Source organism: Manacus vitellinus, unplaced genomic scaffold (genome assembly GCF_001715985.3).
Source record: "Manacus vitellinus isolate BGI_N305 unplaced genomic scaffold, ASM171598v3 scaffold_7_pilon, whole genome shotgun sequence".
Classification (NCBI taxonomy): Eukaryota; Metazoa; Chordata; class Aves; order Passeriformes; family Pipridae; genus Manacus; species Manacus vitellinus.
Window position 1 is genome coordinate 4783904 of NW_021940813.1, and position 72089 is coordinate 4855992.

The following is a 72089-nucleotide window of genomic DNA, read 5'->3' on the forward strand; positions in this document are numbered from 1 at the left end:
AAAAAAATGTAAAAATTGTGAATTAAGATGGTTTAAGAATTGAAACAAAATATAATAACAAAACCAACAATAATACTTAGACTAAAAGGAAAGGGAGAGAGAGAGAAAATTCGAGAAAAACAAGTGATGCACAGTACAAAGTCCTTGCCTTAGTGCAAGCACCACTTAGCAAAAACTAAAACATCAGTATGTTATCAATGTTGTTCTCATCCTAAATTCAAAGCACAGACCTCTGCCAGCTACTGCTAAGAAAATTCACTCAATTTCAGCCAGGACAGATAGGCAGCTGTGTGTAACCTTCAATGCTACAGGAAAGTTTATTGCAGGCCAACAGAGCACCAAGAATGTTGGTGGTGATTTGGCCACAGGTTGGACAGGTTGACCTTCAACAATATGATGGACTCTCACATTGCTGTGCCACTTCAGGCCAAGACAACTAGTAAATGGCAGTTCCAGCATTCATTTTTAACACAGACATTCTTTGAATATCATTGGGAAAGCAAGAGTCTGGCCATCAGGGGCTGTGAATTGGAACCCCTGGCTCGACCAGCAGCACTGCTGCAGCCACTGTTGTGCTCTGAACTGGTTGGTTGGTGCTCGTTTGGGCTGCAGTTTCAGAAACACAGTCTGACTTCAGAGGTGAGCTATTACTGATCACATCAGTTATCCGAAGAGAGATGAATCTGCCATTATTTAAACAATCATCAGTTGATCTACATGGAAATAATAAAAAGAAAACCAGCAGAGGAAGAGTTAAGGTTTAAAGTAACTATAAATTTGTGGTTCTAGTTGTTTTTTTTCTCTTTTTAAGGGAGACTGCAACTCTGTGGCTGGAAGGAGCTTAGCTCCTTATTCCAGCAGCCCAAGGACATCCTGCATTTCTGTGCAATTACCACCTTATGGTCCCTACATCTCTTTTTAACAGGGAAACTTAGGCACATCACATTCACCTCGGGACTTGAAGGAAGCTATTCAAATACTCAAGACAAAATGCAAACAAAAGAGCAAGTCTGTCCATGCCTTTACTCTGTCAGCCTCTGCTCCTGACTCGCTGCTGTGCACAGCCGTCCTTTGAAAGTCCAGCAACGCCACTCAGATGGAGAACTGTGGAGAGGATGAGGTGCTGGATGTGTGAACCCCTGTCAGTGGCAGCGTCCTGGGAAGGTTGGTGACTCCCCTGCAGGCTGTCAAAGGCTGACAAACCTGTCCCATGGGTAAAGCCATTCACGCTTTACATTTGCTGTGCCTGCCTGGGACAGGATCCTTAAGTGCTATGTTGATGGGAGTTTTGCAGGGCGGGTGATTTATAGGGAGGGTTTATGAGCATTTCCCACTTCAGTAAGTGCACCTGTGCACTGGGTCACAGCTCCCACTGAACCAAACCATACCCTGTAACTCCCCCTGGTTTTGAGCCTGTGGCCGCCTCTATGTCTTAGAGTCTCTGTCCTAGCTGCAGATACAAGCAGCTGGTATTTCTTGGGACTGTGGCATCAATAAAGGATACTTTCCTTTCCAAATTTCAACTATTCCTGAAAAAATTTCCTTTCTTGGTAGTGCAGAAAAAAGAATGATGGAAAATATAGACTCCATCTCTGTATGAATCTGTAGAAGACCTGGCCCAAGTCTTCCTTGGTTCTGTAGTAAGATCACATCAAGTCCTCATTCATTTTGTTTGTTGAAAAAAGGAAAATCAACTGAAAAAAGCAACCCTCTTATAAGTGAAAACTAAAAATACAAATACCTTAATTTAAAATATTATATTACCAAAAAATGTAATCCTTGAGCCCAGATACTTTAAATGTAGCCGTTAGGTGATTCCTAATTAATGTTTCAAAGTTAATTACAGCTTGTTTAACTTCTGAAAACTTCTGCATTGGAAAAAAAAGTTTTTCCCCCTTATGAAACTTTTCCCTGGAGACCTGCCAACCCTTCCAGCAAAAATAGAGAATAAACTCTACTGAATATTAAACTGAGGGACCTTTTCTTTCTCTTTATACTAAAATCATGACACAGCATGGAAATCAGCCTCCCCAGGGGCCCGGTGCTCTGTGGGAGCGTTCCTTTAATCCCCATGACTCCGCAGTTCAGGCAGCTTTTCCTGCAGCTGAACAGTCCCACTTCTCCACCCCATAAAGAGCTGGTGTGACAGGCACTCAGGGGGTGATGTAGGGATTGCAGCCCTGCTTAGGGTACCTTAGAGGATGGTTGTGGTTCCACACGAAAAAAAATTAAATTCCCTCATGTACTTTTTTTTTTGAAGTTAAGTAATTACATCAAAACAAATGTGTGCTCAAAGAAGCATACAGCTGCGAAATTAGGCATCCATAATCTATGAGATGCCAAAATTGAGATTGCCTAAAGCAACTGCATTGCAGCTCTGTGCTCATTGCACTGGTCTCAACAGCCTCCACACCGCCTAATTCTCTTCTCCTTATTTTCTGCCCTTGTTTGTTCCTGTCCTTGCACCTACAGCCTTAGCTCCATGGAATGACTGAATTTCCTTGACACATCCAGTGACATGGTGCCCTGATGCTGCGCCATCGCCTCCAGGCAGTACCACACTGCAAGATGAGCAATCATTACTTTTATTGCTCATCTGAGGGGTTTCTCTCACTGCACACAGCGTGGAGCAGCAGTGGAGACATGGCCACCACAGAGGTGTTGGAAGGAGCTGCCTATTAAAGTCTGTGCTGGCTCCAGAGCCTGCTGCCATGCTTGCCTCCAGTGATCACGTGTTGTCCCAGGGGTTGCAGCATTTTTCCCTGGCAGTCCTCTTCCTCACCATGGGATGGATGGTCCCTGCTCCCCAGGAGAGCACAGGGATGGCTGGAAAGGAATAGAGGCTGGAGGCTTCTTCTTGCCTGTGGGGGGAGTAGACTTCCTAGCAAATGGCAAGGGGAGAAGTGGGCAAGGAAGATCTCTGATGAGGAGTGAGAATTTGCTGCTGGCCTCCTTAGTTAGACCTCTCATTAACCTGTGGTCCTTCCATGGGGAAAGTACTGAGGGCCAAGCTCCCCAGCATCACTCTGGACCACTTCTTCCTAATTTGAGAGTCCAGTTTGGAGGGGAGGATTCAACTGTTCACTTGAATCCTCAGGTTTGTAAATGTAGTGGGGATGCTTCTAAAGCCTGGCTGCAGGAAGCTGTGCCAGAGCCCCCTGGTCAGCAGTGGCAGCCAGAGTTCCCTCCAGACTCAAATGAGCAAGGGCCACAGGGGGGTCAGAGGGAAAGACTACCTCAGGGAGCAGCAAGAATGCTCCCGGGACAGGGGAAGGGAAATTGTTGTTTCATTTGCTAGTTGTGTGAGGGCTTTCTTCTGACAGAGAGCCCTACCTGTGCTGTGTTTACCACTCTGAGGAGAACCAGATGGCTATGATGAACTGTCAAAACAGGAGAGCCACTGAATTGAGAAGTCAATGAAATTTTTGCATCTTCACTAGTACATACCTCGTTACAAAATGCCAACCATCAAATAGGAACATTGAGGAAGGAGGGCTATCACCTGGTCCTCATTCCCTGTAGTACCAATGGGTTAATCAGTGGAGACACCAGGGACACAACCCCCTGCCATTTGGCTGCCAAACACCTCTCAGACCATAAAATCACCACATCCGGACAACCACACACGAGTTGTGCTCCACCCTGCCAAATTCTACAGTCACCATCAGTATGAGGTTGTGGCTGGTACTAGTGCACCTCCATTGGTTTCCTCAGCTCTGCACCTAGGGAAAAAGAGACCCTGGGGTTTTTCGTATGCTTTGTTTCATCTCCTTTATGAGTACGAAATCAAGTCTACTGCACTAATCCAAGCAAATTATTAATGATCTTTCATTTTGAAGCAACCAGCTCCAGTGCTCACCAGAGTAGGTTTGCCTCCTGTTTGTGACTGTCCTGCTGCCTCTGTTGTCAAACAATGTCGTTTTAGAACAACATCCATCTGAAGTGGATTATTATTGGGTTGACTACCCCTTGGGGTGTAATGAAAAGCATTCATTAATGCTCAGGGCAGGAGGGCTAATTACTTCTTTATAAAAAACCCGTGCTAATTGCCAATAACTTTTTTATTGAATGGGTCTCATAGAGATAATTTTGATTGGCTTTTTGATTTCCTTCTCATATTGTAGCACTTAAAATGCATAGTCCAGAGAAGGTGGGAACAGTTAGGCTATCCAGATAAGCATGGGGAGGAACCCCCACCATTAGAAAGACCAGTGGACAATGCCAGCCTCTGCTCAGTTCAGTGCTCGAGCTTACTGCGGTGCTGGCCAGGATTTTTTGGGTCTCATACCTTCACGCTGCCTCAAGCTTCCACAAAGCAGGTGGAGACCTGTTTTCTGTACTCCCCCAGGGCGCAGCACTGATCCTGGCAGGCTGTAGCTGCTGGCACAGCAGAGGGAATGTGCAAGGCTCAGGCTGGTTCCCTGCAGAACTGAATTCCACCTCGCCTGCAGGAACAAGGCAATCCCTGGCCCTGCAAAGTACCAGGATTGCATGAAGGCAAATGGAGTACAACACAACAATAACCCACAGGGTCAATGTAGTTCCTATACTTGGGAGGAAGACTCATTCATCTGATGTTTGGGTCACACTGAACTCCAGGATGAAGAAAATTCTGGACAATAATTTGTTTGCTTTTATTTAGAATTAGTTACAGGGCTGAAGATACCAAAAAATCAACATAAGCACTAACCATGTTCTTTTGAGCAAACAATAACTTACAAACACTACATTTAAAAGCAAATCCCACAGAAGTGCAGTCAGCCCATGGGAGGCAGAGTAGGAAACTACCACTGTCCAACTTACCCTGCAAAGCCTCAGGTAGTGCCATAGGTTGATGCTGGCCATGAGTTTCACTGGATGTGCACTGCAGCAGTTTCTAGCAGTCTGACACCTACAGACTCCCTCAAAAGGCTGCTTCTCACAATCCAGAGAATGCAAGACTGTCCTTGCAGGCAACAGTCCCCTCCGGATCGGACCTCAGATGTCCTGGCTGCAGACATGAGCTGCTGAGCCTACTTACCTTGGGGCTAGAGATTGCTGCATTGCCATGCCAGATACACAGTCAAGTTGAACTACTTCTCATTTCAAACCCTTCTGACTGAAGGAAAATAAGTTTATATGTTTTTTTCTCTTTTTTTTCTCCGCCTATCCCACCCCAGCAGTTCTCCTACAGGGCATCAGCCTTCTCTCACACCACATTTTCTGATTCTCTACTCAAGAAGATAAAGCTCATAAACTATGCCTTCCATGCAACCCAGAAAACTGTCCTTCCCTCTGGAAATCACAGTTTTAAAAATATTAATGTTTCTTTACTTGGTTGAATGATCTCCATTTTAAGAAGAAATAGGGCCTTCAAAAGTGACTTTTCATTTCTGAGTGTCCTGAGAGGTTTTGAAAGGGCTGGATTACCAAAAAGTTAGTCATTTGGCACTTTCTGAAAGCTAGAGCATTCTGTAAACACCTCCAGGGGGTTGCCTGGAATCTACTGCTTCTGCAAGTCTTGGCCAAGACACTGTGTTATGTGAGTATGGTGAATAAAAAATAGCATTTGTGTGATGTAGTAGTTGTTTTAGGAACGTATGTCACGTTAGGAGTTCCACTGTTGTATAGCACACCGTAGATTCAGAGAATGGTTTGGGTTGGAAGATCACCCAGTTCCAAGGCCCCTGTCATGGGCAGGGACACCTTCCACTAGACCAGGCTGCACAATGCCATGTCCAACCTGGCCTGGATGTTTTGTGTGTGTGTGTAATACACACTCCTCAGTTATTGATCACACGGAAGGGCCGCAATCTAAAATAAGCACTTGGTTTCATCTATAGATAGTTTCAGAGACCAAAAATAACCACACTGCAGCTACCACAGAGCAGAACAGACTCCTGAGCTTGAGGAGTTGCTGCCTCAGCACAGCTTCCTTTTAATGAGCTTGTGTGTACCAAATATCTACAGTCGTGCTGGACAAAAATGAAATGTCCTTTGAATATAATGCTTCCTGGTTGCAATAGGAACAGGTGCAATGACAAGAAAAAGGCAAAAGCAACAGCTTTTTTCTTCAAAATTAGGCCAGACTGGTAAAAACACCTTGCAGAAAGCTGACCATACTTTCCACGTTTGGAGGGTAAAACACTCTTACAAAAATGGAAAAGTGTAATTTCTGTGTTGAATCACAAAGATTTTTATTTTTATGATACAGGTTCATACTGAAGCAGCCCTAACAGCCCGTGTAGAAGTCTGACATCCTGATGGATCCTGCCTCTCCAGTGGGATACCAGGTATTTTATGCATGGGGCTTGGCTGGCAGCAAATTAATTTCCTGGCCTTAAAATTATCTTCCACAGTAATGAGCTAATAAAATCAAGGAGAGGAGTCACAGAAGATAAAATAATCTTCAGTGCTGCATGGGGTCCTCCAAGGAGCAGCAGGCTGAACTCCTGTGAGCAAAGCCAGTCTCCCCTGCAGCAATGCTCACCCAAGGATGGCAGCAGCCAGCAAGGCTCTCCAGCACAGCTGTCCAGAGCCACAGTTTGATGATACTGGGAAACATCACCTTCCCAGCAACTTATTGTCCTCTTCGGGGCTCAGGGCTGTCCTCAGCAGAAACAAGCCCTGGGAGACAGCTCAGGACAGGATGCATGTCAGCTAAGGCCACTGGTCCACCTTGCAGCCAAACCAAGCTAGCAGTTCACTGGGACCAAAACAAGGTGGTGACTCTTCCTCCTCCCACAGTCACGCTTCATCTATACCAGTGGTTTAGCGGTAGATTTGGCAGTGTTGGGTTAACAGTTGGACTGATCCCTGAGGTCTTTTCCATCCTGAAAACAATTCTATGATGCCCCACTCTCCTTGTTCCCCAGACATGCCCCATTCCCTCCTGGGATACATCCAGTTGCTCCATCCCCCCCTATAACTCCCAAACCTTCCCTCCCTTGTTTGCCCCAGCTTGGTCTGGTGATTGCAGTGAACACAATTTGCTTGGGAAGGTATCAGGCAGCCAGAGCCAGCCTAGTGCAACAGGAACCCTTCTCCTCCGCTGTTTGTTCAGTTCATACCACAGGGTATGAACTCAGCCTCTGGGGCAAAGGCCTCTGGTACCCTGTGGCAGCTTCCCCTCTGGAGGGAAAATCTGGCATATCTGTGCCCAGTTGACATTAACCCATGCTCGGCAGTTCCAGCTTTGTTTCCTATATCCACTGTCTTGCTTCTCCCTCCAGAAGTGTGGGGATGCTCCACCCAGGCCAGCATAACCTGCGCAGCCCCAGCTCGAGCCAGGGGAATTCTGAAGGGAAGCCCCAGCTGTCCCTTCACCAGCCTGATCCTCTTCAGAGAAGCTGCCAAGGGCCCAATTAACACACCTACCCCGTATAAGCTGGAGTGCTGCTGTACTGAGGGAAATAATTGACCATGCACTGAAGGGCTTTGCTGAATGGACTTAATTCAACACTTATGCCTTAAAGCCGAAGCACATGCTTTACTGAATGGGGACAGGCACGTTTGGGGGCCTGCTGACCTGTCATCCAACATCAGCATCTTCAAAAGAAACAGCTCTTGGCACAAACAACTCTCTCTTTTAGGAAAAAGAAATAAAACAAAAGGAAAGAAAACCAAGGAGAGGCTGGTGCTTTTCCACTCTGGAAAGTCACTGGTGGCTCCTGAGGGAGGAGGCGGCAGCCTCACCCGCCTCCCTTCCCTCCATGGGGCAAGGGGAGACCTGCCCAGGAATGAATAGGGGAGGGAAACTGGGGCAGCTGGTGGACCAGTTCTTTCTGGCATGGAAAAACATCCTTCTGTGAACTTCCTGTGCCTACAGGAGAAGGGCATCACTCCAGCATCGTGTAGCCCCAGCAACCGAGAGAGCGGCTGCGACTGTTTTTGAGCCCTCAAAAGGGACTATAAATGTGAGTGCTGTGACCTGTGCTGAGTGGCTTTGTCCCCATCACAGCACTGCTTAGTTGCCCAACATTGATGCAGGACCTGTATTGGCATTCTCCACCTTTAGAGGTGGCTCCCTCCCTCACAGCAGATGCTTTATTGAGGGCAGATTTAAATTTGTGGACCAGCTTCCTCTTCTATTTGCGAAGCTCTTTTTCTCCTTCCTGCTCTGGAAATGCCCTATGAATAAAGCCAAAGATGATGCTGCTAGGATTTTTAAGACATGCTGCCTCGGCACATGCCAACAGGTTTCTGCCTCTGTGGCTGCAAACCCTTTCATAGTTGTGGGTAGGAGTGCACTGACCACACCAACAACCCTTGAAGGTTCATCAGGATCTGATGCTTCTCCCAATTCTCACCAAAATCAGAGAGAAATGCTTAATGCCAACCAAAATCACTCACAGCACTAAAGATGGGATAATTAAACACTTCAGATCGTTAACAGTCACAAGAAGAAAAATTGCAAAGCAGAGGATATTTGTCATGTGGTGAAAACAGCTGTGGAAGGTTTTTCTGGGAGCTTGAAACAATTCCAGTGCTTTCTCTCTCTTCTTCCCCCCCCAGTAGTAACATTTTTCCATCACAAGCAAGTTAGCTGTTAAAAAATGCATCAAGACATGTCACTCCAAGTTGTGCCCGGGTTTTTTTTCTGTTCACTTCCTCCCCCCCCCAAAGAGAGTTTTCTTATGACTAAAGAAAGAAAAGGAAGCAGCTAGAAATCTGTAATGGTTCCATTTATTAATACGTATATCACAAATACTCACAATATCAATGCATTCTTGTTGGCATGCTAGACAGAGGCATTATTAAAAAAGTCCTATTTTTTTAAAAAGGTTTTAAACTTTTGCTTTCCCCCAAAAATATTTCATATGCCTGTTTTTTTTTTTGTGATTTTTTTTTTTTGCTTGTGTGTGTGTGTTTTTTTTTACTTCAATTTGATTCAACAATGTATTTGGTGGCTGCAACCTCAATGCAAAAAGAAAGATAAAGAAAGAACAGGAAAAAAGTATGAAGGCCGCAGTACAGCACAGTTCAATTAGTTCCATAACTACGTAATAAAAATAAAGGAAGCAAAATTTCTGCCTTCACAGTAAGCAACAACACAGCTTAATAACAATATTACACAGGATCAGGTTCCGAGGCAAAATGCACTAGACAAAGCCTACTGGGATACGCACTAGGCATACAACACTGAGTAAGAATCAAAGATGTAGAAGAACATCAGGAATAACGGTTCCCTTCAAGCACAACATTTTAACATCGTTTTCAAGTATCTTTATGTTATGTTACTGATTCCTTTTTTTGGGGGGGGAAGGAGGGGAGCAGGCGCGGGGAAGAGGGGGAAAGGATGAAAACCTTAGTAAAAGCAATAAACAAAACCAAGAAATTAAGATAAAACCAAAAGAATATATATTTCATATACCGGTTTATATGAACATGTGCAACACTTATTAACCATGGTGAAAGGCTAATTATGCCCTCCAGTCACTACATGCACAGCCCGATCAATGCTGTTAATGAATTACCTTTGTTAACTTACGATGCAACTACTGTGTGACCAAGAACATACAGACAGTGCCGTCCTACGCCGAGCCGAGGGGTTGGGGGTCTGGGTCTGGGTCTGGAGGCCGAGGGGACCCGGCTGCTCTTGGTGGCACCGCGGTACTTCACAGAATGGTAACACTACGCATGGGACAGTTCGGGAGGAGGGGTGCGAGTGTGCGCGCGCACGTGCTTGCTCGTGGGGGTGTGCGTGCGTGCGAGAGACAGTGTGTGCTATAACATTCATGTCAGTCTTTCTCCAGTTCTGCAGCTCCTGGTCTTCAGGCAGGCTCTGGACTTCACGCTTCTGAAAGACTGGAGAGCGGGGAGGATGAAAAACAAACAAACAAACAACAAGTGGGTTGCTTTTGTTGCTAACAAAAACCTTATTTCTACAACTGCCTGAAAGGAGGTTGTAGCCAAGGTGGGTCTCTTCTCCCAGATAACCAGTTGTAGGACAAGAGGACACAGCCTTAAGCTGCGCCAGGGGAGATTTAGCTTAAACATTAGGAAGAAATTCTTTAAAGAGAGAGTGATTGAGCATTGGAAACGGCTGCCCAGGGAGGTGGTAGAGTCACTGTCCCTGGAGGTATTTAAGAAGAGACTGGATGTGGCACTTAGTGCCATGGTCTAGTAGACAAGGTGGTGTTCAGTCAAAGGTTGGACTCGATGATCTCAGAGGTCTTTTCCAACTTAGTTGATTCTGTGATTCTGTGATTTTGTAATAGTACTCACAGCAGGCATTTTACCCTCTCTTTTCAAGAAAACTGAAATGATGAAACATTCAACACTACATTTCCCCCTTTTTTTTTCCCACCAGACACAACACTGGGATGCAAATCCCAAGGCAAAGCAGCCCACTGGAAGACTTAATTCTCAATGAATATGCTGAGCATCTAAAACTTGCCCACACTTTTCAGCAGAAGCAGCACAGCCACAACATACCGAGGCTTATATAGTATTACTGCTTGGAAAGCTGGGAAAACTCACCTTGTTACACCATCTCATATTGGTTAGCAGTAATAAACCGGGACAGACAGCATGCCAGCAGCATCCCGATCAACTGTGCAGGACAAAAACAGGGGTAGAATAGAATTTAAGTTAGCTTATATCTATGCAGAGCAAAGGAGAGGCCATTGTAAACAAGTACTTCATGTTCCTGAGTCATTATGCACAACGTATTTATGCTGTATTTTAAGGGCCACTCTAATCAGAAAAACAGCATGAAAATCTCCCATCTTTCTTTGTCACATCTTCCTTTTGATTTTTATCAGAGAGTATTTATTTGACAGGCAGCAGGCCTTTTTGGTATTTTTCAATCCTGTTGTCATTGCCTGGACAAGCCAGACATGAATGGATAAACTGGAGGGGGTATCAGCATGCTCCACCTGGGTCCCTCGCCACCACCCCAGAGAGCTGATGGTCCCCTTAACTTTCCAACAGTGTGCCAGGGAAAAGCTTCCTAATGCCCCAGAGCAGTTATGCTCTCTTTATAAGTGATGCAACACTGTAGAAATGAGTGCTATAAATATGGAAATAAATTTTAAAAAAGTCTTTCACTATTCCCTTGGCTGTCACTCAGACTGTTGAAAACAGATCCCAGGTTTCCAGTAGTCAATAAGCACTCGGTCTTTTCAGCATTTTGCCTATTGCAGTTTCTTAGTGCTCCCTGCATATGCCAACAATGTTAATATGCTGTAAATAATTCAACCTCGCTTTTCTCATTTGGATTGGTCAATTAATTAACTCCTGAGCATATCCAGACTGTTACAGCTCATCCCTGGCTAAGGAGCGAGGTGAGAGCACTGTGTCTGCTGACGGACCAGCCTTCCCTGGACCTGGTTCCAAGCAGGGGCTGTCCCAACACCTCCAGCTGGCTTGCTCATGCCCACCTCTGCCCATCTCCTTCTGTCGCAGCCAGAGCACATGGCAAGGGGGATCATAACCTTTTGGCAGCAGCAGAGCTCCCTCAGATGATGTCTAGATAATGACTGGCTGGCTGCTCATCCAAGCTGGCTCCTTCTCTTTCACTCTTGGGATTGTGTGTCCTTTCCCCTAGACCAAGTAGTGCTCCCTGTTAACATGATCACCACCAAAATATACATCTTCTCTACCAGCCAATTGCTTGATTTGGGTTGGCATCAGCCTAGAACAAGACCAAGTCAGGGTAACTCAAATCCAGATAAACTGTTTTCTGCCTCTAAGATGTCACAGTCCTTGTCAGGCCATGTATCATTTGCCAGAAATTTGCTCTGTCCCCTGTTTCAGTGTCCACCAGAACTGTTCTGGGCATCTCAAAAGGGCACAGAATCACCTTTAAAGGCAGGCTGAACCCTTCTGTTCCCCACTTGAACCCCCTGATTTTGGCAGCAAAGCTGACAGTGCCTTGGTTATAACTAGACCCAGGGCACAGGTAGCACCTCCAGACCAACCTCCAATCAAAACCAAAGCTAGCAGCATTCAAGGGCTGTATTTTTAGTTGCCAAAAGAGATGTGTGTGCTGAAAACCCTCCTCATGTTTGAAAATCTCCCTAGATACCAAGAAGAAATTTTAGCCATCTTGCTGCCTTTTCTACTCAACTTCTCTAGACAGGTGTTGAGGGAGGAAATGGACTGGCAATGATGAGAATGCCAGCTTTGTCTGGCTGGGCTTTGAATTTCCATACTTAAATTCTGCTGTCACTGGGAGGATGATTTAATCGATTTGTTGGTTTGAAAAGTGTTGGTGAAAACCAGCCACATTCTGCAGGTTTAGCTGGGGAGGCTTTGACAGTCCTGCTGCTGATTCATGTGATGTTTCTTTAGCTCAGTTCCATTTTGGAGAATGAGATTTCTGGTTTGGAAAATGGTATATATTTCTCTGTGCTTTGACAGGCCAAACAGAGTGAGAGCCTCTGGGTAGCCCTGTCCCACCTGTTTCACTATTGCTTTGCTGTGTTTGTGGTAACTTTCAGCCTTTCCTCACCTTCCTCATCTGGTCTCAGAAGTTACTTCTCTGCTTTACTGCATTTTTCATTAAGACAAACTTCACAGTGTGTTTCAACCAATTTATTTTCACTGAGCAAATTCTGGCCCAGACCCAAACCAGCTCTTCTCTCTTTCTACAATGGCCAACAACACATGTAAATTCAAGTTTATGTATTTGTTTTTTTGGGGTTTTTTTAATGCCTGTGCCACAAGGTACCCCTTATTTCCCATGACAAGCACCCAGATTATGGCCACTGTTGTTCTCAATCTGCTGCTTGTATCATGTTTACGAGGGGAAAGATGGTGCAACCTGTACAAATAGGAAGCCACAGGCTTTCCTTTCCCCCTTCAGCTGTAGCAGACCTCCCCAGCTACCTTTAATTAGGGATTCTTCTGTTCTGCACAGTCTGTAACTCTAATAATCAGTGTGTTTAACCTTTTAGCATTTCAGGCGCATAACAGGGTTTTCTTTTACTCAAATTGCAGGTTACTCATGAATATATCTTTCTGATCTTTGGCCCATTTATTAATTCTTGTCTCTGACCCTATGCTGCTTTAGGCGTTTAAGTGGTTATAACAACATAATATTTATCTTCTGTACTTCAAAAATAATGGCATGCGTATTGAGCCATTGCATACACATTTTATACAGCATTTCTAAGTATTACTAGGACATAGCAGAGCTATAATAAATACCTTGGAAGTACTTTGAACACATATAAAAACGTGTTTTCCAAGGTATGTAGACTGCCACGTCTAACCACAGGAGCACTGTCCCTCCTGTAGCCAAGAAGAGGTGATACTGTATTATGTTGAATTTTCCTCATGGTGCTCTTTCATTACAGTCATAACTACAGTCCTCTGTATTTTAAACAGGTTAGAGGGTCCCAGACTGTGAACCACAAAAGAGCACTCTCCAGCTTGCCTTGCTCTTTGCATTTGTTCCATCATTTGCCTCTTCTGCTCTTCAGGCGGGAGGAGGCTCCTTATCCTATTGTGCAGCAGGTCCCTGCAGCTCCTTTGAAAGACTAGAAGGATCAGCATAAAAGGATGCCCACAAAGAAACTAGCTCCTAGGAGTTGAATTCATTTCCCTTCAGTCCCATTATCTCTCAAATGCCCAATCTCAACCTTTATACACTTACTAATTTATTTTATAGTCTTGATTTTTGAATGCTAAGATGCCAAACTTGGTTCTGCATTTGTGCTCTTTCTCCCTTTTCCTCTTTTTTATCTTTTTTTTTCTAAGACTATCTTGGTCTTCTGAGTTATTATATGGAAAACTGAGAGTTTGCCTTGGAATTTCTGGTCTTGCTGCAGGAAACTTGAAAATGCTGACAAATTCTTTGGTATTGAGCCCTGGGAGACCCACATCCCTCAGGTGTGTCTCCTGTACTACAGTCCTGTTGGCCATAGCTCATTTCAGTGCATTTCTTCATCTCTCCATGGTTCCTAGCAGTCATCTCAGGCACATCTTAGTTCTGACCACTGAAAACCATCCGCAGCAACTTCCTGGCAGTATTATCCCTACCATACACATAATAACTAGCTTTTTAATACAGTTATTCTAGAAGACTTAACATTGACTGGGAGCTGTCCTGCATGACATATTTATTACACCTTATTATATCGAAGAGAAAGAAACTGAATTGCAATTTGAATTTCCATTTTATTTCCAGTCTTGAGATTTTCACCATTTCTCATACCTTGAGAAAGCATCTATAAATAGAAACGTGTTGAACTAACTTGGAATTCATCAGCACATCAGGCAAGCTAAAACTGGGTGGTTTTTATCCATCAGAAATAATTTTTTAGCTCAATGATTTACCTTGTTATATTCTCAAAATGCAAATCTCCAAGCATCCAGGTTGTCTGTCTCTATTTTAGAAGACAGAGAACTTTCTATGTCACAGGTCACTAATTTGAGCCAGCCTCCTGTGTTCTGGTATGCCTCTGGCACAGGTCCTATCTTCATACTGAACCCCAGTCTTATAATGGGTTTTCAAGCCACATATTGGATCCTGATATGGATCCCACTCTCTAAATCATGTGCAAATAGATGAAAGTGTCAGCCTCCTTATACTCAGGGAGGAGTTGTAGGAGGCAGGGTAGATGATGTCTGCACCAGAACTGCATCCACAGTCAGACAAAGTTATTCATATTAATGTTGACAGTAAAGAGGGCAGGTGGATGTTGCACTGCAGAGAGGGACCATGGTTGCATGGGAATGTATCCTTAAATGATGGGAACCATATATGCTCAACAACTTGTTGGGAGCATGTGGAGAGCACTTGACTTCCAGTCCTTCAGCACAAAGGGAATAATCTGGCCTTAATCTGCACTGAGGCTTCCCTGCTCAGGTAGTCTTTCCTGCAACCACAACCTATAAATCCCTGAAGACTGTGTCTCTTGCATTCCTTAAGCCAATGCCCGCACTGTAGTTTTATCCAGGCAAAACTCTTCATCATCTATGCAGTTTGCATAATTTTATTCTCTGTTGGGCACAAAACAGCAATCATTTTTCTGCTCTGAAGAGCACCTGCTAAACTGAAATTATTCCAGCTGGAAGTCAGCATTGGCATCCGAGTCCAAAAACAATCAAATTTTATTTTATTATTATTATTTCAAACCTGAGGAGCAGAGCAGACAAGGTCAGCAACACAGCATGTTTTTAAAAACTCTGACTCTGATGGGGAGGTCTGTGCCAGGCCTGTGAGATGTGCAATGCCATTACATCAAATTTTCCCTGTTTCTGGGCATCAGCACATTCCCCATTCTAGTCAACACCTAACAAATCATTTGAAGGAAAGACCCTTGAGTGTGCTTTACTGCAGAAGAGCAACATGATTTAATTTGTCTTTTATTTAGAGCAAACCTATCCTCAGTAGGAACAGCGAAACCTCGCCTACAGCTGGAGCACTGCCTGGCACTACTGCCAGCCCCAGTTAACCTGGAATCAGTTTGTAAACACTGCCCCTAATTGGGTCCAGCAAAACAGATTAGGCAGTAAATTATAACCAGCTGCCTTCTATTCTTCACAGCCCAAGAGAGCTGCATTTTTCTCCCCTGCATCCCCTCTCTTCTCATTTTTACACATTTGCTAACACCCCAAGGAGTTGGATATGTACTCACAGAGCCAGAGCACTGCCCCTACACTGGGGAGTGACGTCCCCACATGGCAGCAGGATGTACAGTGCCATCAGCAGCCTGAGAAGCCAACACTGTATCAAAACATGCCTTAGCTTTCACTTGGAGCCACAGCAGCAAAGTGCTTTGCACCCCGTGCTGCCTGCAACCTCCCATGATACACCAATTATTGGTCCTGACTGAGACATCTGCCCCAGCAGCATATGAATTGTAAAATTCTGCTCATCCCATTTTTCTTTTGGATAGCTTTACATGAGGCACTTAAAAAGATGCTTTATAGCCTTCTGGCTGTCTAGAAATCAAACTGAAATATGAGCTCAGGGTCCTATAGCAGTAATCAAGCCATAGTCAAGGTTGGAGAAGAGTATCAAGACTATGACCATTCAAGAAGAATTAGAACAGCCTATTTAAAAAAAAAAAAAAAAAAAAAAAAAGAAGTCCCCTACTTCATGAACAAACAGCTCCAGACAGGAAGTTTCACCACTCCAGATCCTGAAAACCTGACACGCAGGCACATGCCCTGGGCAGCTGGTGTTGTGATGAACCAACATACACCCACATGAAATTGGCTGACAGGCCAAGTCATGGGCTTCTCACATCTAATACCTTGGCTACAAGGCATCAGGTTTCCAGATATGCCCAAGGCAGGGCAGTCAGCTAGTCTGAGCCCAAATAGTTTTGGGGCTCCCTCAGGTTGTGCGTATGTAGACCGAGAGAATGTGGTGGCCCTTTTCCACATAGCTTGGGGACACTTATTCTGAAGAACCTGGAGGCCATTGTAACTGCTAGGCAAAACTTCAGAGGTTTAACTAAAACACCTTGCAGCCAAGGGCTGACCACGTGGGGCAGCTGGGGCAAGAGCCCCCTCATTAATTCACTTGCCCACCACTAGCAACAGCACTGGCAAATCATTTGTTTTCAGTGCAGCACAGTGTAAACCTACAGTGTGCAAACTGAATTAATGAGTTTTAAGGACACCTCAAATAATTTTTCCTAGCACTTCATTTTTCCCAACCACTGGGTAAACATGAGTCACCCAACAGAGGTACATTAATATTTTCAGGGCTGCCTCAGGACCCAGAATTTTAACGTTGTGTGAATGGAGTAAAAGAAAGTTGTATGATAGTTTTTTGAATGACACATGCAGTGTACTATCTACTACCCATGGAGAAAAAGTAGATTGCCTCTCAGGAAGAAGCAGTTAAGGTATCATACACATCACTGAGTTTCGTTGAACCACTCTGGAAACAGCCTTGCATTGTCTGTGTTTCACTCTCTCTAATTTTTGCATATTTCCAGTAGAGTCCTTGCCATCAAAAATGAACTGACTGGTATAAAAGAGCATTTTGTTGAAAGGTGCATATATTTTCTTGTCCCTCGTTGATCAGAAGATGCTGACCAGACCTATACTTCCCCCAACTTCTGTCTACATAAAGGCAGTTTGAATATTAGAGAGCAGCAAACTCTGTCTTAGCTCTCCTTCTGTCCCTCTCAGGACACACTCCTTTGGGTGCAGGCAAGGAGTTGGTTTAATAGTCTGATTTTGGTAGATGTCAGCTCAGTGTTCTTTGTTAAAGGGAAAATAAATAAACAAAATTGGTCACCAAAACCAAGTGCCCCCTCCAGGCTCCAGGTCCAGGATGGGGAGGCCTGAAGGTACACTCTTGTTTGAGTTCTAGACTCCTTTAAGAACAAATAAGAGTACTTAAAAGCCTATCCAAACATCAGATAAGCTATTTGTCTCCTTAGCTGTTTATGCTCCATTTAAGCCAATGTTTTATTGGGTTAACCTCTATTTGACCCGGTGGAGGGGACAAGTTGTTTTCCTTGAGCTAGTCATTAGCTCAACTGTAACTGATATTCCCAAGGAGAAACTTCATTTAAGCTGAAAAAAAGAAAATCAATGAACTGATGACCTCAGAACTAATGAGCATGCTGAGTTCAGTCCCTTTCCATAATCCTTCCTTCCTGGAAGTCCAGGTAAAGAAAGAGAGAGAGGGGAAGAAAAGGGGTGAAGGAGAGTGTTCTCACTTACCTGTGAGAACGCAATCCCAAAAGCCACTCCAGCTATGATTCCCATATTTGTCTCCATAAAACTGGTCACCAAGTCATAACAGCCCTGGAAAACAAACATCATCATTCCTTGTATCAACCTTCTCTGCCGTGAATGCATACATACAAATTTCTCGTTTTAAATGGACTTGGGCTAGGCAATCTGCTGTGATTTCCAGCACTCTCACCCTTTTATTTAATGGTAATTCTGAGTGAATGATGGGAAGTGGTGGCAAAAACAGTTTCTTTCAAAAACAAATGCATTTCAGTACTTTGAAAAGCTAAATGTGATGTTACACTCATTTTTATGGCTCTTATTAAGCAAGCCAATTTGCGTTGTTTTAAAAAACAATATAGCTTTGACCTGAAACCAAACCAGTAACAATATACCAATGTTATAACACAATACAAATGTCAAAAATTAATAAATGATGCTGATTTTCTAATATTCTAGATGTTTAATAGAATTGCCCCCTGAGGCATTTTTCTTGCCTTTATCTGTCAAGGGACACCAGGCAAAGCACTGAGTATTATGTAACTCTAAACCATATACCGAAGTTATCAAAGGTTTTGTATGAATTTTCTTGGTTCTTTTGCCCTTGGACATAAAATTCTCTGTCCTGCTCCGCAAACCCAATTTTCTCTCTCTAGCTCAGACCCTGATTCCACCAGCTGATTTGCTTCCTCATGCCTCAATTCACATCCCAGACTGGGGCCAGAAGATTCATATACATGTCTGCCCTTCTCTTGGATAGACTTTTTTGAGATGTTCCGCCTCAGTACAATAATTTTTGCCAAGTTCCTTCCCTTGCTTAATTTACCCCTTAAAAAACCCCCATCTGAAATTAGCTGTCTCAGTTTGTGGTGCCTAAATGAATCTGAACCAGCAACACAATACCTTGAAGAAAAAAAGAAAGATGACATCTATTTTTTCTTTCATTTCTAACCTGTCTGTCCACACAATCCGAAATGACCACTCAGCCCCTTTTGCCACACTTCCTCAAATGATCAACATCACTCTGGCTTCAGGCCAGTCCTGAAGTGTTTTATACACTATAACTTTATCCATTTTATCAGAAGTTGGAAAACTCAGAAATGACAGTGAGCTCCCTTTCCCAGTTTGGACTCCCGTCCCATAAGAGAAAAGTGTTTCCACATTTCACATCCATCCACACCCTCCTCATTTCTGCAAGCACTGTAGGAACTCTTTACATGACCTCAGAGCAATAGGCGCTTGTATAAAAATAACAGCGAGAAGGAAAAACAATGCCCCTCATTTGAGATAGGCCATTTATGAAATAAATTGTGTCATTTCTGTAACTTCTTTTATAATATGAAAAGATATTTAATCCTGAGGGTAATTAAGTGGTGAATCTAATAGTAACTGAGGACTAGCACATCTGTGATTCATTTCTGCAATGTTTAAGTGTACATATTAATACCTTACTATGTTTTACTTCAGTGTATGGTAAGTCCAATTCAAGCTTGCTTATTAAGTCATCAAGCAACTATAGTTGTGTGTGTCTTACATGTTGTGCAACGAGATTAGATTTCTCAAGCAGTATTTTCATTCTGTCTGACATGGCTTAATGCTCTCCCACCTCTTCTGAAATCTGCTCTTTTGAAGTGCCTTCAAGAGATGCAACATCTAACTGCAATGGTAATCCCACGTCACAATAATCTGTTTACTGAAGTACATTGTTTACATACAGCTTAATTGCTCAGCCCTGACTGTGCTGAGTGAGAGTTCCAGCAGCATCCACGAGATGAATATACAGCACAGAAATATGTGAAGCGCTGTGTGCACACAGCTGGGGGCTGATCCAGAGTGACAGAAGGGACAGTTTACCAAGTATCTGATCTACCTTGACTCCATGCAGCTTTTCCTTTCTTAAGGTTTTAGAGAGAAGTAGTAGTTCTTGAGATTTGCTGGTAAAGAACTGTGATGATTAAAAGCACTATATCAACAGTAATTAGCTAATCCTAAGGACGGCTCCTAAAAGTTAGGTATTAGTGCCCTCTGAGATGGAGAAATGGAGAGCCTAAACAATTTACCCAAGGTCACTAATCAAGTTAGGGTCAGAATTGGCAAATACAATCCAGGAATGTTGTCTTTTAGTCCTGCAATTATATAATTAGTTTAATCCTCTTTGGTTAATTTATCATTGGTCCTCAGAAACTGCTAGCAATTTGATTAGCTCATAGAGAACTTGTCTTACTGATAGTTTTGCAAGATCCACCAAAAGATATATTCCAAATATACTTGTCCACAGGCATGGTGAGAAGAGTTTTCTACAACACAGGCAACATATATTTTCCTTTTTCTCCAACACACACAGGGTAAAGGGCTCGTTTCCAAGATGAGCAAGGTGCTTGGGTCAGAGGCAACGACAGTTGCTTTCTAGCTGAAGTGGAAGGACAGGGCCACACAGCATTTCCTCCTGCTTGCTTTTTGTTCCCATGCCCCTTTCAGAAACATCCCACCTTGTTCAAATGCTTGGGACAACTCCAAGATCTCACAACTGCTAAGCAGAAATCTGCAACCTTTGATTACAAACGGCTATCTCTGAGAATGAGATAAAACCAAACAAACTTCCAAACATCCAAACTTCCCCTAGGTAATTAAATCAAGTCAACAATTCAACTACTTCCTGAGGAATCAGCAGTCCCTTTCTGTCAGATGACTTGTGCATTTGACATGAGAACACAGAGCAAACATGGCTAGAATGAGTTACTAGCCCTGGACTAGGACACATTCACCCCTCAGTCACTTTCTATAATTTAGCAGGCATCCTGTGCCATGAGGAGCTCACAGGTGGACAAGGATTTACCTGTGCATGCAGAGCAAGCCTGGCACTCTGAGAAAACACTAGATCAGTGCTGGGAATGCAAATATTACCTGCTCAGTGATGCACCCAGGAAAGGTTCAGAGTCCATGGCTGCCCCAAACTGAAAAGGTGGGACCTGCTGGTAGAACACCAGTCAGAATACCAGAAAGCTTTCCTGCTGGGAAGATGAGCAGAAGCAGGGGCTCAGGCTGGGCTGCCCAGGAGGCACTCTGCCTGCAGTGGATGCTGTTCTGCACATGTCCTAGATTCGCCAGGTCCTACCTCTCACTTTACTTCCACTTCTACAGAAACACAAAGTTGCTACAAGTTCACAAGGTGCAACTGAATGGAGTGACTCACCCTCTATACTCATGCAGCCCACCAAGATTACTCTTGCTGATGGTGATTGTGAATATCTTAACCAAAGAACACCACTAACATTCCACATGTCTGCAACAAGTGGCTCTCATTAAACTATTGCAAAAAAGAAAGGCTTAGTAAAAAATAACCCTCTAGTATCCCTTTTTCAATACAAGCCAGAAAATGTTGTCTACTTGACTGGTTTTCAAAGATGTTTCAGGCTGTGCTCAGCCACCACTCCAACCTTCTCAATCACAGGGGACTGAGGTGAAAAAAACAGAAAGAGAAAAGAGAGAGGCATTTCCACATTTCCTGTTATCTACTCAGGACTTCTATTTATTGTTTCTAAATTCAACTCCGAAAATAAAAGCAGAAAAGAAAATATTCCTTAAGTCTGAATAAGCTATGCTGCAACTTATGGTGATTTAGCCATGATATCATCCCTTTTACCAGCAAACTGTTCCCTCTCTTGCAAATCTCAAGTGAGAAAGAAAGAGCTGATGACACATTGGCATTTGAAGCGATGACTTGAGTTGTACTTCTACAGTGCAGCATCTGCTATAGATGCTGCATTATTTTCTTTTTATTCATCACTTTCTTAGTGTTTTCTGTATTAGTCTTTTTCTTCCTGTTTTCCCAACCTGCTTTCCCAATCCTATTCTGTTTTCCTGACCTGCTGCTTCAGGTAACCCCAGGGAAAGGGTCACTTTGGGCTGTGCTGTACTTTCAGCAGCATATGTTCAAAGATTTTAAGTCAATGTACCCACCAACCACAACACCTGTTGTTCATCACCCATGTTTTCTCTGTTTGGGATGACAGCTAGGCTCCAACACTGTTTGAACATAAGCAAGAGTAAAGCCTGTCCTTCCCTCCACCTATGTTTTTGTCCTCCACAAAACCCCCAGCATTCAGCAGGAGTGAGCAGAGAAGAGAAGAGGTGCTGACTGACCCAACCATCAAGAACAATCAAGCACATGTGTCACTTGTGGTCCTGTGCCCGGCCAGCATTGCCTCTGTGCAGAGCCTTTACCTCAGCCTCTGCATGAGGAAAGAGAACGAATCCCCTCCTCAACAGAAATGCTGCACCTGGGCATTTGAGAAAGGCCAGATTAAAGAACATGAAAGCAGGCAAGGGGCAAAGCCTGTTGTTACTGTTGCTCCAGCCCTATATGCACATTATTTACCAACCATTTGAAATGAAATGCAACTGTAAACATCCATACTCTCCTCTCCACTGGGTGGTGTCACAACAACTGCCTCTGGCACAACGTTACTGGTACCTTCTGGTTTACTTTAGTGGCAGCCACGGTCATGTTGCGCAGATCCTGAGTATTACAGTCACTGGAGTTCATGCAACAGCTCGTAGGGATGCCGTGCTTGAAGAAGTAAGGGCTGGTGCTCCAGTTGGTGTAGCTCTGAATGCCACAGCAGCTCAGCTAGGAGGAATAAGAGGCAGATTTAAGACACACAAACAAACAGAACAGAATCATCACTGCCCACTTAATCAGCTTATAATCAAAATAAAGACACGGTGTTTCCAGTTTTGAAAAGTAGATACCAACCCCTGCCCCATTAATTGTGAAAGTGTCAGGAGTGTAATTTACAGAATATGGGAGCAGACAACTAACTAAAAAAAAGGTATTTTCTGAGCAGAGCTATTATTTATAACTTTCAACAAGGGTTCAGCCACAAAGCCATCTTCTTCAGTTGAATGTCTGTTGTTGTTTTTATTTTTTTTTTTGTTTATTGGTTTCCTTTACTTATTTATTTCATTAAATATGATCCTGGAAATTCAAAACCCCAAAGCATTACATAGAATTACATGTAGCACATACAGGGTCAAGCTAGTGCAAACTGATAAGGTGAAGTCTCTCTAACTCACCAAAATAATTTCTAGGACAATTCACTGAGCCTTGAATAGAAAGAGACCATATTTTTTATCTATGAAATCAGCTGAAAAACCCCAAGCTGGGAAGGATGTGCTTCTTTAGATGCTAAGCTAGAAGACAGATACCAAAAGATATGAAGTATGTGCTAAATTTTTTTGCATGGAAAGGGCTTATAAATGCATTCCTGTAAAAACAGAGCTATGAATGAAATGAACATTTTGCTACAACAGAAACACTGAATAATTTTTCAGAATTATTTAGTTTGTTGAACTCCAAGGAATCAGAAGTTCAAAATACAGGTTAACATTAGGCAAACAGACAAATTGACAGCAGAATATACTCAGTTTAGAGCAGTGCAGTGATCTGCTAAGCAGGAGAAACCAGGTTAGAGTTCAATTTCAAACATGTTGAGGGGTCCAACATAACAGTTGTCATTTCTAAAGGTCTAAAAGTCATCAATAAAATTACAGTGACATTTCAGCCAATCAGCAAATTACAGTCACAGGGAAAGCAAACTGTCTCACAGAATGCACTGGGAGCTGAAGGGATAGCTTCTTGCTATAGTACAGTTTCCAGTGAGAATTTAAGTGTGAATTTTATCACTTTGTGTTGTAGTTGGTGGACTTGGTCCCTTGTGGGTGACAACTCCAACTAGTTTGGCCCTGCTGTGGCACTTGCCACCTCTGTCCTGATGGAAGGCAAGGCAACCCCCCATTGCCCTGCTACCACACCCCATGGGTCAGAAAGGCTCTTCCACCAAGCACCTACTCCATCCCTCCAGAACAGCTTTCACTGCCAACCTCAGCAGCACATTTGTCCACTCTCTTTTCCTCTGGGGAAAATACACTCAGTTTTTCTCTTTAACTCACTAAGTTTCCTTTGCCAGCTTCTCACTGTACTTGTGAAGAGAACTGCAGCATTTTATCAGTGATATAGAATGCTAGATTATAAAATCCTGTCTCATCCAACTCCAATTTACAACATGTCATAATGTAATTGGCAGATTCCCATAAAAACAAGGTGTGTTCTTTAGGGATAAAACTGGTCCTTAAACTTAACTCAAGATCTGGGACCAACAGCAAGCAAGTGGGACAGGCCCTGCCTTTATCAGATGGCTTTTTCACTAAAACTTAGGCATATTGGACAAGCATATCAGCTGAAATACTTTTCTTCTAGGTCAGTTTTGTCAGCCTCTAATTTTGCTTGCACAATACAACTTGCAGATCAAGCCATCCACACTTCATGTTCTGTGACCAAATCTGAATGAATGCTTTGTCTCTTTATTTGCTAATTTTCAGTATCCAGTTTCAGACTTACACTTTCCTGTACGTTATCCACTGCATGGCTCCGCTCATCGTTCTTGTTGTAATTCTGGATTGCTTCGGTGTATGTCCTAAGGAAAGTATCCTTGATCTAGGAGGGCAAGGAAAAAAACAGCCCACGTGAGCAACAGAAAGCATTACATCTGTAGCAGTTTTTGCAAGAAGCAAATGCACTTCCAAACCTAACAAGACACCCAAACCAGCCCTTCACACTTGTTTTTAAGTGTGTTTTCAGAGCTGGCAGAGCTCCCTCTTAACTGTCAGGAGTCACTCATGCCATTTTTCTAGTGGGGTCTATCAGACTCAGAAACAAAACTACCCCAGAAAACAGACATATTTGAAAAAAAAAAACCAAACATAAAATTACTTAACCTCTGATGCTTTTTCCCCAAATACTTTGTTCCAGCACTAAGTCTGAAGCAGACTGCATGCTTCCTCATGGATGCCTGGTGGGAGTTAAAGTTTATGGAAATGCCTTGGGTACAGAAGCCAGTGGCATCAAAGGAAGACATGAATCCCTTGACTGGGTGACAGCCCTCTCCCCAACACCAGAGGCATTTGGCTAAGGAACAAGAGGTCCCTCAGCTGGCAAAGGTCAGGCATATCACCAGGAATGGCACTTTGACTGCATGGTAAAGGGGCTGGGAAGTAGTTGATTTGGGCAATCCACATGGCTGTGGCCTTCACAAGAGACTGACTCTCCCAAAAGGGAGCAGCAGCCTGACACTGAGGCTGCTGCAGGTTAGGCCAGATGCAATGGCAATCCTCAGCACGTGGACAGGTATTTCAGAACTCAGTTAAAAACAATCCACCACTTGCAAGGGTAGACACCAGAAAAGCCTACAGCAGTGGAAATCTGATGTCAAAAGGGGAGACTAGAAAACCAGTTAATACAAAGAGAAGAGAAACGGAGTGTCTCTGGGGTTGTTCTGGTTCAGCATTGTGGCATGTAGGTCCATGAACTTAAAGTCAGAGATAGACCTGATTACAGTGGATAAAGCAGAAGTGCTACTACAAATCTAGACCATCATGCTTCTTTAAAGCTTCTTCCTGCCCCAGTTTTCCACCCCCTCTACTTCTAATCTCTCCTTATTCTCAGGATAGAAACAAAATCCCATCCCACTCCCTCTCTGTCCTCTGCCTCCCCCCCACAAAAAAGGAAAAGATTTACAAAACATGAAGTCTGGTCTGATGCAGAAGTGCCCTCTGCCTTACATAAACCAGCACTTGCCTGGCTGAAGAAGCCGTGTTTAAAAAAGGTATTTAATCTATTCTGCAGACCTCAGCATATGTAAAAGAGTAAAGAAGATCTTACATGAGGGACACAGAAAATCTGATAGCTCCAGAGTAAATCATGAGGCAGCTGAGGGCAAGAGCTTTGGCTAAATCCCTTCATTTGGAATCACATCAGTTTTTAAGAGCTGTACACGTTATTGTTGCATATCAGCCACATCCCTGGAGATGTGTGTGGAGCCTCCAAGCTCAGTGACCTACACACTCTCCACGCTCCAGAGAACTCAGCAGCTCCTGCCCAGGGAGGCACTGCCACATGCAAACTCAGCACATTTCCACCTACCTCGTGGCGAAACACAAACCCTGAAATGCCAGCCACTAGCTCAGCCAGGAACACCAGGGACAAGAACATGGCATACTGAAAAGGCAGGAGGCAAGAGAAGTCAGAGCATGACAGGCTTTTGTCTCAGCACAGATATTATCACATAAAATTTAACTTTCCGCTCTAGGAACCCCTCAAACTTGTTAAGAAATCAAAGGACTTTCAGAGGAGATACAAAGGTTATTACCTGAATGTAATATATGTGTTTATACAACTCACAACTGATACATATAGTTTAATTACTGGCTTTTCTGACGTTTCTGTTCCCACATTTCTTAGCATTCTTATATAAATTGAAACAAACTCACATGCCAGAGATGGATCCAAATCACTCAGGTTTTGATCTTGCAGAAAGGAATACAAACAGACCCTTCACATTTGCCTGGTGCTCTGCTAAGGTAAATAGGCTTTCCCAGGTGTTTTAATTCATGTTTATCTGTCTCACTGCTAGACTGGGATTTGCTGCCTGATTCCTGAAGTTTCTACAATGAATGAACCGAAATATTGACTTCACTGGAGATATTCTAACAGTAATGAGAATCTCAGAGTAATGAGACGTTTCAAATACTTTGCTGAGCCAAGGTCCATGTTTGGCTTTAGGAGCAGCATTTGGATCAGGAGCTAAATAAACTTTGAAAACAGTGCTTTTAGTGTAGACACTCACTCACTATTAAAAATATATTTAAGCAAAAATAAAGAAGGTAAAGAAAAAATGCAAAGTGGGATGGTAAAATTGGAAGTTGGGCTTTAATCTTCTGCATGGAAAATTACGTTGCTCCACTTGCTAATAACAGTTAATTAAAAAAGGAAACAAATTAAATTCAGTCCTAGCAGGATTTAGTGGAGAGGGGTAAATTTAGTTTTACTGAAAGGCTATTGAGGAAGGGAGGCCAGCAGTAAAGGCAGAACTAGAAAAAAAAATTGTCTCCAATTAATGCAGATGTCAAATCACTGTCTGTTCAGGAGAGAAAAAAAGTTTAGAAATATTTCTTACTTGTACAATGAAAATAAACCCATGTGCTTGGAACAGCACATGCTACTGCTAGTGGCATACCTTTAAGAAAGTTACATGACTTACAGAGCCTGATTTCCTGTGGATTTATGCCACCATTCACCTCTATCCCTTCCCCATCTGGACTGCAGTAACTCCAACAAGCCTCTACATGCCCTGACAACACATCACCAGCAAGAGACAGCAGTGGTGCACCTACGACAGCATCAGGTACTTGTCAACTGGCCACCACAGATTTGCAGCTGCTGCCTCTCCCCTACTCCTTCCCTGCCATCATTTGAGGAAATAAACTCTCTTTAAGTTGTCCTTTTTTTTTTTTTTAATAAATACAGTTTAAACTGGAGAATAATCATGCTGTCTCCGTAGAAAATCCCCAAAACATTGTAGCAGGAGATGCATTTTACTATCCAGGCCTTTTTCAGTAGCTCAGTACTTTACAAGTGTTATTTCTAATCTTTCAAGCCACTACACATGTAGGATTTTGCTCCAGAATATTCCTAGGAACACAGTTTATCATATAGGCTTGTTTAAACTGTAGTTATTTTGCATTTTAAGGTAGGCTGGAAAACTCAGAACAGAGAAACTTGTACAGAGAGAGGTCAAAGTGGACTGGGGAACAACTGCTGTACCTCTCCTCAGTGCACCTTGAGCCCCTGCTGTTTTTGAGATGAGGCCAAACATACTAAACAGCACTTTGTTTTCTGGAGTTGACTTGTCCTATCCTAGTGAAGGTCAGGAGAAAAAGAAAGGCTGGTGTGCTTTTTTTCATAACTACTTTTTCCATAATTTCACATCAAGTACTAAACTGACCCCTCAAAATATGGTTCCAAAGAATTTCACATTTATGATGCTTTGGACATTTTAAAGATAGTAAATATACTCATCTATCTGGCTCACAGAAAACCAGAATGATTGTAGAGTGACACACAGAGCAATTCAGAAGCAGTTTTCCACTCTGCTCCAAACAACACTTGGGCCTATACGCCATGTGGTAGCACATTTCAGTAATACTCAATCAACAACTGGTTTTGGCAAAGAATCTTTTCCCCCTTTGTCCAAAAGGCACATATGTTAAACATTAAGATCAATAAAATCTAGCTTATGTGTCTGAAAAACTACATCAACATCTGGCAAACCTAGGCAGGGGGTGTGGGGAATCCTAATTCACCAATGAAACCTCTTCCCCTCTTTAAGGCACTTTGGCAATGCTCACCAGTTTCAGCATCCATGGGCTGCCACGACAAGTGGCGAAGCAGCCGAAAAGCCCGAAGACGATGATTGTGGTACCCGTCCCAATGAGCACGTAGGGGGCATTGGTGGAGTTCTCAGCAATGAGAGAGATGTATGTGCCAAGGGTGAGCTTGCCCCAGACACCGACTGCGAGGAGGATAACGCCTGTAATCTGCAGAGAAAAATGGGAAAGGTGTCAGGAGCAACCAGGGAAGGCATCCAAGTTCAGTACACAGTGATCCTGAAGAGATTCATTGGTGCTGTTGTGTTGGCAGAAGGAAGCCTCAGGACTTCTACTAACTCCAGAGGGATGGACAGATAAAATTAAATTCCAGCATCTGGAGATGACACTGAAGGAGAGACTGAGCACTGCCAAGCTGACGGTTGCCAAGGGAGGATGCAGTGAACCACCTGCAGGACCAGGCTCTCTGCTCCTACAGCACACTGAGAGAGGTGCCCAATTCCAGCACTCTTACCAAAAGGCACAAATAACTGCTGGCAACTCAGATCTCCTGAGTTTTGCCACAAAAATTGCCTCCTCCTATTTATCGGCTGAGAAGGAGTTGGAATTATGTCCTTCCTCCTGATTGGATGATGACATGGCCGAGCAGAAGCCAACACCGCCGCACCAGCAATTCCTTACATTGGCCAAACACTTGTAGAATGAGCTTGAGGAGGATTCTCAGTTGACAACGAACCTTAAAAGCCTGCTTCCTGATGTCCTGTCCTTCTTAATGCCAAAGTTTCAGGAATATGAACACCCTTTGCTGTGTGTTACTCTGGCAAGTGAGCCTTCCCCAGGCTACATAGCAAGTGACCCCCCCTGGCTGTGCAGAAGCTGTGACACAGGGTGGGAGAACACCAGTGGGCTCTGGGAGCACCCAGCCTCTTGCTCGAGACTCACAAGCAGAGGCTGCCACGCCACAGGGCACTACTGTCTTGTGAACATCTTTATACTGCTGTGAAATCTTGAAATTCAACACCATTACAGCAGGGTTGCCCTGCAGTTCTTCGTGCAGGAGATCCTTGTTCACAGTTATATTGCACCTAAAAACTCCCGTCTGAGCTGTGTTTTGAGAGCTTTCATCCCCTTTTCGAACGGGTTGACGTGAAATAATTGAGGGAAAAACTCCTCGAAGATAAAAAAGGAAAACAGTTCTTTGGTTTTTTTACCTAGGCTGGCTCAAAAAGGACTATGCAGGGTGCATGGCCCACATGCCTTTCCACTGTCCTGCTGCTCGGCACCAGCAGGCAGAGGAGCCCGTCCTCTGCTCAACCTGTGTCTGCGGCAGTGGGTGTTGCTCTGGTGCTGCACTTCCACCTCTCTGGAGAGGGAACTGCATTCAGCAAAGCTGCTGAATAATCAGAGCCACCCAAGGAAAATACCAGGAGGGGGGATGGTACAAACAGACACTCTGAAGAAAGAGACAGAGGGAGAGATGCAGGGAAAAGAATAAATAACGAAAATAGATGGAATAAATAGAGAAACAGGAGAAGTCCAGGCAGATAAAAGCAAATTAACTTGTCCTCAGAGAGAGGAGATAATTTCTATATCAGAGAAAACAATCTCACCTGGCTATTTCCACACTTTCCAGCTCATCTGCTTCCATGCCTCCCAGAGCTCTAGGGCAGACATGCCCCCACCTGGCTCCCACTCAGAGCCCACCAGAGTGCAGCACTGCCACAGAAACCCATCATGTTCCTCTGTCTCACTGAGCGTCCCCCACTCCCCCCAACCTGCATCAGCATTTCTGTTGCACTTTTGGGACAGGACTAGCAGAGACTTCTGCTTTCCTGCCCATGGTGGGGATAGGAATAAATCCAACTCTTGTTCATCTTTCAGGGCAACTGCTTGAAAAGTGCTGATTCTTTGCTCTTGAACCCTACTAACTTACAGCTGCACGTCTAAAAACTCACTGAGTAGCCTACCTACCCACAGACATCAAATGCCCCCACCAAGACTGGTCCCATCCATACACAGCACTGTTGGCACCTCTCTCCTTCTTCTTTCTAAGAAAAGCTTTTTCAGAGGGTGCAGATTAATCAGTAAAATTTGAAAGCAAGCTGCAGGGGACTGGGAAATCTGCTGAACAACTTTTGGTTTCTCGCCTCCAGTTCCACAAAGGGCTGGTTTCTGTGCCTGAGCTGCTGAAAGTTTTACCACTGTCCCCAGGGAGGTGTAAAAGCAGCCTTCACTGCCAAAATGAACAAGCAGCTTCACATATGAAAGAGAACTCAAGCCTTGTAAAAAAAACATTTTTAGTTGGCTGTTTGAAACAATTACTAACCCTTTACTATGTGCTTTAGGAGTTTGGTTTCCCCCGTCTCAGGGGGGAGCCTATTCAATTTGTGGCACACACAGACTTTTGAAAAAAGGAGGAAAGCTTCTCAGTGGTTTATTCCCCTTCTCCTTCTTAATAGAGCTCTGATTTAAAGGGATTTAAGGAAATCCCTCAGTTTGTTGGGAGGTCTAAACCCCCAAGTGCAAGCTTGGCACTGTGCAGAGAGGTTGGGGCATTTCCACAAAGACATACTGCAGATGCACCTCAGGTTGCAGCAGTGCTGGCTGGAATTTTGCTTGTGAAGAGGAAAAACCAGAAAACTTCCCTACAAACCTTTTCATGACCTTTATTTATCAGAGCACAAGCAGTGGTATGACTAATGCCTACCTCCACCCCAAGGTAAACCTTGTTTCCTTATTTTCAAGACACACTTTTCATCCCCATCTCTCTGTTCCATCACACAGTCAAGGGAATGATGAATGTACTGGGTCTCTGGTTTGGTTTGGAGATTTTTCTTTGAAAGCAGGAGGTACATGGGCAAGCAGAAGACCAGGATATTGCTGCCATGAGAATAAGGCAGCAGGAATAGACACTGGTTCTGACACTCACCACCAGTACACACATCTTTTCCCTTACTCTAGCTCTATCTCCTTCATTTGACTCCAAGTGACCACACCCCTAATCCTGTGACCTGTGGGTCAGACCCAATAGGTGCAAAAGCAGGGTGATGTTGGTCCTCTGGCATCTGAAAGGTCTAAAAGGAAACTCAGAACACCTCTTCCAGTACACAATCCCTCCCCAGTCTTCCCTATTCCCTTTCCACTGTAAAGTTCCCATTGAGGCCATGATCATATAATTCAGTGGCAAAATGGAAAATGATTAGGCAGATGAATAGATGGATATGATCAACATATCTTCTGCTGGAGACATACAAAGTATTTCAGATATCTGGGCAGTCAAAGGAGAGTGATTACCAACCTTTTGACTTTTAGAATCCCCCTGAGCCAAGACTCACCACCCAGAGCAATTTTATTTATAAACACCTGCAACAGCCAGTACACATGGAGTAAGAGAGCAGCAGTCCCACTCCACCAGTGAAACTTTGACTTCCTATGGCCCCTGCAAGAATAGGGATTCTTCCTGGAAATGGTATGACAACTACAGCCTGTGAGGAAGAAGTGTCACAACCCCACTCCAGGTCCTCAGCAGACACAGAAGAAACGAACTGGCAGCTGCAGAGCCCACGATGCCCCAAATTAGACATCTGGAGCGGTACAGAAAAATAAGCATTAGCAAAGGAAAGAAAAAAAAAGTTTGCTTATAAAATGCAGGTGCCAGAGACATCCTGCCCAAATGCAAGGAGCTGTGGGAGAACTGTCAGTAGCTGCTGTATGGAGGGCTGGGCCCCATTCCTCTCCCAGCTCCCATGGGGCAGAAATGTCAGAGCATCTCCCTGAGCCTCAGTCCCATTTTATACCCCCAGCTGTGACAAGCATGATGGGATGAAGGCAGGCTTGGCTTTTACCACCTCCCTCAAGTATCTCTGACTTTGTGGTGGCAGGATTGATTAAGCCCATGGAGCAGCTTCCAGGGGCTCACAGCTGAGTCAGGAAGCTTTGCTCTCTCACTGCTGCTGCTGACCTTGATGTTGATACCCTGGCATGCTACAAGGTCTCTGAGCATCCCCTTTGTCACAACACTGGACCCTACAGGTGATGGAGGGCCTGAGGTAGAGCCATATACACTGAACACAACCAAAGCCAGGTAGGTTGTGCTTATGGATGTAAAAGTGACAGTGTGGAGGGGAAAAGAGGAGTGGCAATTATTACATGATGAGGTTATCCAGTTTTTTGTGCCATCCTGTCCTCTGGTGCGTTTAAGAGAAAACAAAAGAGAAAAACACCCAAAAATACCAGGTTTCAAGGCCTGTCACAAACTTACCCAATGCTTTGTTTCAGAAAAAGAACTCTGAAGTTTTCTTTGGACTTTATGCAAGCCTTGGCTTAAGCAGTAACAGCCCACACCTGGATAAAACAGCCAAAGCACACATCCATCTCCAAACAGACAACATTACCAGAGAGGGGTTCCTGCTAACAGCCAGGGTGGGCCTGGTTTATCCATACTTAGGGCCAGTTCCTAAAATCATAACAAGCCCCAGAAACTCAGACAGGTTTCGTGTCCACAAATGGGCTGGCAAGTGATTTGTGCTGGTTTTGGTCTTCTCTTTTTCATACTTGCAAACTGTCCCACCTCTACACTATTTTGATGGATTTTCCCTGCAACTTCTGTTTCTTTTCTGTGCTGTTTCTCCAGTCTTCAACATTATTAGAAAGCTGTTTCATCCTGGATTTCATCAAGGGTAGATCATGTCTTCATTACAAAAGTTCACTGCTGTGGAAGCCCCTGGACTCATGTTTCCTCAACCAAGAAACCCGAGATGTAGCATTCCATAAAACATTATTAGGCTTGCCCTTCATTTAGGTCAAACATTTTAAAGGTTAAAAAAAAAAACTCAATGGAGGAGATATCCAAGTAGGGCAAGTACTGTAAAGACTACACACAGCTAGAAATTGCATTGTTTAGCACTAGCAGGTCTCACATTTCATTGTGTCTGAGCTCAGGCTCGACAAACACACCCCAGAAGCCCTTGACTGACAAGATGGCAGGAAATGAAGCAGGTGGGCCACCTGGACATTTTCTAAGAAAAACTCCACTGAAATCAAGATGTTCCCACGGAGTGTTTTAATCTACGTGAATTGGATTGTTCTGGCTTTAAAAATAAAATCTGAGAAAAAAAAGCCTCAGCAGGCTCTACCCCCTTGCTCTGGCCACGTGTATCAGGCCCAAACTTCACTGACCACCCAAGCACTGTTATGCTTCCCTGCCCCTTTCCATCTAACAACTCTGTGTATCTCGCATCTGCTCTATGTAACACTGTATTGGGGTTGTGTGGCAAGGTTTTGGTAGTGGGCAGTCTACAGGGGTGGCTTCTGTGAGAAGTTGCCAGAAGCTTCCCCCATGTCCAACAGAGCCAGTGCCAGCTGGCTCCATACAGATCCACTGCTGGCCAAGGGTGGGCTCATCAGGGACGGTGGGAGCACCTCAGGGATAACATATTTAAGAAGGGGGGTAAAAAAACTGCTGCACAACAGCAGCCAAAGAGAGGAGTGAGAATATGTGAGAGCAACAGCCCTGCAGGTGCCAAGATTGGTGAAGCAGGAGAAGATGCTCCAGGTGCCAGAGCAGAGATTCTCCTGCTGGCTGTGGTGCAGACCATGGTGAGGCAGCTGTGCCCCTGCAGCCCCTGGAGGTCCATGGTGGAGCAGAGATCTACCTGCAAGCCATGGAGGAACCCCAGCCAGAGCAGGTGGATGCCCGAAGGAGGCTGTGACCCTCTGGGAAGCCTGCACTGGAGTAGGCTCCTGGTAGGACCTGTGGACCCATGGAGAGAGGAGCCCACATTGCAGCAGGTTTGCTGGCAGCACTTGTGACCCTGTGGGGGACCTGCACTGGAGCAGTTTGTGAAGAACTGCAGCCCATGAGAAGGACTCATATTGGAGCAGTTCATGGAGGACTGCCTCCCCTGCAAGGGACCCCGTGCTGGAGTGGGGGAAGAGCATGAGCAGTCCTGCCCCTGAGGAGGAAGGAGCAGCAGGGACCACATGTGATGAACTGTTTGCAGCCCTCATTCCCCATCCTGCTCTGTTGCTGGGAGGAGGAAGTAAAAAAATCAAGAGTAAAGCTGAGCCCAGGCAGAGGGGAGAGGTGGAGGGGAGATGTTTACACAACTTGGTTTTATTTTCTCATTATCGTGCTCTGATTTGATTGGTAATAAATTAAACTAATTTCCCTAAGTCAAGCCTGTGACAGTAACTGCTGAGTGATCTCTCCCTGTCCTTGTCTCAACACACGAAGCTTTCATTATATTTTCTCCCCCTCGTTCAGCTGGGGAGAGCAGTGGGCACCTGGCATCCAACCAGGGTCAACCCACCACAATCACACATTTACTCTCTCATCTGAATGGACTGGGGATTGTCAGCAGGACAGCAAGGCATAGACCACCAAAGTGTCTCTCCTTGCTTTGTCCTGCCTCTCCTCCAGCATGGTATCACAGGCACATCCCCACCAGTTTCTGATTTCAGTCAAATGTAGGCTTTCTACTCCTTTGCCTTCCTTCAACATTAGTGCAGATGCTTCCAATGTTATCTGCAGTATTGCCCCCAGTTCTGGAGCTGATTGGATGTGGTGAAAAAGTTCACATGCTACATGCAGGCAGAAACACAACTGAACTGAATGTTAGCTCTAACTTCACTTTTCCAATTAACCATCAGCTTTTAAGATACGGCCAACAGCATTAATAAAAGGATACGTGCTGCAGCTTTGTAGGAGACAGGGAGAGTGATATCCTGATAAGGTTGGGCACTGCTGAAATCAGAACTAATGCTAACCACACACAGTTTCTCAATAAAAGGCAACAGAAAAATGCCTGTGAATTACTTTTTTTAACAGTACTGGGACAAAGATTAAACTATGAAACCCCTTCTAGACAACAGCAACGAAATACATGGAGAAGAGTATTCAGAGAATAACTTATGAAAGTGCACTATCTTTAATTCTGTCAGAATTAGGCAGGGAAACACTATGTACTCCTTTAAACTGGATGCATGGCACATTCTAACAGAGTCTGTTGTCTTCATACCCCAAAACTCACAGAGCATTGGTGGCATGATATAAAGGAAGTTGCTGCTGTAGTCTGAGATAGGAGATATGAAAGCTACTACACCTCACATCCACAGAGATTCAAGACTAATTTAAACCCTAATTTATACACAGGACTTCCATATGGAGCATTTAAAGTTTATCAATTACAGAGGTGAAGATAAACGTGCAGCAGTAATTGCTAGTTTATTTGTCTACATAATTCATGTCCTCCTCTTCATTACTAATGTCAGCTATTCTGGTTCCTAAGCTCTGGCAAAATAAAACTTGGAACCTGATCCTGATGGATATGGAGCACACAGCAATCCATACTGCTTCCAAAAGCAGCAGGAAAAGCTCATCATTTCCCTGGACTGGTTCTTCATCAGCAGAACTGAGATGCAGGAGGACAGACTCATCAATCAGGATCTCACTGTAGGTAACATTTTTCTATTTTATTTTATATTTGCAATCTTGCTAAATGAAGGTAAAATGTGTACAAGTTAAAATGAAATTCAAAGCAGCAGCAAAGAGTCGGACACAAGGAAAATAACCATGCTGTTGATATATTCAGCGTCTCAATTCCAATACTTCCTTTTCCAAACAGCAGCCTCCCAAATTTTGGTAGAGGTATGCTGTGTCTCTGCACAGCTCTACTGGAAAATCTTCTCCTCAAACAGGCTGGAGAAAGTCTGTACATAAAATGGGGGGAAGGCAGAGGGAAGGCAGACAAGAACTAGTGCAATCCATCTTGAAGCTGAAAGGCCTGGTGATAGGTTTAGCAGGCTGTGAGGAAATGAAAGAGGACCAAAGCTCACAGCTAATTAGATCTTCCAGACATTTCCCCAAAGGAGGGAAACTTTTTCACGAGGAAAACGTCCGACCTTGACAGCATCCAGAACAAATCCTGCGTTAAAAGCATGTCCAGAGAGACTTAAAAATAACTGGCCTACCTCTGAAAATTTTATAACTTTCCCAAAATAGGCAACGGATCACATTCAAAATGTTCTTGCCTTACAGCTTGTCAAGCCCTGGGAGTGGCTGGCTTTGAATCTTCTGCCTCAGCCTCTGGGCTCTCATCAGGCAGGCAGGCAGGCGACTAAAACAAATATAAATCTTCTTTTGCACTTCAATGTCAGCTCTTCACAGGCAGGGGCAAAGCAATAAGATGCAATGGAACATGGAAATGCATGTAAGCCAGCAATACACCTGAATTCTCTGTGCTCACATCTGATGATCTTGACTACACCTGCAAACCCAATGTGGGTCATGTTTGCACAGGATTGACCTCTGCTGGAGTGAAAAAGAAACAAAGATGACACGAGCTGTACCTTTAGAAGAAGGCAACTCCTTCATGTCCTTACCTCTTCTTAGAGGAAAATAGAAAATTATGCCCATTGACATAAAAAAGCCAAACACAAAACCATCACTAAAGGTGGAGTCACCAATGGTACTGTCTGGTATTTCCACTAAAAATAAAATTAGTTCCACTTTACAAAAAAATCTGATGATAGAAAGAAAAAAATGTTAGTTTTCTTTTCTTCTTTTTTTTTTTTTTTTAATTCTGCTATAATCATACTCTACTCAGTGAAGACTGTACTAAAGAAAAAATTGTAAGCCAATTAATAACCATTTCCATTCCCTTTGCAAATTGAGAGATGGCCTGTAAAGGTCACTGTGTTAGGGGAAAACACTTTCAATGGCCATTCTGGTATGTAGCTGCTCTAGTGTCTTTAGTTCCTGATTTCTCCATTTTTAAATACATTCCCCCAGTACCTAATATGATTATTTTGTCCCCCTGTTCTTCTAACTCAGGTCCATGCCTCCTCTTCCTCTCCTTTACAGCCAGCTTCCCATCTAAATAAGATGGGAATATCTAAATAATTTTCTTAAGAAAAACCAACCAAAAGCATTTAAAGAAAAAAAATGCTATAAATTTTTTTAGATTACATTCCTTTCTATGATTCTTTGCCTATCTCACCTGGGTAGGCTGCCAGGCTTTGGGCTCAGGGTTTTCTCTTCCTGGTGCACATGTGGGATGCCCAGCACAACAAGTCTTGCTTCGTCCCTTCACCCCAGCAATATATTTGAGTTATGATCCCTGCTGTTCAGCATCCATCTAATGGTAGCTTCTGTCAGAAAACTGATTATCCACCACAGCTTTTGTTGTTTCTGTCCAAAACTGAAATTCATGTGTATTAAAACAACTGGCCAATGTCCTCCCTGCAGAAACCATCACCAGGGGATACCAGCACATGCAAACCACAGCAATGGGGATGCTGCCTCTGCTCCCATGTCACCACAGGGATAGAGCTGAGCATCTAGTCCACCCGAGTCAGGGGATAACCACCAGTCCTGCCCTAAAAATACAGTGGAGGAGCTTTTGATTAGACACATGGATATCAAGCTTAACAGCCTGTTCTTACACAGCTCCTTTCTGTAAAGCAGACTACTATTTCCTTTTTAAAAATATTTTTACGGTTCAGTGCTTCTCCTTTCTTGGTGGGGCACTACTACAAGCACATGGATAGTTGTCCTGAGTGAGGTGCCATCAGATTAAGGTCCTCAGAGGTCAAATTGTAGTGCTGGTAAAAAGGAAAAAATTATGAAAAGAAAGTAAAATACTGACTCAGATGCCAAAGTGAATATCAAGTTATCATGGAGCTGATGTGCCTACTCACCACCAACTCTGCAGACAACAGGGTGCACCAATACCTAACTTTAATAGTGCCTCTATCAACGACGAGGAAGTAGAGTTTAATGATCTCTGAAAGGAAGGTCATTTTATAAACAATTCAGGTTTTTCCCAGCACTCAACCCATTCATACAATAACCACACACTGAGGTCTAATAGCACATTCCCTGCAGGCTGAGGCAGAAATGACAACCAGGGCTGTGTCACTTACTCTGTAGGGAAAACACAATTAAACTCACATAGAGGTGAGTGCAACCTTCTCCTTGAAACCAGGAGAAGAGGCTAGTGATCGTTTCATGAACAGCAGAGAAGAAAACATCAGAGTAATTTTATTTGCTACAGGATGAAGAATTGGATATAGCCCAAGAAGTCCAAGAACACTAACAAGGACTGCAGTGGGGGGGACAACACAACACAAGAGTTTGAAAACCACCTTGAAGCATTGCTCAAAACTAATAATTTCTTTCTAATACAGTGGAAAATACCTATTCTTAGAGAGTTTTCCTATAAGGAAATAATTAATACATGCCACTTGTAGGAACATTCAGGAAAAGTAAGGTCATTTGGGACCTGATCTCTAGGCTAAGACCATGCACATAATGAATGGTTATAATAAACAACCATATTCTTATGGTGAAGATTCAGCTGTATTACACCTTGCATTTAGAGAAAAAAAGTTGGAAATCTTAGTAAAATTAAGCCCTTTTATCATGAGAATTATACCTATTTTTATGTAAGACACTTCATTAAATGAGAGAAAATATTCTGTTTTAGTCACCAGTGGCTCTATTAATTGATGTATCTTTTAAGTCAGCTGCAGACAAAAATGTGGTCATCTCCAGATAAAAATAAAATGCAAAAAAAATACATTTCTGCTGGGAATTTTCAGGCCTAATTTCTTGAAACATAGCTTTAAATATGCATGACTGAATGTCTGAGGAAAAAGAACTTACAGAGTGGAGACATCAAAAGCAGCATCCCACTCTGCAAGCTAAAGCACATAATTAGAGAAAGGAGGTGCCTTCAGCCCCAGGTGCTGGCTTGTGGCGCGTGCTCGGAGCCCTGTGGCCACTTGCTCTTCCAGAATACTGATTCATCCCACAGCTCCTACACATGGCAATTGTGGCCACTTGTGAAGAAGCTGCATGGTGGTCCATGGCCACCAGAACAAAAACTAGACTAGTGGGGGGCAAGCCTGCATTAGACTGAGCTTTGGGGGAGCACAGGTTGTTTCCAGAGAGCGGCTGAACAGCTTTGGCTTCAATCTGCTCAGCAGCCGAACCCTCTGCAGAGATGCAGCCTCCTCTGGGCAGGACCAGGAACCTCAGGGAACCTGTTTGTCCAAGCCATGATGGAACTGGGACTGGGCCTCACCCCCTCTTACCCACAGCTCCTCTGCTGAGAGGTCAGAGACAGCAAACAGTCACAGTCTCCCTTGCCACAAACTGGGCACACAGAACTCCGTTTTCAAGGGCCAGCAGCTGGGCAAAGGCTAAAGCACACTCCTAACTAGAGAAATAGTGGTTGTTTTGAAGGTACTATAGAAAATAGAAGGAACTAACTGATCATCAGCAAACTGATATACCCAGAGAATATTTACCTGTGGGGCCTGAAAGCTTTTGGAAGCTTAAATGCAGCAGCTGTCCCCCATACTCACACTTTCAAATCCCTGCAGTAGCAATACACAGCGATGACAGAAATGTTGTTTACACAGTATAACGTAATTTGACCTCAAACTTTTTAAAAGAGTTCTCCAATTTTACTGAGATATGAGACTTCAAAAGATAAAAAAGGAAAGATAAAGACTAGATGTTTTGAAACAGGAGTATCACCTGTTTAAATACTTTATTGCCTCTTAAATGCTCTTGTTGTTTGTTTGCCTCCTAAAAAATCAATGCAAAATCTGAACTTCTATAATCCCAATGTGAACAAATTAAAGAAGCAAAATGCAGCACTCTGAAAATTAGCTTCTAGTGCTATCCATGTCTATGAGACTAGCACTATGTTCCAAGCCCTGCTGGCACAAGTATGAGTTAGACTTTAGTTGAAGGACTCTCTTGTACCTCAGGACTGACCAGAGTAGAGAAGAATTTGAGAGAGACCTCAGTGAAGGAGTTTTGGTAATTTCAGTGGATCAGTCAGCACAGGAATTCCTCCCTGCACATGTTAACAGTCTTCAGGCACGCAGCAGCAAACTACAGCATCATAGTGCAGAAGCTTAAACCCAAGCAAATCATCACAACTTCTTCACCTCTCAACAGGAATGAAACGAAAATCAGAACATGCAATAAGCACACAGTGACCACGTGGTGCAGTGTCGTAAGGCAAAAATTGTGTGAGCAATTTTCTTTACATTTCTGTGTGTTTCACCTTGGCATGGCTGGGTGCAGATAGTAAAAAATGCTACGCCACTAATATGGCTGCAGGCCTTGTGCCAAGATGCCAAGGAGGAGTTTTGGGAGGTGAATAAAGTTTTCTCATCTCCTATGACCACCTGTTGTGGTCCAATTAGCAGGGAACAGCAGAGCATGTTTTCCTTATGTAACCAATGTTGTGTGAACAAGAAGCTGAGCGTCATGAGCACTATATAATCTGTCTTTCTCCTAATAAATCCGACATTTGCCTGATCATATTGATCCTGGAGCAATCTGTCCATACCCTTCCATCGATAGTGCAGTGCATTCAGCTCTAGAGAGGAAGAAAATATGATGTGTGCATACTGAGTCAAATGTACGAGGAAAAACCACACTCTCTTGCACCAGCACACAAGTTGGATGACAGCAGGCACCAAAAAAGTTGTCAGAGTACATGCAGTCAGCAAGACACTGCAAAATAGCTCTGGAAGGGAGCTGCTGCAATGCAGTTTAAGAGAGGAAGCTCCTCAAGGGAATTGCTGCATCTTACACATCTAACACACCTGCTTAGTCAGCACGTGGAAAAGGTATTCTCCAGTGACCACCACCAGCAATGTGCCCGCGGGGCAAAGACAGCAACCAGGCCTGTTGGGCACTCAAAAACTCTTGGGCAGATGCAGAGCAGTATCAGCCCATTTCCATCCTTAGCTAGGCACTAGCCTGCCACTGTCCATAAGGATATTATATTTCTGTAATTATGACTTCGCTGATCTTACACAGCTTCTTCTGCGTGTAACGAAAGGCAGTAATGACACTCACAGCAGCACAAGACTCAGCGTGATTTCTTGCTTTGCTGGCTGTGGGAACTGGAAGAAAAGCAGAGCTATCACAGTTTGTTTATCTGCTGGCCTTGCAAAGTTGGGATTTAGCAGTAAGAAAACTTGAAAAGAATTAAAAAGAGATTTACAAGCTCATTAGTCACTGCACACAACAGGAGTGGTGTGAAACTCCCTCAGAACCATTTTGTATTTAAGCAACTACGGTCCTAATAACCTTCAGAAAAAGCTGAATATGGCACTGAGGTGTGCAGTAATAGATATGCAATGAAATTCTATAGTACCAGATACAAGGTCATGTTGCTGGGACCAATTCCAGCAGTTTCAAGCTCCTAAATTTGCAAATAATAGTGGAGGAAAAAGACTTCTGAATGCTAGCTGACCACGATGAGGAAAAAGGCACATGCAACCCAATGGTGTGTTTTCAAAGGCAAGGAATTTCCAGAAAAGGCTGTGCAGAGGCTGCAACTGCACCAGGCACTGGTGAGCACCATTCACAACTCTGTAATGCAGTCTGCAGAAGGTGTAAATTCCATCATCCTCATTCAAAAAAGGTAAGGCAATACTGCAACAGGTACATGGAAGGACTCCCGGGATGACAAGGCAATGGAGCGTCTCTGTAGCAGGACGCTGGACACGTGGCTTTCAAAGCCTTGCATGAAGTGGGATAAGGAGGGGTGAGGGGATATAAACCTGCCTGTTAAGGGGATTACACATCAGGGACAAGAGAGAGCTGTTTAAGCCACAGGACAGCTGAGCTGGGAACAAAGCAGGTGCGGGCTGGCCGTGAATGCACTTGGGGAGGAAATGAGAGTAATGAGGTTGGGAGCAGCCTCCTCCTCTCAAGAGAGAGGTGGGAGGGAAGGAGGTGAAGCTGACAACACAACCCCAGCCTGAAAAAGATGATAGCTGGGCAGCTTTCATCCCTTCACCACGGGAGAGGGGCTGCTGGGCAGCGGCACAAGGGCAGAGCTGGGGAGTCTCACTAAATACCTAATTGGCTGGAGCCTGTGAAGAGGAAGGTGGAGGCCAGGGTGGATCTGAGCTTCCATCTGTGCAGTGCCAGGCTGTCTCTGCCAAAAAGGTCATCAGCTGCAGCATTAACTTCAGTTCAATCCATCCAAAAATCAGCTTGGGAGCACATGTAATGATAAGGGGTTTTTTTTTAAAGTTTAACAAGGATTATATTATTGCAACCAAACCCCTAAAGTACTGATTCCTCTTTATGGAAAATCACTGGCTATTTACAATCACCTAATCATAGTCAGAATGAGCTGAGAACTGCCACTCTTACTGTGGGACTGCTGAGGTTTTTTTGTGTTTGTTTTTCTGAGAAGGACACATTTCTTTCAAAATTAAGACTTCTGGTTTCCTTTTCTACTTTAGCATGAGCCATGTTTCCTCTCCAGCTCCTCCAGGCACTGTGCTGCAGTGGTCTCTGGTCTGCTTTTGGAAGCAGTGCACTCATGGTGGATCCCCACTTTGTTGCTGCACAGCTCATGTGGGCCATCATGAGAAGGTAAATGTCCTCGTTTCAGCATACCCAAGTCAGTCCTTCAGAACCAGTGATGTTTCCCATAATCCTCTCTATCTGCACTCACCCACACCTTGGTTACTGCTCCTCCTCCCAAACACAGGTAGCACAGTTAAGGAAGCAAAAAAGGTAACTAAACAAGGGTAAGGATGGCAAAAATATGGTTTGTTCCACTCTAAAATAACCAATTTTGCCCAGTCAAGGTCCAGCACTCTGTCTCTGTGTCCACACTACAGTTTTCATACTGCTCTGTTGTTCATTTGTGTACAGATCTGGTTTACACATGTCACTCCTGCTAAAACAGCCTAAGTCAAAACCAGAAGTCGCTTTCAATATTCAAATGCTTTTTTAGAGAGAGGAAGGAAATATCCACCCCAAATCCCAAAAGGAAGGCATTCCATGGGTCATGGTGTGCAGATGCTCTCTGAACTCTCCTGCACTGCTGGGAGATGGATTTAATAACCAGGGTTGTTCTCTTGAGTCTGATCCTCCCGGCAGCTAAAAGGAGGAGAAAGAAGGTGGATGAAATTCAAATTTGTCAGTTCATCCAGAGCCCACACAGCAGACAGACACCATGTGCTGCCAGTAACTAACTCCTAAAAGTTTTTTGAAATGTGTAAGTGTGCATTTGCAGAACACACAATCCTTAAAATCAGCACCTGCCTACAGATAAATCAGACACAAGCACCCCCGAAAAAACCATGTGGATGTTGGGGCCTTCTGTGCGAGACCAACTGCCAGATAAAGTGACCATCAACTCCCTTCTTTGCAGGTTTAGCAGGGATGCAACAACTTTATCTGCAAGCAAGTTGGATATTCCAGGAGGTGATGCTCTGCTCTGTGTGTGTGAAGCTATGAGACCAGAATATCCTTATCCTCAGTGAAAAAAGATGTCTGCTCCAGAAGCTGGCTGGAAGAAAGGGGCAAGTGATGACATGGCAGCTTCAAAGGACTGCAGAAAAGAAGCTACAATTCCCTAACATGCTCACAGCTTTTAGTAAAAGGTTGCAGTGAACTTGTAGTATATACCATCTTATTAAAATACAAATATTTCCAAGAATAAAAGTTCAAAACAATCATGCTCCTCACCATAGATTATAAATATTATTTCAAAATAGTTTATGACCTGTAACCAGTCACCAAAACTCCCTGGATAAAATCAAAAGAAATGACTGATTTGTGTTTTATATTAGTTTATATATACATGTACTGATGCTTCAATGGTTGAGATACAGGAGTGCCTGCTTGAGGGCATTTTACTTGTGTATGTGTCTGAAAACAAAGGCATATTCCTCACATATAAGTTTGTTTTTGCTGCACATTAGAGTTGCTTAACTAAAACCTGACACCTTTGAGTGTGACTGACTGTATGTGTTTTCATGGAAAAGAAAAAAAAAGTTTTTTGTCTAGGCTGGACTCAAACTACTAAATTCCAGCTGAAACAAAACCAAAAGAAGTCAGCCAGAGGAAGAACAAAACTTGAAAAGTTTCAACCCAGATGCTTGGTTCTTAAAAAAACCCAATAACAATAAGACACAAACCAAAACAATACATTAAAAAATACCAGATAATCACAATACCAAGTGACACTACCAGATTGCTGATAACACACATGTAACTACAGTGCAGGTTCTTTAATGTCCTTTTGAAATACAGCTAACCTGCAACCTTATCCTCCATCAGGATGGTGAGGCCATCAGGAAAGCTTTCTAACCACAGTTAATGTTTTGTGCACTCATCTTATGTTTTGGTGTGGATCCAGAAGCTGTGGGACACAAGCAGGATTCCCTCATCCCATCCTGAAGCTTGCCACAGCTCCTATGGGAGCACAGGGACAAATACCCACGTGATTCCTGGCTGAGCTGCTGCGAGTCCCTTCAGAAGAGCTTGGGAGGCAACGGCTGCCGCTTCCATCTGCAGACCACCCATCCCTGCCCACGTTCCTCCATCTGGTCTGTAAAACACCCTTTGTCAAAACCAGCAAAATACCTAAAAACTGAGCAGGAATGCTCCTGCTACTTGAGTTGCAGTGTGAGATTTCCAAAAGGAGTCGGTTATTACCACTGGGTTTTAAATTGAACCTTTAGATTTCTGCATATAATACTTGTGGCTCACTAGCTGCTTTCTCCTTCAAGTTTTCTTTTCTTAAAACAACTACAATGATGACCTAAATGACAGATGGACCAAATTGTACAGGACTTTGCATATCTTATTGCTATGAAAGATGATTCATTCTTAAATACTTTAAGACTTTTTTTATTCCTATTCATCTCATCAGCTCTAATCAGGTTTTGATATACAGTTAACGTACTTACTAACCAAATCTGCAATCAGTGCAAATAAATGAAGTAAGTGGATTGTTTGAATGAAAGGAGAGAGGAGGGTTTTATCCTGATCCCTGGCTCTGGCACTCACAGTTTCAGAGCGCAGCTTGCAAAGCCTTTCTGAGCTGGTCAGAGCAGGCACTGGGAAGGCAGAGGGGAGTAGCCTTCCCACTGGCTTTTGGTGCCACTCTTCAGTCCCCAAGCACAAGATAAATTCCCCAGAGTGTGAGAGATGAGGTTTGTTCTGCGAGGCAGCTCTTCCAAATTTACTTTAAAGCACCTGTTTCTACAACAACTGGCCGAAGCCTCTCCGTGTGCTCGGTGCTGGTGCACTTCCAGCTTCCCTGGAAATAGGGCTAATAAAAAACCCCATGTTTACACACAGCAGAGGAGAAATGCATCGAGGAAGCAATTTAATTTTCAAGCTTGAATGGAAGTAGTGCAATTAACAGAAAGAAAAAAGACAAATATAAAAAGTAGGCATTAAAAAACCTGTTATATGTTTTAGAACAGCAATTAAAGGAAATGATTCAGAGTAGAGCGCCTGTTGCAAAGATTAAAGAAAACTGCCACCTCTTTCTCAAGAAGAATTACAGTTTGAAGGGAGGTTTCATGCTAGAATAATGGTAGTTTATTTGCTGATATTTAATATTTATCTTCCCAGCATTCATATTAGCAGTAAGGCAAGCTAATGTTACCGTTATTATGCACATCAAACTGTTTTATTTCATTTGACTTGTTGCCGTAAAATTCATGGTTGCACTGTTGCCAGTTGATCTTATCCAAGCCTCAACTATGCTCTTTAAAGGTTCCAATTTGGGGAACCACCTACTAATGAGAGAAAATAGAAAACATTAAAAGGCTGAACATCAGCCACACAAACTCCTAGCTGATTACTCTTTTACATGCATTTACCAAACTGTCCTATTTTACTTCACCAGCTCTTACTACACACTGCCAGCAGCTGTCACTAAGACTGTACTGTGACTGGCTCCAGGCAGGGATGTAGCTCCCAGACTTGCCATCCTAGCTGGCTGTAGCTGATGCTCACTGTTAATCCTGGATGACACACCAGCACATGGTGTCCTACCAAATGGGCTACTCTAAGTTTAAGGTATCAGAGCCTGGCAGACCTGCAATGTAAGAGTAGCAGTATCAGCAAGGAAGGCAATAGAAATAAAGTTGTTACACTCACTCACATATAATAATAATAATAATAATAATAATAATAATAATAATAATAATAATAATAATACTAGACACCAAACACTATGGGAAAAGACCAGACATACCTTTTCTATGTCAAGTTGCCAACCACATTATCAACACACATAACAGTGATAATTTCCAACCTCCAGGCATATACAAAAGGAGCACATCCTCCTACATAATGAACAGATAAAAATAGACAGACCTGCATTTTAATATGGATTATATCGACAGGGGGACCTCATGGCTTCCAAACATGCCAGGCTGTTGGGGAACCCTCCTATCTGAACTTTACTGAAGTCAAAGCTTGGGAATCATGTACTTTCCTAGGATTCACAAGGAGAAAAATGAGTGCTGCTTCCAGCTGTGACAGCCCTGACAATCAGCTCTAGCACATTCTGCTTCTTCAAAAATGTCTTATTCCCACCTAACTGTTACCAAAACAGAGTGCTCCCAAATCAAGTCTGGAGGAGATGGCACAACCCAACAAGTAAAAGGAACTTCTCTGAGAGAGTCTATACCATCATTGGCTTCCTCAGACTGTAAGCTGTTCTTGGACTACAAGACTTGGCCTACAGGTGTAGATTAGTGCAACAGAACTCAGTGTATGAGTTCTTGGAAGTAGAAGGTGATTTTATTTTATGAAACTCCAAAGCTGATTTCACTTACCAACACTCTCACACTCAAGTACTCATATACATCAAGGTACATGTGTCCAACCAACTAGTCTGGCCAGGATCACCAAACCACAAAGGCCAGGAGATGCTGGTTGCCCTAGCTCACACAACACCTCTTGCATTCTTCTCAATGGGACATAAAATACTGATTTAGGGCTTATCTCCATTTAGGAGTGTTCAGAATACCATTCAGAAACTTCTGCCTCATTATTTTGCTTCCCACCTCTCAGAAATCTTAGACAAAATTTCCTGAACTTCAGGGTTCTTTTGTTTTCTTTATTTGGGCATCTTATGGCTCTAGTCTTGTTCTTTGTCTTATCTTGTCTTTAGGTCGTGTTCAGCTCTCAAATGATAGTTTTCCTTTCATAAAAATGGCCTATGTAGATTGGCAAGTCAGAAGGTGAGGATGTTCCCACAATACAAGTATGTTGCCCCCATTATGCATAAATATTGTTGCCAGCACACTTCTAAGAGGTACTGTAAGATACTCAATGCTTGGGAGAAGTTTAAACTTATCTGTTTCATGATACAGTTGACAACAGAACAGCCAGTTACTGAGAGAGCAAGAACAGAAAAAAAGATAAATAAATACGGAAAAACATAAATAGAGAAAAAAAGTATAAATAAATGCAAGCAAAGCAAGTCTTCAAAACCAAACATTCTCCCGAAGAAAATCAGCTGAAATTTGTTATCTGGAAGGATCAGCCTGGGTACATATTCTTCATCCACCAATGAAAAATAAACAAAACTGTTTCAAAAAGGCTCTGCCAACTTTCCCTCATAATGTTTCACATTTGCCTACTATTTTGCTCCATCTCCATGGTTTATACCTCCTCACAGGTACCTGGTCATCCCCTTCCAGAGATGCTCTTGCAGACACTTGGGCTCCACAGGGTGTAAGGAACGACTGGATGTGGTGCTTAGTGCTGCAGTTTGGTTGGCATGGTGGTGTTCAGTCAAAGGTTGGACTTAATGAGCTTGGAGATCTTTTCCAACCTTAATGATTCCATGATTCTAAGTTTGCTCAGTTCTAAATGCCAGTCCAACACAAAGGGAAGCCATCAAAAGACCGTGTGGAAGCTGCCATATATTTCAGTTCCTCTACATCTCCTCCATGGAGGGACATTCAAACACCACTGGTGATCTGCTGAGGACAGAAAGGTAGAACAGAACAGCTCTTTTCCACTACACTGTATTACTTCCTTTCCTAAATCATATAAAGAATAATTAGGAGTATCCTTTGAAGCAAAGCCATGCTTAAACCATAATGAAAAAAAATATGCTTTCTACATACTCTGCCCTCTCCCCCAAAAGGACTGCTCAAACAAAGCCAAAATCCCCTTTGTGCCAACATGGCCAAGTAAGCTCAACTTACTTTGATCAAATGTGCTGATAAATTCAGATCTGTAGGGGCTTCTGAAACACTGATTTACACTTGTGCTGAAGATGTGTTGAAGAAAATATTTCCTTATATAAATGGCTATTTTAATGTCAACATGAGTAAATACACCCCTGATGCATCATTACAGGAACTGCACCGTTTAAGAATGCAAATATGAGAAAGTAAAACCTATTAGAAAATGTAGATATCATTTTCACTGTCCAAGATGATAAAGTGCCAACATAAATGGAAAGCAAGGGTCTACCTACTGCAAATAAAATAATATTCTTGAAGCATCTACCATCAGACATACCACTGGGCATGAGCTGTTGCCTTCACTTTTTGGAATGGTTTGGCACCTGGCAACAAGCCATCAGACAAGTGTTATCTTCATTGTTATTTCTTAAACTCAGAATTTCCCATCAAAACACAATAATATTATGAAAATGTTCTTTTCAAAACTTAAAAACAACATTAATTTTCAAATCTACATCACCAGTGTACATTTATAGCAGCATCATCTGCATTACTGCAGCTAAATGAAGCAAAAAAAAATGTTTTCTTAATTTAAACACGTGTCCTTTTTTGACCACATACAAAAAAAATTAACATAAAAATATTTTTTTCCAGCTTGTTTTACTTGCTTTATCAAATGAAGGCACAAAGGTGAGTATGAAGTGGGATAAAGCCATGTAGAAACCAAGGCTCACTGAAGCTTAGTTATTGCAAATTAACCTAAATAACTCTTTCTGAAAAGTTGATTCACTTTTTATACAACAGAAATACTTCTGGAACCATCTGAGTTCCCATCAGTAAACCTGCTGACAGAGCACCACGTGGAAAACACAAAAAAAGCTGTACTGAAACAGCCCAGTGATAAAGGAGCTGGCAACACAGGGAAAGCTGCAATACCCTTTGCCAATAGGAGTTATTAGAGAAATTCTGCAAGCGTTGGGGCTGACTTGTTTTTATGAGTGTTACAAAAAATAAGGAACATCCTAAGGAAAGTTTATTGGTGATAAAAATGGCCAGCACTGTCACACAGAGGAAATGGAAGCGTTTCACACTGAAACAGAAGGAATGAGACTAACTGTGTAATGTTCTGAGCATATGTATACAGACCTCTGACATATCCGGGTCTCAGTCATCAGGAATTACAGATGAAAGACCTGTACCAGCTGCTCAGAAGGTGAGCATTAGCTACAAATGCAAAGCAGGCATGAAAAAAGCTTGTGCAAATGATGTACTTCCAGTAGGCACATGGAGATATAGGTGCTACAGAACAAAGCACTGAAGAAATCTCCTCTGCAGCATGATTCTGGCTGGACATGTTCAAATATCACTTAATGAGCATGAAAGACCAAAACAAATGCTCAGCTCTTCCTCCTCTGATCAGCCCCCTGTATGAGGAAAGAACAGAAGGATCTGACTTGCTCTGGTGAACACAGAGATACCTGAGAATAAGTCCAACTGGCTTTGAGCTCAGCTCCCCTTGTTTACTGCCAGGAAACTGCATGGGTACAAAGCCACAACTGTACTGTTTCGGGATAAACTTAGATGTTTAACCTCTCATACAAATGAGTTTCTGAACAGCCTCTCAACAAGATTTGGAGGCAACAGCCCAGTTATCTCTGAGATGGAGTTTGGTCCGTACACAAAGGTACCAGACGATGTAGTTCCAGTGGTAGCAGGGAGTCAAGTTCTTTCCTCCAGGAGGCACTTTCCATCCTACATTTCTGCAGTTCTAGAAACACCTGCATTCTACAAAATACATGTTTACGTAAGGTCTTTTTCAGTGTTAAAACACACCAATAATCAGGCTTTTAACCTGGCTGGCTGCCCCCCAATCCCAGCTGTCTGTCTGACCAAAAATTAACACAGAGAAGAACCCAAGCCCTGCAGTGGACTAAAGCTTGAAGTGGTCCATACTGCCCAGGAGCTCTGGTGATGCTGCATTCAAGATGAACAGCAGTGAATGCCCACAACACTCTTTGGATGATGAGTCTAACACATGTATTTCCTGGGAGAAAACCGAGAAAAGGAACACAGTGGGTGAGAGAAATCAAGCTCCTATCTTTCTTTGAAATCTTCATCAGAAGACTGAAGCTTCTCAAACTCCGGTGTGTGACCCCACATCTGGGTCACTGGTGCCCACAGGGAACCTCCATGAACACCACAACTGCTGCAGAAATCACCGTTTCCCACTTAGCAGACTACAGGTCACTTATTTTAGCAGATTTTAGGTATCTAAACTCTAAATCAGAGTTGGAAGTTCCCATGCCCTCTATTTCCTTCTTCGATCCTCCAGTCCAAACCCACAGTACTGACTTTGGCTGTCAACACTACTAAAGCATGAAGACTGTGCCAAGAATGAGCATCACAGGGCAGAACATAAAATACAGAGGCAGTAGCTTCATAGCTACTATAAACCAGATAAACATGGGTTGTAAAAAGCCCAGTATGTAAACAGGGAAATTTCAAAAGCACCAAGATATTCAGAAGAGATAATGCAGTAGAAAATAGGCGCCCATTTTCCAAAGGCTGTCTTTCATCTCAGAGAGGTCCAGCAAACAGATCATCTGACAACTCCAGGACCTATCTGCACTTTTAGGTACCTAAACATCTTTGGAAATGTGCCTTTACAGGAACATCACCTTTCCTGACCACTCTCATGCCAGCATTGATCCGTCCCTTCTCTTACATCCCTTGACACGTGTTCAGTTTTTCCATTTATACCGTCTTAGACCAGCAAACCAAAATATTCGATATTTCAACGCCATGCCCTTAGCCTTTTAATATAGACACAAGGTATTTACAGTGGATTTTTAATGTAGATGTGTAACTAGAACACCAGTGGAGACTGCTGCTGTAAGGAAAAGATCACATTTAATATACTCTGCAAAGAACATAAAATCAGTGACATTTTGACCACCAGGCCTCGAGGAATGATCTGTACTTCCCGCTCACAGAGTGCTGGCTGGTGCTGGGCTGATGCTGAGCAGATGGCTGCAGAGCAGCTTTTTCTGGCACTGAGCCATCATATTGGTTTTTTCTTGCTTGTGCAGGTAGGGTTATTTATTTATTACATGGCCTTAGATAGCTGTGATCAGGGCATGATGGAAATGCAAACACACAAACAATAAGATGCTGTTGCAGTTGTGAGGGGCTATTCATGATCAAACTTTGATTTTCTGCTGCCAATTTTCCATTTACCACCTCTCGCCTAATAAAGCCTTCCCTCCAGCTTATTGTCTCTCCAGCTTACAACTGCTAATGAAATGCTCGAGTGTTTCCATGGGGGCTGATATTAATGTGCTTTTCCTAGGAGTTTTCTTTCTTTATGAACAGCACCAAGGATGTCAGCAAAGCTCCTGCAACCATTTTTATTAAGCAGAAAGGTTAGGATCTCAGACTAATTGGCGTAAAGACAAAGGAGTCTTTAATTAAAGATCTGTAGCAGTGAAAGGGATTAAATACAGATGCAGGATTATTAGATGCTAATTTTCACACAATTGTTCAGAAGATACATTTTTAGTAACTAATAAGATGCCCATTTTTATAAATCAGTTCCTCTAAAAGTAGTAACTTTTATTTTGAACTCTTCCTGTCATTAAGCTTCTCACAGATGCTAGTTTTCACATTGTATTTGAGAAAAAAAGCTGAACAAGAACCAAATACATGTGAACTAAAGGAGAAATAAACCCCATTTGACTCCAAACTAAGATCCATACAAATTATGCTGCACAGAATCAATAACCATTCTGCTTTTTGCATGCATATTTAAACAGACCTAATCCCATACATAAAGGCGGCAGGTTTAACAATTACAAGATAATTGTCACACAGACTTTAGATCAGCCAGATGTCCAGAAATATATTGTTAATCTCAACTGTAGTTTTACCTTCAAAATTACGCTCCATTCTATCTCCTGCCTCCCCATGCCTCATTTTTAAATCCTTCCATTATTCACTCCATAGCTTTTTATTATCCTCCCCCTTAACTCAGTGTGATCAGTTAAGTTCCAGCAGATCAACACATTCTCCATATGAATCAGAAATCCAACACAACCACAGTGCTGCCTGGTATTTACATGTAAAGTGGTAAATCTTATAAGAAGAAAATTAAAAAGACATCAATTTATACTTTGCATTAAGTGGATCAGACGTCTCCTCTCTCCCTTCCCCCGCTCCCTCCTACCCCCCAAAGCTTAAATGACGACAGCAGCACTTAATCTTTTTTGCTGAAGGATGCTAACAGCACTGGGCTATGTGTACTGCTCTGGGTTTGTTGGTTATTAAATACTTTTTCTGCTTGGTTGCTTTCAGGCTTAGAGTCAAGTTAAAAATAAATGAATACAATGCAATAATTAATACCCAGTTGTGAACCAACTTTAAGCATTTAAGAGGTAGCAAGAGAGCACAGTAAATGTGTCCTGATGAAATTTATGTCCTTTATTTCAATTTAGAAGTGATGGGCAACAAAAATGCAACATTTCTAATGACTGACATGTAGTAGGGCAATTAAAGCTTAGGAATGCTCTATGTAATGGACCCGCTTCTAAAAATATTTTGATCAGAACTAAACATGAAGCCCATACTCCTTTTACCCAATATAAACTCACAACTAAACCTGGTATGTTTTGCTCAAATAGCTTTCTCCTACAAACCCCCAGATCAGTATATTCAAGTGGCTTAAGGTCCTGCTTTGGTTCTGGACCCTGGTCCAGAAAACAAGAGGGTATTCTTGTCCTCTGCTCCCAGGCCAGCTCCCAAGGGGATTGTGGTTTTTTTTTTTCCACAGTCACCTCCTGGCAGTATGGAAGCAACATGAGTAAACATTCCCCACCAAGAACTGCCCACCCATGGCAGTGCCATGGGTCACCCATCAGACTGCTTTCTCCACCCGCTGCCTCTTCCCTCTCCTCTCCCTCCTGCCTCCTGGGAAAAAGGAAGCAAGACAAAACCAGCACATTTTCTAATGCACAAGCCTAGTTTCTTGACAGCATCTCTTTAATGAGGAGGCAACAGAAATGGGGCAGCAGGAGAGAGGCTGCAAGTGCACCAGGCAACACTTGTAAGGGAGAGCTCCTACTGCTCCAGCACATCTTGTCGTCTCCAACACCGATGGCCACCAGCAGGACAATCTCAAATGCAAACTACAGCACAGAACTGCTCAGGGCAGCAGAGTGATGAGGCACAGGTGAGGGTCAGAATGACTGAGTCAGACCGTGTGGATCTGCAGTTTGGGCTGCTCCTGCTGAAAGGAATTGCCTTGTTCAGGTCATGCAATGGTCCCCTGGCAAAACAAATCTGACCAAGGCCTCACATCTGGAAACTGGAGACTAAAACCAGGCTTTGATGGGTCAAGTGAGCACAGGACAGATCCCACAGATAAAGGAGCTACACTAGGTGACTGAAGATAATAAACTGATGCTGCAGCCTTGCTTGAGTCCTAGAGGGCACTGCATAGCCCAGCAAGGCTTCAGTTACACCTCTGCTCAGCCAAGCGTTGCTGCACAGCTCCCACACCACCAGCTGCACAGGCAGGTGAGGCTGAACAAACCAAGGAAAAGCATCATGACAAAGAGTAAAGCCAGAGGAAGGGTAACTCACTGGACACAGAGGATTACTCCTCCCACCCTCCTCTCTCCCAAACAAACCAAACCAAACCAAACCAATACAAAGCAAACCCAGGGCAGTGAGAGCTGAGCCTAAAGACAAAGCCGTGTGGGAGTGCCTGGGCATTTCTGATGAAAGCCAAGAGGTAAACTTTGCCTCCCCACACGAGGGGCCCCAGCTACACAGGCACACTGGTTTCCCTCAGGTAGAGGTGGGAGAACCTGAATGTGGGCTCAGCCTCCCACCATGCAGAGCACAAGGTCCCGGCATGGTGAGGTCCTGGGTAGGGATGATGGAAAGGAATGCTGGTTCCCTGTTGGGCTCCCTACACGAGGTTTTAACAGCAAGGACACCAATGCACAGGGAGAGAAGTATTAAGGCTGTTCTTCCATCAGCCAGGGAATAAAAGACAACAGCCTCTTTCCTCTCACTTTTTGGGGAAAGAAGGAGAGAGGAGAAAGCAATGAATGACGAAAGCACAGCATGCATGTGGTGATGATCACAGTCATGTCTCCAATACCACGCAATTCTCCACCTCACACCAACCACTGGTACCTGCTGGCTCCCTGGAAGAGAAAGCAATACAATTTGCACTCTGCTGAATAAATTCCTCAGTTCCTTTTCCAGGTATCTCAAGTGACAGTCATTCCTCTTATCGCAGCAAAACACATTAATAGAATGAACATTACCCAAGGCAACTGTGTTAATTTTTTTTGGAGGACGAGGAGCCCATGTCAGAGTAGCTAGCATGAGGGACACTCTCAAGAAGGTATAAAATAGCTCCAGGGATGGCCAACAGGACACCTCTGACTATAGGAGTGCCCTCAAGAAGGCTTTGGGTTATTCTGTAAAACATAGTCCACGGCAGGAAGAAAGTGAAGGGCAGAGGGTTTTAAATGAAGAAGGCAGGTCAGTATAGTTGCAGTGACACATGCTCAGGCAGTCAGCTGTGCTGCTAATCAATTATCCTTCACCCTCTTACAGATGCTGCTTTATATCAAAAACCATCTATAAATCTTTTAAATTGTGACAAAGCACATGGAGAAAGATGGAAATGACAGTAATCCCTACCTCACAAGACACTGGTATCACTCCAAAGTGAGATACGAGCTGAGTCTGTCAGCTCCAAGCTCTGATTTCCCAGTAAACATACAGGTCTCACACCATTGTTCCCATGGCTGTGAGTCACCACCAAAACTTCCATTTAGCAGGAATGCTTAATGCAGCATAGACTTGACACAATAAAGATGGCTGAAATTCAGCTGTTACATGATCAAAATACATGTTTTCAGATAATGTAGTAAGCATGTTCATGGCCAGACTGGTGTTTGCATTTTGTCACAGAACCATGGTGACACAATGTGGTGTTCCTTGTTGGGTTTTTGTAGATACGATCAAGTTTTTTCTTCCTCAGAGAAACAGAGTAATTCAAGCCTTCTCCACAGCTCCTCTTTCATACCTGAACTGAATTTTCTGAAAGATATACCTGTGCAGCAGCTTTTCAGCTTAAGAAACTTAAGAAAAGTGCCCTTTTCATAGTCCTCTTCCTCCTTGCAAGGAAAAGCCCACTCTACTGCACCAGCATGTCACAACAGGCTGACCAAAGACACCACTGTCCATGCAGCAGTGTCATCCTAAATTTGCTTCGTGGAACATGATTAGTAATTCAAATGTTTTTCTGGAGGCCTTTCCCTCTCTGTATTCTTTAAACTCAGCTTCCTCCCACTGGCATCCAAGTGACCTCAATTTATCACTGGAAAAGGAGCCACCATCATGATAACAGCAAAGTAAACTCTAACTTCTGGCAGCAAAGTAAATTCTATCTTCTGGCTTCCAGCCCCTTGTCCATTTGTGGGCTGCATTTTCTGCAGCTGTCCTATAGCCAGCCTTGCCAAGGCTATGGGTCACTGGCAGGTGAGGGCACTACTGCATGAGCATCACCATACTGACATCCACTTCCACTTGGAAATGACTTTGCCAGCAAGGAACAGAGGAAACAGAAGCTGACAAGACAAAAAAAAAAAGAAGAGTGATAGAGTAAGACAGCAAATGAAAAGATGGAAGGAAATGACACAGCAAACACCAGTATAATGTTTCTATTGTTCTTTTACAGCCCAGCTGTGAAGCCCTACATGCTTTACTAGCATATATCTTTTTTAAAGGGAGATGTTAGGAAAATCAATCACTGGTATGCTGATGCTTACTGCTGTAACTACAACTGGTTAATATCCTTGTTACATGTTTAACCTGCCCCTGTTTTACTGTGAACCAGCTGCAGCAATATGGTCAGCTATTTAACAAAGAAAATTCAAGGAGGTGAGACCACAAGTACGTCTGACAGCCCTCTGCCAAAAAAATACACAAAGCCTGTGACCCTCTAAAGACAGTAACAGTGATATGGTTTGTGGCCTTAAATGTCTAGTAGATTACATACATAGTTGATAATGCACCTTTAAGATGGCTAAGTGACCATTTTGCCCTCAGACATTTGCATATGTTGTAGGACATCATCCTGCGGTGCTTTGACATCTTCTAAGCAAAGGCCAAATCCCCCCTTGGGTTCCAAATGCCAATAGATAACATAACCACCTGGCTCTTGAATTTAGGTCCAAATTTCTAGCAGTCAGTACTAGATGCACAGTAACCTGCAAGCCAGTCTTTCTGAGGAAGACTTTCCCACAGCAGCCTCCTTGCCAGTACAGGCAGCTCCTCTACCAGAGGCTGGTCCAGCCATGGGGCACATGAGAGTCTGCACAAGCCCTGATAAGCCTGTGCCCAAGCCAGAGGTCTGTCATACTCTGTGTCTCCCTTCATTTGGGCTGGCTGGGAGGGGGCAAGCAGAGCTCAGAAGGCAGCATGTGGGGTGGCACAGGGGCATCGCTCTGCCCATCCATTTGGCCCTCAGACCCCGCAGTCACAGGAGGCTGCCCAGAGCCACGAGGCAATTAAAAAAGCAGTGTTTTGTTTGGGCACGTTCAGAGCACTGTGCAAATAGAGGGATTAATTAATCCCCACAACAGCAGTGCAAGGTAAGCACCACTCTCCAGATGGAGAAAAAAAAATGACAGAGGCAGTGCAGAAAGGCCAAGAATGAAACACAGGTCTGTGCGCCTTGTCAGACTTGATTTCAGTCCCTCGGGCCACAAAGGAAAACATTTGCCTTTAAAGGGGAGTGATTTATGATGATCTGGATCTCAACCTTGACCTATTTTAACAATTACAACCAGACAGGAAAAAAATCTCACCCAAATGTTAGATGAAGGTTTTAAATCAAAATCTTCTATTCCAATGCAGAGGAAGTACAAAAAGGAGGCAACTGCAAACGCCTCCTGGCTCAGTGGCGGCAAGTTCCTGAGCTCATTTGCCCCAGAGTGATGCTAAAAGCCATCCATTCTGGGACATTTTCACAAGCAGGCTGAGCTACTGGCTCTCAAATCATGTGCTGTGTGTATGAGAGACTAAAGAGAAGTCCAGTGCTAAATTGCAGCAAATGTAACTAAAATACACAAAATCAGTACTTTCATATAGAAGTGCCTGGTGTAACTAATCCCGGGGTGCTACATCTGAAACAACCCCTCTACAGGTGTGGGCCACACTGCAGGATTTGGAATCATTGTACTACATGAAACCTAACATTCAGCACAAAGAGTTTATTTCACCTTCACATAAAAGGCAGCCAACAGGAAGGAGAGCAGAAACTACTCTTTGACACACAGAGGAGACAGTAGTTGATATGAAGGGGATACCATTCTCCAAGGCATGAGGTAGACCAAGATTCTCCTGGGTTTGCTGAAAACTCGAGATCTATGCACTTACTCCTTCCCTGCCTAACGACTGAGCAGACTTTCATGTGATCACTCATTCACTGGTGAGCAGGAAATTATTGTTATGTAGGTTAAGATTCAGTCATCTTGAACACAAAACATTGCAGAGTGCAATTTTTATTTTTTAATTTTTTTTTTTCACTCTGTTTTATTGCTTGGGAGGCCTCACAGCAGTTCACAGGCTCATATGGTCCTTTAATGCTGCCTCTGCCACCAACCAAGAGCTTGGCCTTGATTCCTCATTCAAAACATCTGAGCATTTAAGCATCTAATCAAGTCTAGCTGTCTTTCACAGTGGGAAAACACATATGGTAAATATTTTACCTGATAAGCTATAATGGATATAATTCAGACTACTAAACATCCTTGTAAAATGCATGTTTTAATTTTTAGGGGCTTTACTTTCTACAACATGGAAACACTGACGCCATGAACAAGGATGAAATGACTCTGTAACAGTCAAGCTAGAAAAAGGTTCTGATATTATCACTGAAGTCCCTGTGGAAAAATAATTCCAAAATAATGGATTAAACTCATGGTCTTATCAATGACAGGACAATGAGGGGAGCCAGTACTAATCTGGGCATCTTCCTCTGACAGGATCTCTGCTAAAACTTTCCAAAGCAAACCACAAAGGATGGGGATAATAAACTCAAGGTATCCTGATGTTACTTTCTTTTTTTGCCCTGACACCTTTCTCTGGAGCTCTCAGTCCTTTTGGTCACAGCCCGGCTCCATCAGCCAGAACCCTTCAAGGGTTGTCCCTCAGGATGGTTCAGAGACACCATATCTCCTGCTGTGCTGGAGCATTTTTGCTCTCCCCAAAACACCCTCCATGATCCCATCTGTCCTACATGGCTGGAGCATGTTATAGCTCATGAGGCTGTGACTTCTTCTGTTTAGGAGAAGGCAGAGGGCTGTGACAGGAGTTCCTCAGTGTTAGCTCACCTAGAGCCCAAGCCTTTATTTCAGTGGCGAGAGATCTTGTGGTGAGCTTGGTTGCAGCATGTTGCTTGAACAGGGCTGTTGGAAGAGATATCCCTGTCCCTGCTCTGCCCTCCCTTCAAACACTGAGAATTGGGGTGTGTGGCCATCTACTCTTGGAGTTAGGGAGATAAAAAGATGGCAATTGTGCTTGAGTAAAGTAAAGCTGGGAAACCTCTCAGATAAAATGAAGGATGGAGGGGCTTTGGAACAATCAAAGAAAAAGAAAATAAAACAAGGAAGAGAATAAAAAGAAGATACTTGTAGCTGTTACCTCATTAAACTGCCAGAGAAAGATGAGACAAACTGCTGATCATGCCATGCTATCCACATATAATAATTACCAAGATGGCACAGAGTGCAAAACCAGGAATGGTGGAGGAAACACCTCTTCCTGAATGCAGCACTCCTCATGGTACAGATAAGAAGCTGTGGGGATTGCATTTCCCAGTATTAGCTGGCTGGTTTCTTACCTTGGGAATGGAAATCAGAGAGGGAAAGAAACATGGATTTTTAAGGCACTCTACCTAAAACTAGAACAGCAGTCAGTGTGTCACACAAAATTAATCACTATTACTTTACATTCCCACGGAGGTCTCACTATTCCGACCCACAGAGAAGGTAAAAACAGGGATTACAAGGGGAACTTGTGAATAGAAAACAAACCACTACAGAGCAAGCCGCCCTTCCTGTTAACAGTGCTTTATCCATCTATTCCTGCTACCAGTCTTCACAGAGAAACCTTGTTATTTGTTACACAACACCTGAGTAGCAGGGGGAGGTTCACTGACACCTTCTCAGCAGCCACACACAAACCAGGAGCCCCTGTGCTGGAACTGCAGTGAGCTCATATATTGTTGCACCTGTCACACATATGTCTATTTACTGCCCATTTTGCTTGCTGTGTCCTCATTTTTGTCTCTACTCAGCACTTAAGGAGGGAAGGAAAGGAAAGGAATAGAAAGGACTCAGTTATCTCTAGCAAAAGTACATTTCTTTCTAGCTAAGAATGCAGCATAATTTTGTTTCCAGACTTGGCCATTTTCTCAGAGCTAACCAGCACACTCTAACTCATTTGGGGAATTAATTGTTAGAGCAAGAAAATATCAAAGAGCCAGCCAACGGCATTCATCTCTTCTGCAGCACTGATATCATCAACCTTTTCCTCTTTAAGCATCAAAGAAGTTCTTAGTGAAATTTCACTGGCAACATTTTAAAACAGGATGAACCATGTCAATGCAAGCTTTCAATTTAATTTCCAATGTCATATATTTATATATATATATATATATAAACCCACAATTTATTGAAGGGTCTGGCCTGCTCCAAATCCGTCCTTTTAGAAGTGTACTTATCCAGGGGGAAAAACCACTCTGAAATACAATACCAACAGCCAAGTTAGTTTTTTTCAGCAAAGCTACTGAAGCTTCAAAATCTAATGTTGGAGCTACCCTCCTGGCAAAATTTTAAGCAATTAACTGCATTACCTGGTGCTGCCACGAGATGTCAGGGAGCAATAGAGAAAAATTAGTTGTAGCTGCCCTAAATCACAAAGCTGGCGTTGTAAAGGGGAGGTCACAGTCAGCCCAGCCATGCCAGCTCTACGACAATGATGTCCACATGATTGTACCCCTATTTACTGCAACATGTCTTATCGCACCATATCTCATATGCAGGGAGTCATCTTTCAAATAAACACCTCCAGGTTTTGAGAGTGTCGTCAGGGGAAGGAAGGGGGAAAAAAAAAATCAAGCTTGCTTTTCTGAAGCTGGAAATTCAAAAGAAAAGCCCTAAGGTAATGTATCAGCAGTATGTAGGTCTTAAAGGCACACGGCTCAGAAATACCCAACTTCCAACATTGAGATCAGCCCTGCTTTGTGCACATGTAACAATATTATTACATATACTACTATCTTCTCTCTTTTAATTATTGTGCTCTTGGCAGAAAATTTTACACATTTTATTCAGAAACCCACCCTCTCCAAATCCCCTTTCAGTGATGAATAAAACACAGAAGGATGCATTACATGCTCTATAGCAGCCACATTGCTCCTGCCAAATTTGAAGAGTCTCTTCAAGTCACTCTATAGCACAGTCTGAGAATATGAATTGGAACATGTGATGGGGAAGGAGGGCATACAAGGTGACTGCAGCATGAGTTTGAAACCATGGAATTGTACACAGGTGGTAAAGCCACAATTGGGTTTGGATGGCAAGAGAGAAATGTTAAAAAAGAGCTACCCTGTATCATCCATATGTCACCTTTCTGGAAATGCATCAGACAGCTTTTCAAGTCCTACCACAGCTATTTTTTGTATCCTTTCAATATGACGGATACAAGGCTTGGAGGATGCTGAGGTCTGTTACATGATGTAGAACACTTACACTTTCTTGTAAAGAGAGTAAGAGTGTTAAAAATTGGTATCTTGGGTCTTTTCCAAGGTAAGATGGAAGTGCTGCAAGTCCCACGGCAAAGGAAAAATTCCTACTTCTCTTGCAGCATAAATCCTGTTCAGGAGCAGTCCAAGAACATGATTAAAGCTATGGCTGTTTAAATTGCACCTTTGACAGGCTTCAAGCAGAGAAATTCGGAGGTCCAGAGGAAAAAAAATGTTTTTATGGCAGATTGAGTGACTGAAAAACGTGTCTAAGACTTTAAGACATTCAAGGGCTGAAACAGGGCTGAGAATGCAGATCAGGTGAGGAGAGAGAAGCCTGGCAAAGTAGCCAATAGCATATGGCAAATTAACTATTTTTTTCTAGAAGTTCCACACGTATTATTTTACACATTGCATTAAACGAATACACACCTACATCCAAGTATAAAAAAATTCTAAGGAGCCATGTTTTGAAGGGGTAGTCTGCCAGCCCTCAGGGAATGAGCTAGTGGGCAACTCTGCACAAAGCTTATCCCGGGACCTGAGTGATACGTGAGAGGACCAGCAGCTGGGAACACAGCTGATGCCCTGGAAACCTGTGAGCAGATGGGAACTAGAACGATGGATGTCAGCAGGGGAATGGCGTGGGTAGCACTTTGTTCCGGATGCTTCGTGCTGAACGTAGGAGATTATCGGTTATGTGAGCAGCAGATATATGGCCAACAGCTCCAGCTCCAGTGGATGCTCTGCTTCCCATCATAATCCCTCTCCCCGGTGATGAGAGCAGCAGACTCAATGCCTTCCTTTCCTGTGTGGAACAGAGCACGGTGTGGAGTACAAGGTAAACAGAGCATCAACAAATTGGTTTGTGCCAGCCTCAGCATAAAACACTCAGTGCACACGGTACAACCTAATGAAAATTGCTTCAGAGCGTTTGAGTTCCAAATGTCTCAGTGAGGAGATGGCCCCATCCTTCTGTTAAGCCATAACACCGGGGAAATCCCATGACACCAAAGAGCATTTCTGCTTGCTGTGGTGTATCGGGCTGTTGCATGCTATAAATAAAGCCACTAAGTATTAGTTCTACTCTAAGTCAGGTAGCAGACACTTCTAGTATCACACATTGCAAGCAGTACTGCCTCCTAAAAATTCCTTCAGGTTATGGCAACTTGGGTGCAAAGCAGGTGCTTAGGTTTACAGTCTTGTTATCTGATGCCAAATGCTTTTTAGAGCTATCTTTTGTAACAAACAAATTTATTCTATAAACAACATTTGAAAAATCTCCCAAAATGTACTTGCATCCTGATTTATTTATGAGTCATTGAATAATTAATGGAAAAGGGCAGACAAAGGGAAGAGATGGGTACAAACAAGATGCCCAGGATTATAACATATGTACAGATTTGAAGAAAAAACTTTTGACTTCGAAAGATAAGACTGCAAAGTTATCTGACAGCATCAGCTTTAAAGCCTTATGATGTTATTTCATGCTTCCAAATGCACATCAGCAACCACGGGAGAGATTAGTTGTTCAGAGCCACACCACAGAGATCCAGGCACAGACCTGCTGAGTTCACTGTGGGCTTTTTCATATAAATGGCCTTATCCTTGCATAGGAGAGTAGGAGGTTGTATGAAGGCATCAGATGAGACTCCATGCAGACCAGTAATTTGAATTAAAGGATGGAGAGCTGTGGTCTAAGGGCTGATCACAGCTGCACAGGAAGGTTGTCAGGGCACAACCCAAATCCCATGATAAGCAAACCTGAACACTTTATTGATTGTTTAAAAAAAATGCCCTGAAAGGAGGCCGCAAAGTTTGTTACTACTTCCAGACGCTGACTGTCCAGCTCTCTAGCCAAAGGCAGGGCAGGTTGATCATGCTCTGCAACTGCAGACACCAAAAGGAGTTCAGGTTTCCATCTCTTACTGTCAGCATTTGAGTTTGATAGAATCAGGTCAAAATCAGTCTTGCTCAGTCTGATGTAATGCAGACTTCTGCATCCTACCCTGCTCACCAAGCTGTGAGACCTCATTCTCCTTTCCCACAGTCATGCTGTTATAAACTGCCAGAGAACTGCTAGTGCTGTAGAATGACATGTCAGCAACAAAAAACCCTCAAACCTTAGGTACAGTGGTCATTTTCAGAGAGGGGAAGCACATTTCCTACCACCACAGAACAAAATAATGGAAATGGATAACATGCCAGATCAGGCAGGTACCTTAAAATCACTTAACTGCACTCAAAAAAAATCTATTAAAAGACAATACAAGTTCATGATGGATTGGCTTATCATGTTGCACTAGAGTGAACAGGATCTGGTATACTCCTTTCCTAGTTTTGGCTCCTGCAGAAATAACATTTGGTGGTATATACTGCCACAATCTCTTCTCCATCCTCCTTATCAAGTAGATTATGCAAGTCAGAAGGTCGGGAGTATAAATAATTTTGCCCTTCCATCAGTGCTGAAAACAATCTTAGCTAAAAATGACACAGGATCTTCCATCAAAAGGTAAAGAAAATTCCTTAAGTGAAAATGGAACTTCCAACCCCATAGGGGTTCCTGTATTCCCAAGTGGTTTAAGCGGAGTGGACTAGCATGGTAAGGACATGGGTTAAAGGTATGCACTGAGACCATCTCCAGAAAGGGATCTGCACATATTGCCATCAGTGAGATTCTTCTAATTGATGAAAGCTTCCTGTAAATTGCAGGGGTTGTACAGAAATGTCAATAAGGCCTATTAATGCTTAAATATATCTCCAGGAATTTACTCGGGGAAAGCAAAGAAAAACCTTCTCTTGAATTACAAAAATAAAGCCACAAATCAGTCTGAGATCCAGGTTGAAAAAGTCAGTTGGTTTTGGCACTGGGAAAATACAGTCATTAAAAGCACAAACCCCACAGCTCTGTGCATTTACCGCTTCAGTCAGCCTGAATCCCTGCGACAGAAGCGAGCGGCTGCTGATTGCCACCAGCTAATTATAGCCCCGGTCTCACGACAGGGCGGCCGCTGCTGGGGCGGTGTGAAGCCAGGCAGCTCCGTGACACATTCACCAGCAGCTCTCCAAAAATGACCCGCTCCCGCCCGCCCCCGTTTCACAGACACCGTTTAATTGCCGGCCGGCACGCAGGGAGGAGTGGTCAGCCCTCACAGAGCGATCCCATCGCTGCCCTTCCAGCCTCATGTCCTCGTGGCTGCGCTTGTGGTAGCACCTGGTCCTTCTTGTGGTAAGAAAGCTCAGGGCAAGACCTTATGGCATGGGGAAAGGGATATTTATTTCAACTCACTACAGAGCTGGGAGATCTTTCAGAGTAAGTGGAGCCAGAGCTGCCAGAGCCAGCAGGGCATCTGCTGCCTGCAGCAGTCCCTGCCCACAGTTTCCACGGGAAGGCAGGTGACTGGTGTGACTGGTGAGCGGCACAGCTACCAGGCTGCACCCGCTTCCCTGGGGCACTGACCACGAAACAATAACTCCTGCCCGTTTATTCTTCCACCCCCACTGTTTCACAAGAATGAAAAGCAAAATAAAGCCGGGGGAGATTATTCCTCAAATGTTTTCCTTGACCTGGAGAGAGCAACAGCTTGCTACAGACTTCCTGCTGGCCTACCCTCGGTCAAAGCAACCGAAAGGGCTGCTGCATGAATTTCCATCTCAGAGTTGTTTACGGAGTTTTGTCCTTCCCTCGGGCGCTTTCCTTCCCAGTATTAGCAGCGATATGTGGAGATACTTTGGTATCAGCACCCTTTCCCTGGAAGTGTTCCAGTCCACCGGGCCCAAATGACTGCTCTGAAGGGCAGCATTAGCTCCAGCCTCTGCATTTCTCATCCCATACAGGTCCCTCAGGTTCCTTACAGCAGAGAAGGCGACAACGAGGCACACAAGGATTGCAGCAAGTCAGGTTGTTTTGTAGTGTGACTCTGCCAGAGGGTCACTGTAAGACTCCTATTTAACAAGCAGTCTGTTTTCCCTAGACGTGTGATAACCAGGCAACCAAAATGATGGCACACAACCCTAAAGACTGCAGAACAAGTAAATTCTAAGGACATACTTAACATAAAATCAGTGCTAAGTAGATGGGGAAACAGGGATGAGGAAGGAATGAAAAATAAAGCCCACAAGATAGCACACCCAGCCACATCACATCTTAGTTACTTTTCAGTTCACGCAAGCTGCCTCTCTGGGAATCAATTCCAGTTGCACCTAAACTAAATCTGATCAAAGTTGCTGTAATTATTTGTATACTTAAAGTATCAACTCATCAGTAAGAATGAAACAGAGTCGGCTCATCAAATGCTTCTCATTATTACAGTCTTTCACAGCAGGAGCCTGCATCTTCCATCACCGCAGACATCTGCTCTTATCATCAGAAACCCAAAGAGAAAGTGGCACGAAGACTCTTTTCTTCAGGATTGTTTCAGTTTGAGCGTTTGTCGGTGCCACACACGCCATCCCCATTCTCCCCAGCTGTCGCACATGAAGTGCAGAAGTACTGTGAAAAGAACCTACTGTAAAACCCACGCACTGGCAAGGGATTTGGGGACCCATATAGCACTTGAACCTACATTTGCCTTCAGTCTGTGAAATAATTTAGCTTTCAAGTCAATGGGGCCTTTTAACATGGGAGTTTTCAACGCCAATGTTGCTGAATGCCAGCACCTAGTTGTGTGTTCTTGAACATTTGAAGGAATGGAGCCACTCCAATATCTGCTTCTTACCAGCTTCCAAAATCCTTACGTTTATGACTGATTTACAATTCCCTGTATGATTTTTATCTCAAATTAAGATTTTCATATCTCAGTTTAAGATTTTCATATGAGGAACCTGCACATGCGCCCACATTGTTTTGGAAAATCATCTCACTGTTGCAACTTGACTATAATCAAACTGAAGAGGAAGCTGGTACATTAGCATGAGTTTTCCATGAGTTTTCACTTACACAGGAAAGCTCCAGATACTTCTGTATAAAAATATTTTTATAGTTTTTTCTTCATGTATGGCCACACTTCTCTGGATGCTGCATTCACAGATGTTCCCATAAGCAACCAAAGAAGCACAATCTTAATGAAACCAGCAACAAATAGAGGAGCCACACAAGTGTCATTAATGGGACACTGTAAAAGCAAAAAGAGATGTCAAGTAGGTTTCTCCCTTTTTTTCTTGTTCTTAGTTCTATTCCACACTGACATTAGTGAAGGAGAGGAAGAAGCAGAGGGCATTCTTATTAAAATTTGTAGCACACAAGTCTGAAGGGAACGCTATTATACCAGAGGACAAGATTATATGAGATTATTTCATCATTTGAAGACATGCTTTGAAATTCAACGTGGCTAGAAGGATAGTTATTACACACACAGAGAAACAACCGACTGTACAAATAGAGGGGAAAACTGTTCAGACAACAGCTCTTCAGGGAAAGATTTGGGGTGTAGCAGACACTAAGGCAAATATGCCTCAGTGAAGTCATACTGTGATGAAAACTGAACACGCTGGGATTAATAAACACAGGAACTCACATCACCTACAATATAGATCATTCTTCTCCTCTGCTCGGCTTCATAAGGCCTTGGATGAAGTATTGTCTCCTGCACCAATGCTTTAAGTAAAAACAAAAAATAAAAAAGGACCAAAGGAAGAGAGGTCAAAGAACAAGAAAGATACCTAGAAAATATGATTTGTCAGGAGAGGTTAAAGCAAATTGCGTTGTTGTCATCTGCAACACTATGGGCAGGGTGATAATGGACCTCTATGTACATAGAAACATGCTACAAAAGTCAATAGAACGATCTGTTCTCCATAACCAGAGCAGATAAGAAATAATGGACTGAAATTGGGGCAAGAATGACTCAGATCAAACACTATAAAAACTACATATAGTGATAACAAAGAACAGGAATAGATTTTATGCAGAGTTCTTCAAACACAGGGAAAATTAATAGCAGTGATGCATGATTGAAGTATTGCTGATCACACCCAGGAGCAGAGAGAAGCCCTCAGTAATATACTGGCATTCTCCTTCCAATTCATTTTTTCCTAGTTTTCCAGGAATCTCAGCTTTACAAATGTAAGCACTAAGAGCTAAAGCAATATTATAACCATAAGAGCTACAACAAACCCCACTGAAGTTTACATGCAGCTAGTACCTCATTAATACCGAAAATTAAGTCACAAACAGTTTGTGCTAGCCAGTCAATGTGATGTCAGGGAAGTACCTTTTGCTAAGAACTTGATTGAACTGACTTAAGTTTAGCAGAAGAAGAGAAACTTCAGCCACATATCACTCTCAGCCCCTAGAAGAGTCAATGGAGGGAAATGTGCATGATTGATGCCTGCTTTAGGATGAAGGTTGTGTCAGGGCTGTGCTCTGTGCTGGCTGGGCAGGCAGCTTCAAGGCTAGCTCAGGGCTTGGCTGGAACTGTGAGATTTTTTTGTACAGGTAATGCAGTGCACCATAACAATTACCTGTGTACCCTGCACTTCACCCAGAACCCCCCGCTTACACTTCCACTTTCCTGATCAATGCAGCTGGCCATGAAGAGAGGATGCTGTACAGCACCAGCACATGAGGTCTCAGATGGACTTTAAATTTCTCATCTTAAAAGATTTTGGCTACATTCTTTATTACCTCAGGGAGCACAGCATCCCAGCATGCCTCAGGGTTCTCACTGTTGTCATTCCACATGAGGCATTAGCATATTTTTAGAGTAACATTTCTTTGAAAGCTGTATCATCAGCCCTGGATCCAGAGCCTTTTTTTTTCCTTCAAGACACAACTTGGGCTGCTACCGGAGAGGAGCAGTTCATGTTATCTCCTCGCTGAAACATCAGGCCTGTCTTCTTGCAAGTAAGAAAAGCATAACCTTTCAGATTGCATTTCAGGTTTGGGGTCTGCCCATTTTCATGGGGCTTTCTCCTGGTGGGGCAAGGCCTCTCTGGAAAACATTACAAAGCCAGGGCAGTGCTGTCCCACAGCTCACGGGCCTTTTGCATGGTACAGGAGTTGCTTTCTTACACCCCAGCATTCATTCCAGCCCCCTTGGGGCCGGGAAGGCGAGGAAGGCATAGGTAATTCCCCTACTGTGGAGCACGGAGATAATTTCTTCTAATTAGAGAACTCTAAATATTTGGAAGTCAGCATCCATTATTATTCTGGAAACTTCACACGACAATAGAAGATGGGTTGACTCTGGCAAAATTTCTTCATAGCTAAAGAGCATTATTTGGCAAGAACAGAGACTCTTTCCTGTTTTTCAGCTTAATAATGCCAACAGATACATTACAGCCAGGCAGGAAACTCAGATATCTCTAAAGGGGAAGAAAGGCAAACCTTTTCAGATATCTCCCTCCTCTCATAGATGAGCCTGTAGAAAAAATTTCTGACAAAAATGGCACAGCACATCAGCTGAAAAATAACCATGAATACATATTAATTCAAAGCTGTGTCTTTTAGATGACAATACAAGTTATGTGACTTCTCTTCCCTGAAATGGCTTTGGAAGAAAGGAGCAGGGAAAGGAGAAAAAAGAGAAAAGGGGGAAAAAAGTTGTCCTGGAATTGACTTTGCGAACAAATGCTATGTCAGCTGGAAGAAAGCCAAACTTGAGTTGAAACAGCACTTTGCTATATTCAACTCTACAGATTTTTCTGACTGGAGACGGTTCCACTCAAGGACATTGCCACAATAACTGGAACATGCTGACATCTGCATCAGAGGCTCAGTCTAGTCAGAAGTCAAAGTATGAGAAAGAGGCAGCGAGATCACCCTTAAGGATCTTGAAAACTTGCAATCGGGAGAGCATTTTGGGGAAAGTTGCCTATTTAGTTCCAAAGTGTCTCCCTGAGCTTGCTGAAAATACTGCAAAACAGAGGGCTGATCCTTTACTCAGACACTTGTCTCAGAGCAAATCCACTTGTCTCAGAGCTGCACACTTCACTTGACTAAAATGTGGTTAATTCAGACTTTGCTTAGCCAGTACCACAGACTGTATGTGTTGGCCTGTTGCTGGGATTCATAAAGCAGGGAGATTGCTTCACCCTTTTATCAGTTTTGCACAGGCCTAGTTATGGTTGAAAGATAAGTTTGAAATAGCAAAATTCCTATTTGAGAGAAAACCACAAAGCCTAGCAAATAACTATTTGAGTCAGGCTCTCTTCTTGCCATCAGTTTGCACAGTGTTGGGAGAAGCAGAAAAGGAAGACACAAAACAGAGATGATGCACAGATTTGGGAGAAATTGCTCATCAACCCAAACCCCAATATGCAGAGGGGCCAAGAGGAATTTAATTTCAAATGAAAATTTCAAATGAAAAACGTCCAGTCATCAGCCCAAAAAATTGCTTTGCAAGAAGTGACATTTCCAGTTGCACACTGTGTTCTGCTTAGACACATAAAATCCATTGTATTCCTCTTCCTCTTGGTATGCAGTGCACACGTGGATGAGAATTGCTGCCGCAGAAGCTTGTTTGCTCTCAGGGTTGGAGGTGATCACATTCCTCCTAATTATGTAAGAAAATTCCACTGGCATGGTGATTATTGCAACAAGAACAAATGTATAATGCATGGAAACAACAGAGCTTTGGACTTCAACAGATCAGCCCTACTCTGTTCAGAGGATGCTGGGACCTCTCTTTCTGACACTCAGTTCCAAATGAATCAGGCACCAAACACACCCACCTACTATTTCTGCCTTGCCTCACTTTCTGTGATGTGACTTCCTTTAAGTTGTCTTCCCTGCAACCATAACTGATGAAGGCGAAGAGGTAACAGGATTTACTGTGCAGTTGTTCTAGCTCTGTATATAGGATCCACATTCCTGCTAGAATACAACAAATAACTAGTTTTCTAGCTGTAACAGCATTTATTTTCCTCTTTGTTTCAAAATTAGGAACTGTTTTTTTCATTCACAGCCCTTGAAGATCAGGGCTTTCTCTGCCATCACATGTGTTTGTTTAGCATGGATACAGGTGTATTTGGTGACTTTGTTTGAACTTCCTTTTGGTTACCAGGCCTTCATCCAAAATGTTCTTCAAGAAGAAGAATTTCCTCTCATCCTAATACTGGAAGCAACATAACCAGTATCCTAGAGCACCCACCATATCAAAAGCCAGTGAAACTCAAGAAGAAAGTAAGACCTTTGCTTTCAGTACACACCTAAAGGACCAGGGAAGTGGAATAGAGAAAACAGTTTTCCTTAGGAATATACCCAGGAGTTTTTAACTGAACCTGACTCAACTTGTGACTGTCTAAATCTAGAATTAGATCTTTATCTTCCAGGACAGGTGGGCAGACAATGAGAGGCTCAGAGAAAAATAATAGTACAGTACAAGAAATGGGCATCTTCATTCATGTCATTGCACTCCCTGGGATACCCAAGGTAGGAGCTGCTTTGTCCTGTTCCTGACTTGGCTGACATAAATGGTCAGGCACTTGCTCTGGCCAGTGTCCAGCAACCTCCTCCTGATTTTCATTTTCCTCACTTGAAAAAGCTTGGCACCATATGAGTTTAAGTGCAGAGAGGGTTTCTAGGCAGCCATGCAGATGACCCTGAAGCAATCAAAACCAACCACAGACCTTTCCTCAGCAAACTACATTTGCTCTTGCAGTGTTATATTTTCTTTGCTGTCTCCATCAGGGACTGATTCGACCCAACATATGACCTGCAATCCTCACCAAAATTGCCTTTTCTCTGTTCTGCATTTTCCTTTCAGAGTGACTGTTTGATCTGGCCTTTACACAGGAGTCTTCAAGGGCAGAGGGCAAAAGGGAGCTGCAGGAAGGATGGAGGAGAGAAAAGTCACACCAGCGTGTGGATAGCAGCACAGACTGGAGCTGACACCAGAACAGTCAGACCTTTCTTTTGCTGGTGGGGACAACTCACATGGCAGAAGGCAAAAGTTGGTGCCGTTGAATTTTACACTGATCACTGGCTGCTGGGAAATGAGCTGGAGTTGCCTGGCCCCTGTCAGTGTGGAGCACAAGGATATGGCTCAAGGTCTCTCCTGCGATGGTCCCATGCTGCATCAGCGGTCCCAAAAACGGGACCATCGCGTAAAAGACTTGGAAACTGCTGCAGTTAAAGCAAGGAAAGATGACAGCATGCAAAACCAGCACCCTTCACTCTCCAGAATACCACAGAACCAATGCAGAAGGTTCTAACAAGAAGGTACTCAAGAATTTGTGAACAAAATTACCTCCTATTGTTAAAACATCTTTTCTTCTCCTCGAAGGCCGCCCTATCTCAGCCGGCAGAGCAGGTGAGGACACTGCACTTGACTACACATCACCTCAGTACTGAGGATGCATCGCTGCATCATTTTAGGAAAAACATACTGCAATAGCAAGTCAAGTCTCAGACAAGCAGCCTTTTAGATTTAGAGGAAAACCAGCCTTTTGGATTTAAAACAACAGCACTTTGGGAGCTCCTTATTCACGAGTTTCCAAGAGAATGTGCCATTCCCTAAAAACCTGAACTAGCTATTGCTTCAGAAGCAGCTCTGCACAGGCCACACTCCCACAATATACTTCACATTTCTCTGCCCACGTGAAATCCCTCTCACAGCCAGGAAGAGGGCAGGCACCAGATGCTCTCAATGCAGCTCTCTATTTCCCAGTGCTATATTTCACAGCCAAAAATAAAACAGCCCAACACAACTCGCTGGTTTATACATATCCTGCACATCCTATCTGTTTCATCATCTAAAGCCAAGCTCTGTGCTGCAGAAACAGTTACACCTTGAAAGAGAGAGGATCACTGGGGTAAAATAGTGCAAGGGAAAATTAAAGAGAGCAGGGGCTCTGGTAAGGAAAGCTTTCTGGCACGTCTCCTCCTCAGTGGCTTGGCCCCCTGAGTAGAATACAAATGAGGAGCATCACTGACAAGCCAGTATAACATCTCAGTCCCCTTTACAAGTCATCCATTCTGCTCACGGCACAGAGACAGTGCAGGCATTGTCAGAAATACACTGGGCCCAAACAGACTAAGAGGGAGGCCCACAGACAAACATCACCCTATTGAGATTGAACACAGCCTTAAAAATATACTAACAGATACAGCTATTAACATGCCTGCACAAAATGGAATATGGGCACTCAAAGTGCTTGTTCATTCCTCATCCTCCATTTCAAGCTATAACGTCACCCTGTAATTAGCTGAAATAACCTCTATTCTGTTCAACTTCTCTACTGATGAGAAGCTCAGAAGAGGCATGAATTGTCAGGAAAGGTTTAAAAATACACCAAAATTTAATAGCAAGAAGACATATAAAGCACTTACTTTCTCTTTGTGCTTTTTTTTAATCTTGCAAGGGCTGATTATCAAGGATGTCACAAGTTTGGCTTTGCAAGCTAGTTCATAAAAATTAAGTGGGAATAGACTTTTCCTAAGTGGAAATAGACTTTTCCA

The 72089-nt window shown here is 43.3% G+C and overlaps 1 protein-coding gene across 1 annotated transcript; it reads right to left on the bottom strand.

Annotated features, from left to right (window-relative positions):
- Positions 1–8646: 8646 nt before the first annotated feature.
- Positions 8647–29503, bottom strand: TSPAN7 (tetraspanin 7). The gene is made up of 8 exons (XM_025896220.2): positions 29466–29503; positions 27877–28081; positions 25613–25687; positions 24032–24127; positions 22106–22261; positions 17620–17703; positions 10462–10534; positions 8647–9786 (listed from the first exon to the last, which is right to left on the bottom strand). The coding sequence occupies exons 1-7, from the start codon at positions 29501–29503 to the stop codon at positions 10466–10468; spliced, it is 723 nt and encodes a 240-aa protein (XP_025752005.2). The 3' UTR covers positions 8647–9786; positions 10462–10465.
- Positions 29504–72089: the final 42586 nt, after the last annotated feature.

What these genes read in the sequence shown, in the direction of transcription:
- TSPAN7 (XM_025896220.2), bottom strand. Translation starts at nt 29,503, where the DNA reads ATGGAAGCAGATGAGCTGGAAAGTGTGGAAATAGCCAG. An exon ending in GCCCATGGATGCTGAAACTG is followed by an intron (nt 25,688 to 27,876) that starts GTGAGCATTGCC and finishes CTGCCTTTTCAG; the next exon opens with TATGCCATGTTCTTGTCCCT. An exon ending in TGGATAACGTACAGGAAAGT is followed by an intron (nt 22,262 to 24,031) that starts GTAAGTCTGAAA and finishes TATTCCTCCTAG; the next exon opens with CTGAGCTGCTGTGGCATTCA.